This window comes from Vigna unguiculata, chromosome 1, assembly GCF_004118075.2.
Source record: "Vigna unguiculata cultivar IT97K-499-35 chromosome 1, ASM411807v1, whole genome shotgun sequence".
Taxonomy (NCBI): domain Eukaryota; kingdom Viridiplantae; phylum Streptophyta; class Magnoliopsida; order Fabales; family Fabaceae; genus Vigna; species Vigna unguiculata.
In genome coordinates this window covers 23513774-23585862 of record NC_040279.1, presented here as the reverse complement: position 1 = coordinate 23585862, position 72089 = coordinate 23513774, and the positions used below count along the sequence as shown (strand labels likewise).

Genomic DNA, 72089 nt, shown 5'->3' with positions numbered 1-72089 from the left:
TCTTCGCATTATCTTTCCACTCCTTGTTTTTGGGAGGCCAGGTGCCCAATGGATTTTGTCAGGTGCTGCAAAGGCTCCTATCTGAAATGTTAAAGAAAAGCATGTGATCATTCATTTATAAAATATTCATACAAATTTTGTAAATATAGAGGTTCACAACCATATTGCGAGATGATAAAATTCCTATAAACATTTTAAACAACTGACAACACTACAAGGAGTTCAAATGGATGTAACTCTTAGAAAGTGAATTCGTCCAACTCTACCTATCATCAAACCGGCTTGTAAGGTAAAAATGTGTCAATTTAGTCCTAACTTTTCAAAAAGTGTCTTAATCAGTTTCCTTTCAGACAAAAATTACTAAAGCCGTTAATTTAATTCATGACTTTTACCACTAAATTTTAATATAAATATCAATACTTAATTTTGTAAGTCATTCTAAATATCAATACCGTTAAATTTATTAATAATTTTTTGCTGAAGAGGACCTAATTGAGGCATCTTTTCAAAAGTTGGGACTCAATTAACACATTTTTAAAAGCGGGTATCAAAGTAACACATCTAAATAAAAGTGGGTACCATTCGACAAATTAAACCTATAATTTATCTATATCTATATTATAGCAAGACACAGTGGTTCATGTTGTCAGTTTGAAGTACGGACCTGCTTTCGGACAATGAGTATGAGGTCCTTCCGTAGTTCCTCACTGTAAGGAACGCCGTCCACCACTGTAACAAATGCATAGATACCCTGTCCTTTCACCTACAGTAGTGACGGTAGTGGATTCAAGTACAGCAGCAATCATTTAGCATGCTATGCAGAAACTGAACTTAATTTCTTTCATACAAAAACATACTTTATGACCAGCACACATAAAGAATATGATACATTCAATACATACCGCATGCTCAACACCAACCACAGCAGCCTCTGCACATTTAGGATGTGAAACTAGTGCTGATTCCACTTCTGCTGTGCCAATCCGATGACCACTGCATATAACACGATTATATGAGACTAGGACACCAAAAAGATTGGAACATCATGGAAGATAGACCTGTCTATTAATGTTTTCGTGATTATATCTATAAAGAAAATTGTAAGATTGAGGAATCAGAAAGAGCTTTCATAATTGAAAGCATACCTGACATTGATGACATCATCAACTCTTCCAGTGAGCCAATGGTATCCATCTTTATCCCTGAAACAAAGTTAAGGGCATATTATAATCATCAAACACATTGTCTCGTGTTGTGGTGGTGTTTCCTGATTTGAGTTAAAACTACAGAAATTTAATTCACACAGGCTTAATTCAAATTCAAAGATTATTAGACTAGAATCGTGGAAACTGGCATGTAATGCAACCAAAACACTAACCTGCTGCAACCATCACCACTGAAATAGTATCCCGCAAATGGCTTGAAATATGTTGTTTCATATCTTTCATGATCGCCAAAAAGAGTTCTGAAAGCTCCAGGCCACGATTTCTTAACGCACAAATATCCACTGCACTCGCCTTCTATTTCAACACCATTCTCATCTACTATGACAGGCTACAGTTACAAATAAATTAGTCAGTGATGAAGGCAAATGGAAACAGTCATATGGAAGTAAAAAAAGAGTACATTAAATTACAAAAGGAACACTTAAGGTCAGCATAGAATACCTGAACTCCAAAGAAAGGGAAGGTTGCAGAACCGGGTTTCTGGGGCCAAGCACCCGGTAGTGGAGTTATCTGTAAGCCACAGAAAAAAATTTAGACCCAAAGACCAAGGTGCGCAGACATGATAAGCATATCTGTTGTGTAGGGAGGGTAACGGGTCGGATTTGACGCGAATAATGTCTATCCGCACCCAACCCCTTACCCACGAGTATCTATTATGCGTGGCTACCAATTATCTGTCTCGGATACCTGAAAGGCACAGGTATTTTTGTGTGCGTGTGTCTGTGTGCACAATCCAAATCTCCATTATCACTTTAGCTGTAAACATGTGGTACGCAACAAATCTATTGAATTTGTGACTAAAGAAATGAGCCTATCTATGTTCATTGCCAGCCATTAGGACCAAATTTAGCAGATAATCATTGGAAACTACAATACCATGAAGCCACCCGTTTCTGTTTGCCACCAAGTGTCAGAGATAGGGCACCTTGAATCTCCAATTACGTTGTAAAACCACCTCCACGCACTTGGATTTATGGGCTCACCTACACTTCCTAGGACTCGTAAAGATTTCCTTGAGTAGCGAGTAACAAACTGCACAGATTACATTGATTTGAATGAACAATAATTAAATTAAGAACCAATGGAAGTCTGCACACTCTTAGATCACAGTTCCCTTGTTCTATCAATATGTTCAGATATTATAGTCCGAACTTTATTCAAAATATCAATATAAACTAACAGTTATATTCCTATACGAGAAGCAAAGATGTCAATTTTAAATGGTGATTTATATAAGCTTCTTTTGCTTGAAGATTTATAATAAATAATCTTGAATAACCGATGAGCTACTTGGTTTGAGAAAACATTTTTGTTTTCATGAATGGCTACAAAATAGTTATTAGGTTTTTGTTTTCTGTAAGATGTGCAATGGAAACAATATAAACAAGATTTTCTCAACACAACACTTTACTTCTTTTAACATTGCAACGAGACTACGTTTTTACAACCTTAAAACTAAAACTAATTTGAGGTATGTCTAGAGTAGAGCCAAAAGAGATGAGACATGCTGGATTGTGTGTGTACACAAAAAACATTCATTCATAGTCAAATCAATTTTCATAGAGAAAAACTAACATAGGTAATCACGAGATATCTTACCCCATCACCATCACGCATGAGGGACCGCACCAGTGTGGGCGCAGTGTAGAATATTGTCACTTTATATTTGTCAACAATGTCCCAACATCGACCAGCATCAGGATAATTAGGAGCCTGCATTCAGGTTAATATCAGATTTGAAATGGAGTATTTCTTAGCAACTCATTGACTCGTAATTTTCTATCTATGAACTCAACCTGCACCAACACTACAATATTTGCGGAGATCACCTCACTTCTATTTACAAAGCCAGTAAATGTATATGTGTGTAGTTTGCCAGGACAATTAGTGTATCTCCAAAGCTCAGTATGATGGAATCAAAATAGCAATAAATGTAATCACAGCCAAGACAACAAACTGATCAGGCATTAATTATTGACCTCTTGCTCATGTGGGCCTTAAACTTCTTTCTGTCAACTATTGCTACATGAAGTGGTCACTTTAAAAAGCATTTTAGCTGCTCATTTTTGTTTTTGCTGTTCAGTAACAATTCTGCGAGCTAAACAAATAACACAATCGGTACTTTTGTTTTTCAGAATTGTTAACAGCAAGCAACGACCAAAAACATTTTCCCACTGCTTGGGGTTGGCTACTTTATCAAAGAATATCATTGAGCCCAAGTCTTCGGAGATGAAATTTGATCCAAAGTCTGAACTGGTTTTACTAAGTTTTTCTTGATTTTTCTGATTAATTGTATGCTAATTTGTATTTCTTCAGCTGGGCTTCAATCATTCTTCTTCTCACATGGTAAAACCATTTTCAGAATTCTTAAATTGTAGAAATATATTAATAATTTATGGTTGAATTGGTCTTTTTGGTTCCGCTGATAACATGTCACTTCGATACATTTGCTCTAGCTCTGCCACGAATATAAATAAATAACAGTGTTTCAAGAAAAAAATTTATTACCCCTTCATACACAATAACAGATGCACCATTGAGCATGGGTCCATAAGTGACATAGCTATGCCCAGTAATCCAACCACAATCTGCCGTACACCTGTAGTCAGAGTATAAGGCATTTACCTAACCGTAGCGAACCCGATTCATCAAGAACATGTCAAAGATAAACAGGGTAGAAGAAAATGCTTCTGGGGATACCAGTAGATGTCAGACTGCTTGTAGTCAAATGCATACTTGAATGTTGTTGCAGTGTACACCATGTAACCACCAGTTGTATGCAAGACACCCTTTTAGGAACATAAACATTAGAAAGCAGCAGCCTCAAGTAAAGAAAGGAAGAAAAAAGAAACATGACTTAGTCGACAGCAGTAACAGCACACAAATACCTTAGGCTTGCCTGTACTCCCACTTGTATAGAGTAGAAAAAGTGGATCCTCGGCATCAACCCACTCCACTGGACAACTAGTTGGATACTGAGGAACGACATCCTGCAAAACCAGTCAAAGATAGCAAAAAAAATGTTCAAAATAAGAATGAAATTTACATAATCGTGGATATTGAAAACTTATTTAGCACAGCTAAACAGAAATGCAAGACTTATAGCAACCTTATCATCAGAAACAGATTAATCTGTTCGAAATAACGGAAGAAATTCAGACTGAAACAATTATGTAACTAATTATTTGCAATGGCATGTAGAAATTTGCAGAGTACTGAAAATAGAACCATGATTCTACACTTAGTTAATCATGTGAGTATATATATATATATATATATATATATATATATATATATATATATATATATATAACATAAATGGAGATTTTATATACCAACCTGCCACCATACATCACGCCCATCCTCCCATTTGGTATCTTCTCTCTTCGTTGCCCATGAGTTTTCATAAACTAAGCATTTATCTGTTGAGACAGGGAAAAAAAGTAAGAGAATAAGATCAAGGAATATAATAAAGGGACAATTGAACCAGAGATTATGGATGTAGCATATACATGTTCACAAACCCTAAAGATAATTCTCTTGCTCAGTTCAGTTGCAAATGTCTCTTACATTGGGAAACAGGTCAAGAGGACAGACAAGAAGTGCTAAATACCAGAATCCCTCTCTCCACCCTACCCTACATGCTCATGCACCTTATTTCTCTCTTAATATATGTAGACAGCCAGTATGGTAAATAATTACAGAGTATAGTGTATCCTTCATCCTCCTTCATCTCTCCTCCCCGTGCCTGATCCAATGTGATGATGGTCTTCTACTCTTTCTATCATATACCTAAGTAATTTTGGTGCACAGGATTTCCATCCACAACCATAAAGGGAGAAGTCTTACAACACCCCAGCCTACTTTATTTGTTCATATCAATATAAGTGAAGTCAGTTTGGATTGGTCATTGTAAATGAAATTAAAAACAGTCACTTATTTCAATGTGCTAGTTTTCATCATATGACATTCTCAAACTATCAAATAAACCTGTGAAGAAAGCCTACTCCCAAAAGCCTGGCTGCTAAGAGGGGAGAGCGACTTCTTTAATTATTATTTGTCTCACGCCTAACTGATATAGAACACACTTGTCACAAATTTAATATCACATAATAAAAGTCAAAGGGAAGAGACATGAACAACACCCGCAATGATATGTTTATTGACAAACTAGAAAAAGTTAAAATACAGTACTTGTTTTATTCAATGTGTTTGACCTATTAAGCTCCACTTTTGTCACCAATCATAAACTTCGTATTGCTATTCTGTGTGTGTGTGTTTGTGTGTCTACACATTAATGTCAGAATTTTAATCAGCAAAGCAGAATTGGTCAATATTCCAGTGATTATACAACTGAAATATTAAACAAATTAAGATATTCTCACCAATAGGAACTCCATTTTTGGCTGAATCCTTGATTGCAACATCAACAATATCTTTCAGATGGAGAACCTTAGGGCCCCTTTTAACAGCATTGCAAGTAATTACAACTTTTGGTTTACAATCAATGATTCTCTGGGCAAGTGCTTCTGCAGAAAAACCAGCAAATACAACCTGACCAGATGAAAATAACTAACTATTAACTCAAAGGCAAGTCAAACATATTAAGTCATCTAGCAGTTTAACACGAGTAAACAACAAATGGCGGACAAGGAAAATGTCTTTAAGTTCTTGTTGATACCGAATGAACAGCACCAATCCGGGCACAGGCAAGCATTGCGATGGGGAGCTCCATAAGCATAGGCAAATAAATAATTACAGCATCTCCCTTTTTCACACCATTATCCTTCAGATAGTTAGCAAGCTGAAACAATAAAAATATTCAATTATTTGACCACTTTACATTGAGTCTTCACAATTCAAAAACAAAAAATGTTACCACCTAAACTTGAGGAACTTGACTATCCTCGTTGTATGCAGACAGAGGTAAGTCGGAACAAACCTGGCAAACCTGTTGCAGAAGCTGAGTGTATGTCAAAGTATCATCCAAGCCAGGTTCATTGCCTTCCCAGTAAATGGCTACCTTGTCACCAAGTCCAGCTTCAACATTTCTATCCAAGCAATTATAACAGATGTTGGTGATGCCACCCTTGAACCACTGAAGCAATGAAAGAGAAAACGGACAAACAACACAAGGTACAACCACACTCAGTCTCTGAACAAACACTATCGGAAGGAAAAACAAAAGCAAAGGCAAAAACAAGATCCAAACTGGATAATTGAAACAGATCAATTACCTCAATCTTGATATTCCCTTTCCTTACATCAAAATTTTCATCACATACTTTATGGCCCCATTTTTGTTTCCAATAAAACTCTTCCGCAATCTCAGACCAGAACCCAGCAGGGTCCTCAATGGATCTCTTGTACATCTTCAGATACTGATGGATCACAAATCACAGACACATTAAAAAATCAATTTCTACAAAATCTTGCGCAAAGACTTGATACAAAAAAAAAAAAAAAAAAAAAAAAAAAAAAAAAACACATGTTTTTCTCTTCATTCGTTGTTAAGTCAAAACCATTGAACCCCAGAATACATTCATAAGCTGCAATATAAAATTGAACACCGATCAGTGTAAACACTATGAAACCTGTTCTGGGGACTGAATATTAGCTTGGCTAGCAAATTCCTCACTAGGAAGAACGAAATCATCCTCTTCAGTGGCGAGAGAATCACCAAGTACAACAGCATTCAAGTGTGATATGTGACCTGCACCCGATGGCATGAGCTTCATTGATTCCACATGGCGCAGGTAATTGTTGGTCCTGATATTAGAAGCCATAGCTGTGGATATTTTCCACTTTTTTCTCTTGCAATTCCAAAACAGAGTAAGAGAAGAACAAGGGTTGTTAAGAGAGTGGTCCAACGTAATTGGGTGAAGAGGGTCACGGAGTAATCCACCCAGATGAACAGAGACCGAGTTGCGGGACAGAGGAATCATTCTGGCCTAGTTGTAAAACAGATATATACGATTATAATTAATAAAGAATAACTCAAGAGCAACACAATCAATCACTGTGCACCTTCAAATCATTAAAATTTCATTCCAAACCAATCAAAAGTAATTATTTTAATAATTTAAAATAATTATTATAAAGTTTAGCGAATTTATTCTGCAAAATTATTTCATATTGTCGATATAACTTTGCGTTTGTTTGGGTTGATCTATTGTGCATTGACAAAGGGAAACCTTTCATCTGGAAAATGAGATTTGTTGGAAGAAAAAAACATGAAGCAATATTGGATTTTCAACACCTTCCCATGGTAAAAGAAAGATATTTTTTTACTAATTCACCTTTTTCACTTTAACATACACGGAACTGAGAAAGAGAACTTTGAGGAAACTAAATTCAGAAATGAATTTTGAATCTGATTTGAAAGAAGCACTTTTAAGGGAGAACATAAAAGATTATGCCTATAAAACATAATTGATTATGCTTAAATTTAAAATATTAAACACTCATGTAACAATTTTACTTTGACAGATCCATCACTAAAATATTAGAATACTTTCTAATCTATAAAACAAAACAATAACTATAAAATTGTTACAAATTGAAACATATTTTCTCCACACTCTGAGAATTATAAACTTAGACGTCCTCATTCTGCAAATCTTGAAAAATCCTATCAAAGTTATAAGTATATTATTTTTTCTTTTTAATAAAATTATAGTACTCATTTTTCATTTACAATTTTTTTATTACACTTCAATTTAAAAAAAAAAAAAATGGGGTTGTTAAAACAGTTGAACATAATTTCGAATTATTTGCTTCGGCTGAGAAAGAAAGAATTCGATGTTATAATAGTTTCAAATGAATACAGTAAATCGTTTAACTTTCCCCATTTTAATGTAGAAGTTGATGTAATATGTAAAATTTGGTGTAATTATAGTGATTGAAAATTAGTTATATTTATTTATAATGTTACAAGAGGTACTTCATTATATAAAAAGGTATGTTTGATAATGTATCTCTTTAACACTATAATAAATACAATTAATGAATGTAATGATTATATATTTAAAATTGTAACGTCCGATTTAAATAATAATAATATAATTAAATGAAACATAACATGAGGTAAAATAAAAAGTAACGATCCAATCGTTCAAAATCAAGAATTATGTGTTAAGATCAGTGGTTAAAATTTTAGTTTGATCCAATTGTTAATAAAGTAGGAACCTTCATTTTACGAGAAGTGTGCAAGTGAAGAAAAAAAAAATAGCGCCACATCAATCAAACACACTCATTTCAACAAAAATAAGTACAACAAAAATAATTACACTGTATTTTAAAGAAAAAAAAAAGTTTTAACTTCCCTTACCTGGACAGAAGATAGCAAATACCACGAGCACAGAGGAGCACCACAACTCCAAGAACTTGGTAAGGTAAGATGGAACTGAAGTGGAGTTCAACTAGCTTGATGAAGAACGAGACCAAACCCTAGCAGAGCTCATGAAGCAGCCAAGGGAGAGAAGGAAATAGTTTATGAAAAAATGCAAGAATGAGGGAGGGTTAAAGCTGGTTTTGGGGGGGTTTTGGCACCCTATGAGTAAGCCCTTAGGTCCAACAGATGAGATTAGGTCCTTTAAATTTTAGGATAGAAAAAGAGAGTTTTACAAAAAAATCGTTTAAAATAATTTATATATGTTTTAAATTTAAACAGAAAAAATCAAAAAATTAAGTTAAAATTAGATATAGTATGTGATATATACAAATATATCGGTAGAGAATTGTGATGAAATTAATATTCATTAATATTAATATATACAAGATACGCGCTATATGTATTAATTAAAAAAGTAATAAACTTACTGTTACTTATAATTATGAAATTAAATATAAGTAACTTTTATAATTTTACTGTAATTAGTTTTTAATTATTTTATAATTAAAAATAGTTAAGTTTAAGAAACGGTCATATTAAAAAGATGGTTAGATTTAAAATAATAACGATAAAATTAATAAAAGGAATTGTTTAAAAGTTAAATTTGAAAAAACGAATATGGACAAGAATCTCTGTAATATATATATATATATATATATATATATATATATATATATATATATATATATATATATATATATTAAATAATTAATATTTGTATTCATTCTTATTTTTAACAGATATTAGTTTCTTTTCTTTAAAATTGAAACAAATTATTTTAGTTATTGATTTTTTCTATCCTAAAATAATATTTAAAAAATTAATTAAATTCATATAAAAGTATAAAATTTTATAAAAAAGATAATTATTTTTTAAATCCATAAAAAATAAAATGTTATTAATAAAATAAATTTAAATATTATTCTAATTTTATGAATTCAATACTTTATAATTAATCATTTTTGAATTTTGATGGGTATTATTTTAATGTATTATATTACTTGATTAATTTAATTATTTTTCTTTTACAACAATCAAATCTAGTGTAAATCTTTTACTCAACAGCTCTCAATTTCAACAACTTCATTTCTGATTCATTTTCTCTTCCCTTATTAGTCTTTCTATCCCGAAATCTTAATAGTCATTTTCTAAAAAACAGGAATATTTCTTTTTAAAAAACATAAGATTCTTAATCGATAAAATATTAGTTTTAAAAAGGATGTTGAAAAAATTAAATCACCAATCAAATATTACTTTGATATGGTACTCAAAAAATCGAACTTTGGGGTTTGCAAAAGTCAAAAAGTTTAACTATGATAGGTATAAAAGAATCATAGTCAAAATCATAGGACCTCATCAAGCAAAAAAAGAAATATTTGTCATGGTTTTTATGGGAAACTTTTTCAATTTTATGTTCTTGGTTTTCGGGAAGATAATGATTTAATTTTTGTGAGGATCAAATTCAGTGAGATTCAAAAACTAAAATGATGAAAACAAAGCCAATTTGTTATGATCCCAAATGGTCAAAGAGGCGGCATCGAGGTAGGTAACGTGGTTAAGTAGAGAAATAACAGAAAAATGGTATTTTATTGTGTGACAGAAATGAAAGCATGGAATCCCTTTAGAAACTGCTCAAAAAGATAACATTTTCTTTTCATAGAAATAAGACACCCTTGTGCTCATTAAATTGACTTTATGACAGAAACGGAACCATTTTATCTCAACCTCGTTTCATTCAATTGTTGACAATGGAAAGAAAGATTAGATAGAAACTAATTTGAAAGGATTGAACTTCTAAAAACGGTTAAGAAATTATGCAAGGTAATATGAGGTGGGAGGGACCAATCACCACTGAAGAAAAAACCGTTCTGGTTTGGAATTTACCCTTCAAATAATTGTGTTAAATAAATCATTCATCACAATTTTTTTTCACAATAACACAGTGTTCGTTTGAATGATTTGCACTGTTGAAGCAAATTTACGAGTGTGGATACCATGCAAAGAACGTGTTCTATTGATATGATTTACAAAGAAATAAGAGCATGGATTTGGGGATTGAGGGTTTAATCCATTCACCCAAAAATGAGGTGATTCGCGTATATTTCGTTTAAGATTACGAAATTGCCCCTCCTTTTGGGAAACGGTAGTGGGTGTGTGTGAATTGAATGTAGTGGTGAGTGGTGAGTGCAGCGATGGGTCGTCGGGGACAAAGATGAAGGAGGTGTTGGGATGTGGCGGAGGAGGAAGATCAAGGAGAGGTGGCGGACGAAGATGAAGGAGGTGGTGGGGTGTGGTGGGGATGAAGCTCGTGGAGGAATGATGATATACACATCGGTTACATAATCGGTGCGGTGCATTGTGTGTGTATGGCACCGGTTATGTAACCGGTGTCTTTGCAAAGAGGAGAGTGACATCGTAACCGGTGTCGTGTGTGTTGTTGTTTTTTTAACTTTTTTTTTAATTTTTTTTAACATTTTTTGTATAACTTTTGTTTAAATTTAATTGTATAACTTTTTTTAAAATTTTAATTGTCTAATTTTTTTTACATTCATAAAAATTTAATTTTTTTATTTTAAAATTTCATATAATTTTAATATTTTTTTTAATTCGTATTAATTATTTATACTTATTTTTATAACATCAAATTATAAAATCATTCTCTTTTTCCATCAAGGGTATTTTGGTAACTTTATAATTCTATCTATTTTTACAATTTACTTTATCTATCACATCAATCAAATCTTTTACTAACTTTCATAAAACTTATCTTCAAATCCATTCATTTTACCCTCTAAATCCACTCAAAAAAAACACACAAATTCATCTTCACACTCTCCCCCAAATTCATACCCCCAAAGGAACACACCCTAAACTCAAATTAGAAGAAATATGAGTAGTTTCAATAGGTAAAAATTACTCAGATAAACTTATTTACTTTTCATTTTTAATTACACTAACCAGCCCAACTTGCATGATTTTAATAATTTTACTTTTACTCACTATGATTTTTTTTTCTCAAAGTTATCCTTTATTTTAATGATTCTCAATTTAATTTGCATGATGGATTGCATACAATTATATGTTTTAAAAATATAAACTAATTAAGTTCATATTGTCTCGCCTAATTTATGTGAGAGGAGTCTTCTAGAACAATAGAAACAGTAAATTTCATAACCTTTAAGAAAAAAATAAGGGTTAAATATACTTTTGGTTCCTTAACTTTTATTGAATTTTGGAATTAGTTCATTTCGAAACTTTGGACAAATTTAGTCCTTTATCTCTCAAAATACGTGGATTTAGTCCTTTTAATCAAATTTTGTTAAGTTTATTTGACATTTCAAACATGTTTCATTATAGTATTTGACTTAACGTTAAAACAAAAATGTGTCAAACAATATAAACAAAAAAATAAAGCTAACAAAATTTGATTAATAACATAAAATCTACGTATTTCGAAAGATGAAGGACTAAATTAGTCCAAAGTTTCGAAATGGACTAATTCCAAAATTCACTGAAAGTTAATAGACCAAAAACATACTTAACCCAAAAAATAAATAGAGAGAAAATTTGTTGACATATTCTTTGAGTCATTAAGTAAAATTATAATTTTTGTTTCCTTTATCGTTGAATCGAGCTAAAATTTTGACATGTTTATGAAATATGATTTTTTTTTTATTTTGACTATTGGGGTTGTTAATTGGAGATTTGGGAGTCTCGAACTATTATTGTATTTTAGGTTTCTCTCTATTTGTTCGTTAAATTTGAGAGCGTTATTATTTTGATATATTGGTTGGTTGTATGCACTTATTTGTAGTTTTAATTTAACTATCATGTACTCATATTTGATCTAAGTGGAGATTGGTTATATGACTTGTGTTTGTGGATTTTTACTTCTCACATTAAGAAGGTTTTCCCACGTTAAAAATATTGGTTTACTTTTTTGTGATTATTGTTTTTATTTTCTATTATTGTTGCTACTATATTTTTATTGGTTATGGTTAGGATGAATTTTTCTACAAGTTGTGCAATTATGTTGAGAAGAAACAAGTCAAAAGACGTTATATGCAGTTCATGGAAGACCAAACCATTGAAGACATTGACAAGTGGAAGAAGACTACACCCGAGAAAGATAGTGATCCCATTGATGGTAATCCGATGTGGTTGCCTATTTGTAATATGGATAATGTTGATAATAGCACTAAAAATTATGAGAAACATGGTGATGTTGATGATCAACATGTTGGAAGGTGTGCAACATTGCTTACTATAGAGGTAGAGTTCATTATCATGATGGAAGCATGCAAAGAGTTTCTATGGTTAAAGAAAGTCTTATGAAGCTTGGTTATTTGTGGAACAACTATCCAATATTTGTGGACAATCAAAGTGTTATTCATCTTGGTAAGAATCTAACTTTTCATTCTAGGTCCAAACATATTAATGTGAGGTATCATTGGATACATCATGCTTTAGATACTAAGTTCTTGGAGTTAAATAAAGTTCATACTGATGAAAATTGTGCTAATATGATGACTAAGGCACTGCCAAGGTAGAAGTTTGAAGTTTGTTTTGAGATAACCAAATTGGTGGTTACCTCTACATAGTTGCGAGGTGGGAGATGTGTTGAGTTGGCTCCCAACTATGTGTCAAAATATTCCAAACTAGTCAAGCTCATTTTGTCTCACTTAACTTGAGTGGAAAAGGCTCTTCTAGATCAATAGGGAGAGTAAATTTCATAGCCTTTGGGAGAGAAAAAGAAGAGAGAAAATTTTGGCTGCAAGATATGCTTCAAAGCAGACTTATAATAAACATAAGGGAACTAGGGCTTTGAAAGGTGTAGAGAAGGAGAATGAAACTTCCAAGGTTGAGTTGAAAAACTTAATTGATGAGGAAATATCTCAAATGTGAAGAAATTTTAAGCAAATATATAAACAGAAATATCAAGGAAATATTAGATTTTCCAACAAGAGGAAGGAAGATAATTAATAGGTCATATGTTATGAATGTAGATGACTAGGTCACATGAAGATGAAGTACCCCAAGCTAAAGAAGAAGCCAAAATTAAAAAGGAATAATATGATGGCTACTTCAGAATATTCAAACTTATGATCAAACTTTGGGTAAAAAAACGCAAAACAAGTAAGTCCATGTCTCATGGAAAATATAAAAGAAAAGGTAACTTCCAATCTTAACCTCTCTTTTGAAACATAATTAAACTCATCACATTCATCATCTAATGAAGATGGTGATTGTAACATCCCTACTGAAAATTACTTAATTAAATAAATAAAATAAAATATAGAAAATCAATCGACAAAATTTTATTATTTCCAAATGCGGGAAAATTCAAATTATTTTTCAACGCGCCATAATTTAAACATAACTAAATAATAATCTTATTACAAGTTTTCAAAATCGAACATAATGAAAGAACATCATAAAAATCCCTAGCTCAAGAGCCCCCAAGCTAGCCCTCTCTTCGTCTCCATGCATCACTAGCATCACCTGTAACATCATCTGCTCCCGCGTAACGAATCACACGATCATCGCCAAACACAAATAGAAAGGGTGAGCTCAAAATAAACAATCAGTTAATTTAATAAACTTAACAATACACCAAATTATTCTATTCTAGTTAGTTCTTGACCAAGACCTTAATCCCTGAGGCTTTTCAACCTTCACAACACACAAATAGTTAGCCTCAGATTCAGGGTTTATGATGCTCACATGAATCTGCCCGCTCGTGGTCCTACCTCTATGAACCTCCCTGCTTGTAGTTTTGCTCTACGAACCTCCCCGCTCGTAGTCCTACTCTACGGACCTACACCCCGTAGTCCAACACACGTGATCCACCAGCTACGTACATCCCCGTATGCAGCTTCTCTCAAGTGTGAGCACGGAACATACGAATCTACCTCGCTCGTATCCCCACATGAGAGTAATAGGATATGAACCTCCCTGCTCATATCATCACGTGTTCACCACCATCCATGAACCTACCGCTCATGGCATAACATCTCCTGATCCAAGTTTCACCTCACAACATGATAACGAAAACAAGAAAAGCACACTACGCTACACAAGGTACATACTCAAGCTAGTCTAAGGGATTCCAATGCTTCCACGAACCTGCCCGCTCGTGGTCCAACTCTACAAACCTCCCCGCTCGTAGTCCAACTCTACGGACCTCCCCTCCCGTAGTCCAACACACGTGATCCACCAACTACGAACCTTCCTGCTCGCAACATCTCTCAAGTGTGAGCAGGGAACATACGAACCTCCCTGCTCGTATCCCCACACGAGAGTATCAAGATATGAACCTCCCCGCTCATATCATCATTGGTTCATCACTAGTCATGAACCTACCCGCTCATGACAATATCAAGCATATCTCAAACTAGGACCAACACAACAAGTCATGCAAAACATATCACAACGCACCTTGCCACTACACCATCGTCTAGCGCAACCTAAGCGCCGCTAAGCGAAATGGCAGTACAGACCGCCTGGCGGTTCCACATCATCGTCGGGCACCACAACTCACAAGACATTCATGTTTCCTACTATCGCTTGGCGGTTCAGCCTACACCGTCGGACGCCACAACTCACAAGACATTCCTATTTCCTACTATCGCCTGGCAGTTCAGTCTACACCGCCAGGCGCTACCCCAAATATGAGTGTGTATTTGGGGGATGAATGGATTAATCCATCCCTTCAAAACTGCGAAGATAGTGCCTAATGGTTATCAGATGACGAAAATACCCTTTATATTTATTCCATGTAAAGCACCTGCATCTGCTGCCATATTCTTTCCTCTTTGCCAGATTCCTTCCTCTCTACCGCGATTCCTTACCAATATTCCCTCCCAGATTCCGTCGTGCATTGTTTAATTTTGGAAGATGAATTTAAAATGGAAGCACCAGTGTCATTGTGAATGGTGGTCCGGCTTGTAGTGTTGTTTTCAGAGGTGAGATATGGTGTTTTGAGAGGTGAGTTATGGTGGGTGTGTGTGTGATTGTTGAGTTCATGGAGGGGGAAGAAGATGAGGTGGTTTGGTGTGGTGGTCGAGGAAGAGGATGAAGGGTGGTTGTGGTTGGCGGTGGCTAGGTGGTGGTTGTTGTTGCAGCGTGTGGTGGTGATATGCACTGGTTAACTAACCGATGCTGCAAGTGTGTGTGAGTGATGGCACCGGTTACGTAACCGGTGCCTTGGTTTATAAAGGGATGACACCGGTTACGACATCGGTGTCGTGTTTTTTTTTTTTGTTTTTTTTTACTTTTTTTTTATGTTTTTTAATTTTTTAAACTTTTTTTAAACTTTTTTAAACTTTTTTTAACTTTATCTAAATTTTGTTTAAAAATTAATTGTTTAACTTTCTTTTAAAATTTAATTCTATATTTTTTTTACATTCATAAAAATTTAATTTTTTTTATTTTAAAATTTTATATAATTTTAATATTCTTTTAATTCGTATTAATTAATTATAATTATTTTTATAACATCAAATTACAAAATCATTCTCTTTTTCCATCAAGGGTATTTTGGTAACTTTCTAATTTTATCTATTTTTATAATTTATTTTATCTATCATATCAATCAAATCTTTCACTAACTTTCATAAAATTTATCTCCAAATCCACTCACTTTACCCTCTAAATTAACTCAAAGAAACACAAAAATCCATACATCTAAATCTATATAAATTCATCTTCACACTCTCTCCTATATCTGTCTTCAAAAAACACAACCTTAGTAAATAGATAAATTTTGTAAATATCTTATATGTTTTTGAATGACTTGCACGTATGTTGTGTCTCAATCCAACCTTTATAATAAAAAGTTGCGACTGTTTCAAGTTTATTTTTACCAACTTTTTCTGTCTTAAAATCTATGATTATTATTATATTAAGTAAAAAGACTCTCCTTTTAATTGTACATTAGAAGAAGTAATCACATAAAAATTGAAGTCAAAAATTAGTTTCTAACTATTTTTAATGTTTTTTTACAAAATTGAGTGAATGGTAAAAATACAAAAAATACAATAGAAGAAGAGATACAACAAATTATGGATACGGAAGGTGAATACAGACAATAAATTAGTAAACAATAAACAATCAAAATTATAAATACAAAATCAACAAATACATTCATACATTATCGTAATTCACATCACAAAAATAACCAAATTTCAACTTTAGTAGCACAACAAACATATAAAATACCTACATCAATCACAGACTTAAATCCACAAAATTTCAATCAAATAAAAGAAAAAGTATCCACCACAGAAAAAAAAAAAAAAAACACTAACATTCCAACCAGGGCGGACCATCCCAAAATTTTTAAAATTTATATAATTAATATTTAATTTTTAATATATTTTGTAAAATTCAATATTTTTAATATATTTTATATATTTTAAATTTTAAATTTTTTTTATACATTTATATCTATATATAAAAGAAAAGTCTTCTTTTTCTTATCCACATTTATTTTTTTAATTTTATCTTTTAAATATTTTTACAGTTAAAATAATTAATTTATTAATATTATGTAATTATTTGTTTAATTTAACATTTTTTTATTTAGCTGTTTTTTTAAACTTAATATTATAAATGAAAATTAATTATAATAAAATTATTATATTTAATTTTATAATTGCAATAATTATAATAATAATTTTATTATTTTTTATTACCATAAAAAATACAATATTTTTAATAGTTTATATAAAAGTTTTGGAATTAATCTAATGGTTCCTATTTTCGTTAAAAAATATTAAGTTGGTCCTCAAATTCTTTTAAATTTTAATTTTATCTTAATTTTTTTTAAATGATGCCATTTGGTTATTTCTTGTTAAATCTCTTGAATCATATCAAGATTTTTTTTCATAAAAATTAAAATTGTGAATAAGAATGATTTGTCTTGTTGGTGTAATGGACATATGGATGTCAACGAGACGGGTAGTAGCTCTCCCGTACCCTTCCCGATGGATAAACCCTGTACCCTCAACACAATAAAAATTCTTTAATTAGTGCTTTGATCAACAAGTCCACTTTCTCCGATTGATCCCTAGAAAATAAACAAAATAAACAAACAATAAACATCAACTGCCACTTGCCAAGTATTCTTAATTTGATTCCATCACTTGCCAATAAGCATATCATAAACGTTAGTGTCTATATATGATTTGATGTATAGGCCCAATTATTTCAAAGAAAGGAAAGAGAAGAATGTTAAGGAGTATACTTGGAAGAAGAAGACAACGTACCAATACTTGAAGCCGGAAGAAGAAGACAAGATGTGCAGCTTAGAAAAAATTAGATCAGAATGTTTTTTACTAATATATATATATATATATATATATATATATATATATGAGGGTATTTTTGTGAATTAAAATTTAACGGGTACGGGTATCCACGGTACGAATACTATGATACCCGTACCCACCTCGTTAACATGCGGATATAAAAAATACGCGTACTCACGTATAGTGGGTATCCATTTTTAATATATATTTCCTATCTATTACGAGTTTTATCCGCAGATAAACGCAAGTACGAATTTTTTTGACATTTCTAAATGGATATAATCCTAGTATCAATTTTAATTAAAAATCTGCACTCTATTTCAAAAAGTTTTACCAACTTTAAAAAAATCATAATTAAATTAAAATTAAAAAAAATCTTTAAGACTGATATAACATTTTTAAATAAAAATATTAAAAAATAATTCAACTAAAATTTTAACGATTCCTAAATATTACCCACCGTTTCCGACACCTCTGATAATACCAGATAAAAAAACGAAAAGTTTACATCAGACATCAAACATCAAATGGTTGATCATAAATAAGGTTCATTTAATTATAAAAATATCTCCCATTTTTTTCGTTAAATGAAATGAAATCGTGTGGAGTGAAATACTATAGGTTTACCCTATTCTGGCATTTCTAGTAAATTACACTTGGTTTCGGTGGAACTTTCTGGAAGTTCTGAAATGGTAGATGGCATGTGAAACAGTAAGTTGATAAGTTTGAAATGATTTTGCCCAAGATAATATAAAATTTTCAGTGAACATCTATAAGCATAAAATTTAATACTCATCCATAAAAAATGATATATTAATAATTAACACTTATCCATAAAAAAATTATAAAATAATTATTGAGAAACTAAAAAGATTTATTTGTTTGTTTTTATAAATAAAAAGGCAAAAATGTTGTATTATATAAAAGAACACATTTTTTCTCACATAAAATAAAATGTCGCTCAAAATAGTGTATTGGGTAAAGAATAAAGGACAAAGAGTGGTGAATATATAATTTTGGACCAGTTTGTTTAAGTTAGAATATAAAGCGATTTTGAAAAAAAATACTAAATATAATCACAAATAGTTTCTCTTCATCAAATATATACTTTTGTGTTTCTTAAAACAATTTATTCATTAAGTTTGCCCATTTTATAAATTACTTTATTCTTTTAAACAACTGTAAATAGTTTATCGAATTAACTTATTTTTCTTACTTCAATTTTTAATAAACATTTAACAATGTATTATATTCTGTTAAAAATTGATTTTTTTTTATCAAAAAGAACCCAAACAACCCTTTATGTTTTTTTCTAGATAAAAATCAGTAAAAATATATTTTTCAATTTATAAGTAAAATGGAATATCGAAAATAAAATGATAAACGCATTAATAAAATAACAAGAGTAAACAAAACGAAACAAAATAAATTAAAATCAGACAAAAAGGAAAAGGGCACGAAAAGAAGAGAGATGAGTCCAAAAAGAAAAAAAGATAAAGAGAAAAAAAAAATGGAAGAGTGATCCAAATTGGAAAGGTTAATAATCATTTTGCTTTTGTCTTTCTCTTTTGCGTTCTTATACTCTAAATAGCCACGTGAACACATGACACCATCATCCTGTTCTGATTCTCATCATCATTTTTCTCCCTGGCGGCTGAGATACAACACTAACATATGTCCCTTTGAACGGGAGGCCAAACAAAAACGAACTTCATAATTTTTTTATAAAAGCAGATAAATAAAACAAATTTTACATAAGTTTTATCCAACAAATTTATTCATTTTTTTCATACTTTTAAAAACAAAAGTTGTCCAAGCAAACTTTAGATATATATTATTTAAATAAATAAACAAAAGTGTCGATTTCTTTTCATTTATATAGATGAATGAAAGGGTGAAAAAAATATCAGTAAGAGTGTAAAAGTGTTTTTTATTAAAATTTAATTATTATATGAGATTATTGATGCAACTTGAAATCATATATGTGAAGACACTTTTAACATTTTAGTTAGTAATCAAGTGTAATGTAAGCATGAATCATATAGAAACTTTATACCCTAATTAGTAGGAGATCTGTCATACCCTCGAGTCGTGTTTTTTTCATTTAAAATTTGGTTATGTTGAAAAAATGATTTTTATATTTTTATGTATAAATAAATGATTAGGAAAAAAAATATTTTGAAGAGTTCAATACTTAATTTAATTATATGCACCGATTAGATTGATTTAAGGATATATTATTCATATAGTTAGCTGAAATGAACTATTATTTTATGTTATGTTTTTTTAGTATATTTGATGATAAATTAGTTGTAAGGTAGGTTTAAGTATATCTGTAATATGTAATTTGATTTGTTGTAATATATATTGTTATTTAATGTTATTGTATATAAATGATTTATTTCGATTTAAATGTTTTGAAATGATTGATTTGTTAATTTGAGTATATGAAATTATTACAATTATTAAGTAAATATAATATACTATAACTACGAAGAATTAATTAATTTGATGTACTATATTTAAATTTTTTAATTTTGGTTATATTTGTATTGTTATTGATTTAAAAGTTTATTAATTGTTGCTAAATTTAAATTTGAAGTCATTACTATTAAATTTGAAATATAAGGTCATTAAGATTTTAATTGATGAATGAACCTATTAGTAGATATTTGAAATTGTATCAGAAATGTTATTTTTTTGGTTTAAATTAATAATATCATTAAATTCCAAATAAGATATTGATGGGAATACGAAGAGATGGCGACAAAAGGAATTATGGTTTGTCTTATCAACGTGTTCAGACTAATATTTTGCAACTAATTATTCAAAAGGTCAGAATGTTTGGATGTGCAACAAAATGTTTCCTTTAGTTTAGTTAAAAGGAGATTTCGAGGCTGTAGGTTCTTTTGTTCACAAACAAAGAAGAAAAACAGTCTTCCTCACGAGTTACAGAACCGTCCGATGATCAATGTTTGCTTCCAAGGATTTCAGCTTCACCAATTTCTACCACCGTCCGATGATCAATGTTTGCTTCCAACGATTTCAACTTCACCAATTTCTACCAAAAATCTGTCATGGTGATGGAACCCTTAGAGGTTAGTTCGTTTGCATGTTTGATTTTATTTATGTTTTGTGTGTTTGATGTATACAGTTAGTTTTTGGACGAAAGTTTTAATTTTTCTGCCATCCTTTGCTTCAACCATGTCCATTATGTTTTATACACTTCTTATTTTTAAGGATCGTTGTGGTTTTATGTATTACAGGAGTTTTTGGAGTTTGAAGAAGGATTTTATGAACAATGGGGAAAATCTCTACTGTTGGGGACAAATTTTTTCAATGATCCGAAAGGAAACGTGATCAACATAGAGTTTGAACAAACTCTTCTTCCTCAAAGACAGTTCCGTGCGGTAGAGCAGTTGATGTGGTTTTATGAGCTAAACGATGTGTATTACGTCTGTAGCCTTTACTGTGGAGATCGATACTTTCGCATAAGGTTGTTCGATCTGGACTGGAATGAAGTCGTGTATCTTGGTAGAAGAAACAATGGTCTAGCATGAGACCCTCTGTCCTCAGTTAGATTTTTCCAAGCATTTAGAGTGCAGTTCATTCCAAACATGGTATTTAACTTTAGTCATTATTTTTTATTTATTTTTAGTGTACATTTGGTGTTATTTTTACTAATATAGGGTTTCTAATGGTTGTTCTGGTAACTGTTGATAATCTTGCCCGAGTACTTCCAAATGTTCTGTTAGGAAAAATTTTCGTTTAACCATCCGGTCAAGTTGTACGATCCTTTGACAAAAAAAATTGAAATATTTGTGGACACATATGAGGGTGGAAGGATGGTATTATTTGGATTTTGTCAGTATGTTGCATACTATGGGTTCGTTTCTCCTTGTTTCCTACATTTAAATTATGTAGGAAATAATGTCTTTGTTCACAGGATCTTCTCGGTGGAAGGAGTTGAAATTGATTATAAGAGAGATTTCGACCATGGTGGTAGCAACAAAGTTGAAGTTGGTTCTGTTGATTGTGAGAAAATATTAAGTCCTTATGATGTTCGGTCATCTTCTTTGGTATGGCTGATAGTTGTAGTTATTAGTTTATAATTTTGGTTTATATTTATCTTGTTAACACAGTTTCTTTGAATGTAGTATCTGGATACGAAGTTTGTGAAAGAAGGCTTGGTGAAAGGGAGAAAAAACTATGTTCTAACGAATGACCATTCACAATACTGGAACTGCAAGATTCGATGGACAGGCAGGAGTTCATTTGAGTGTTATCTGACTTGTGGTCGGAAGAAATACTATAAGGAGAATGGGTTGGTTGCTGGAGATCGTGTTCGATTTATGGTGCAGACTGACCAAAGCAACGTCATCCAAATTCTGAAGATTTAGCAAGTATAAGTGTTTGTTGTTATTTTGGTGTGTAAAACGAATGTATGGCACCTATGAACAATGTCTTTCTATTTAGTTTTCTTTATTTCAACATGTCTAATATTTTGTATGTCAACATTAATATTTTTAGTATGTTGGCATTAATGTTTGTCTAATATTTTGTATCTGAATATTAATCTTTTTTGGTATGTTGGCATCTTTGTTTATGAAGACCAGAATATATAATATTAAATGGATTATGTATTGTAATTATATGTTGTATTTCTGATTGGTCTATGTTAAATAATTTCATTTTAGTACTTTATATTATTTTTAAGTAGATTATTAGAGTAAAGAAAGATTTGAATAAATAAAAAATATATATTGTCAAATTAAAATTGTGAATGGGTAGATTATTTGAATATCAAATAACTTTGAATAAATTAAAATAATATATTACTATATTTTGCATTATATGAAACGTAGAGCAAGAAAAATTAAAAGTTAATCAACTATTGTTAATAGCAATTGCTAAATAAAATTGGAAATTTATATAACTATTATTACGTAAAAATCCATCCAAGTTCATTGAATATAAGTATTCCAGTTCAGAATATTATTTACTAAAAAAAAATTAAAAAAATTTAATAATGTGTACTATGAAAATTAATAATTGAATGTCTATAATTAAGATTGAGTATAATGTTAAATATTTATAAAAACTATAATAAGTTAAAGATAATAATATTTGTTACAATTATTATAGAAAACTGAATTGAAAAAGTAATTCGAAAGGTCATGATTTGATGTACTTAATATAGGTAGGATAGTCATAATTACAATACCTATTTGATATATGAAAATGGATCACGATTTGTAGAGTTTATAACAATAATAATGTCAACTATGTGGGAGGTGCGGTAGAGAATGATGGTGGTTTGGTTAGTAAATACTCATTATTAATTGGGCTAATTATAGGTTTTAGAGTCTTGGTTTACCTGAAAAAATTAATAACGTCACAGTTATGAAAGGTCCATGGCATAATTATGGTGGTGTGTTTAGTAACTATATTCAGTATCAATTGGGCTGAATATAGGTTTGAGAAATACTTATTTTCATAACTAATTATTATACGAACGTACATTTGCACCATTTTGATCTGATTGTGGTAGGTGTGCCAAATAATTATGTTGATGTGAATAATAAGTAATAACATCAGTTTGTTGAATCTATGCATTTATTAAATGTTGTTTGGTTTTTTTGGTGTATGGTAGATTAGAATTTTAATGCATCTGCCAAAATAAGCATGTATTCAAGCAATAAAAATGGTAAATTCAAGATATGATAAACCAACGTATATGATGACAGAAGGAACCAATTTACTTGGATCTCCATATTTTCCTTCAATGCATTCAAACATAAACTCAAAACAGGACACCAAGTCAGCATATGAATGCAACACAATGAACGATTGATATCTTCATAAGTAGTCTATGACAGAAATTTTTCACAAAATACAGGCACACAGGTATGTCACCATACAATGCAGTCATACATTGTTAAAAACTTCTTTGAAAACTACATTTGTGGTAGTAGTCAAAGGTTTGTTTTCATTGTCATGGATTAAAATCTTTAATCCAGACTTGCTTTTAACTCTAGAAGCTGCAACATATAATTGACCATGACTAAAAACTGGTGTTGGCAAATACAACCCAACACAATCTAAAGATTGTCCTTGAGATTTGTTAATGGTCATAGCATAAGACAACATGATCGGGAATTGTCTTATAATCAGCTTTAATGGCTAAGGGGACTAGGATGGTGACATGGACATACGTGGAATGTAAATATGTGTCCCATTTGATTTTCCAGTAATAATCTATGTACTGATTACATGGTTTGCAAGTTTAGTCACTATTAATCGGCTACCATTACACAAACCTTGAGATTGATCCAAATTTCTTAAAATCATAATTGGACCACCAACCTTTAGCTTGATACTATGGTTTGGTAGTCCATATGTTCTTAAAGAATTTAGAAATTCAAGTGTAACACCATCGTATGCTTCAGCTTCTGTTGGCTCAGAGGTATCTATGCAGTCAGAGCTTAGATATTCTTTAATTTCTCCTGAAATACATGAATCAGATTAAGTTGACAAATCTTAGTGATGATTTAGTAAATTGTTAATTATGAATAATGGCTCACCTGGAATTGATTCCAAAACAGATTGACTAATTTCATCAACTGTTTCAATTCGACTGGCTAGAATAGCTCTTGATATGAGGAACCCTTCATCTTTGTACTTTTGCATTAATTCTGGATATGTGCTATTGACAATGGCTTGGATAGGATCATTATATTCTGATATTAGTAATTTTGATGGGATTTCTCTGTCAACTAATCCATCGTTTGGTTCATTCAATGAACCATTGCCAATTTTTATTATTCAGGAAGAAAACTCTTCAATTTAAGCTATAGTAGACTGTTGTAATCCATTCTGCAACAGCCACATGTTCTTTGTCAAATTCATAATCTGGCAATGATCCCAGAGATAGAATGAGTTGATAGTAGCATGAACAATATCATACCTGCTTCCACGTGGAATAACAGGAAGTATTTGTCTAAAATCTCCTCCAAAAACAACTACTTTGCCACCAAAAATTGAATCACTTTTATTCTTTTCCCTCATGATGTCTTTTAAAGTTCGATCCAATGCCTCAAAACAATACTTGTGAGCCATTGGTGCTTCATCCCAAGTTATTAGGTTTGCCAATTTCATCAGGTCTGATAGTTCACTACCTTTTATAATGTTGCAAACAGAGTGCTCTAGTGTAGGAATTGGAATCTTGAATTTAGAATGAGCTGTCCTACCTCCAGGCAATAATAATGAATCTATGCCACTTGATGCAACTGTCAAGACTATTTTTCCTTCAGATCGAAGAGCAGAAGATAAGGTTGTCCACATAAAAGTTTCTCGGTCCCACCATAACCATATAAAAAGAACATCCCCCCTTGATCATGATGGACAATATTTATAATTTGTTCAAAAATATGTCTTTGCTCATCTACAATTGGTCAGAATTTATTAAGTTATATTTTAATGTCTTGATGAATAATGCATGGACAAAAGAACACAAACCTGTCATACGGTTAAAGTTAGATTCAAATATATGTAGCTCATCATCCTTGTTGTAATCAAGTTCTGCATATACCAATCTATTTCCACAATAATCTACCACAAAATCATTGGGATAAAGCATAGAGGACCATTCCTTTAATGTTCTCCTGTTATTCTGCAAGAACTTCTCAATCTCTATCAAGGTCAAATTTTGAAGAGTTTCAATATTGAGAATGAGTTTTGCAACAGAAAAATTCAGTTAACATACTTGAAACATGAAACATAGATTTTATATGTTTTAATTGATTTTACCTTGATTTATAGTAATAATCCTTTCGTTGTTATAATATTATCAGACAACCATTCCCATGTTTTACTCCACAACTCTTCAGGTTTTAAGACACTATTTGACACGAGGATGGTTACAAATAGTTTCCTTAAGAAGTGTCTCGATCCCCAATCTTTAGCTTCCTTAATAGCATCGACATATTAGATATCTTCTGCTAAAAATCCACAAGCTTCACACGCTTCTCTAAATGTAGCATATGTTATGTTGCAACAGTTCGAATATCTACATATGATTGTGGTCCTTTTACTACTATTAGCATCCTCCTTAAGTAGAAAAGTTCACCAGTTGCTGGGGGAACCCAGATAAGTCTGCCAATGGTGTTGCCCTTTTGTCTTGGTTTTCAACATCTTTGATTCATGTTATAAACATACTTAGATACAAATTGTGGATATGTTAAATTCCTTGCATCAGAATATTTTTTGTTGCACTCCATCCAGGTTGTAAACATTGACTCCTTAATTGTTGGTTTTGCAATGATTTCATCAATTTCATCATCATCCTTGAAGTACACTGACTGCTCACCAGGCAAGTGAAAAAATAGTCGTTTAATAGCTGGATTTCTTTCGTGAATAGGAAATGAAAATATTCTCCAACATGCTTTACATAGGGAAATATATCTACAATCAATATACTATTTGATTTCATCTGTGGCAAGTTGAGGTACATTCTCATCATTGCCATTGGAAACTATAGCAGCTATAATTCTATCATATCCTTTATTGATGTACTTAAATAAGTACTTGATAGAATTTGAACGATTACACTATTCAACATTGACATGAGCTTGATATTTGACCAATATTGTAGGATTGTAAGGGACAACAAAACGATTATCTAGTTCTATGTCATTCTTGACAACATTGATACCGTTGTTTCTTCGACGATAATGAGGAAAACCATCTTCTGCAATTGTGGTAGTATTTTAGAATTTCTTCGGATAAAATCGGGAACATGATCCATTCTTCATGCATGGAGATGATATATTAGATAATCCACATGGTTCGTGCATCATATGTTCTTTGACACGGACATACAATTGTGGCTCCTTTTTGGCACATGGTATTTCAGCTGAAATGACCTTATCTATATCCAATGCTGTTGGATATTTGCTAGAAGGATGCAAGAATATTAGCAAATGAGCATGTGGTAAACCACGTTTCTGGAATTCAATACTATACATGTTTGTCAAAAACAAATTAACAATTACGTTGTTAGAAGACAATAATAATTGAAAATTTCACATTCAATCATCAAAATATTAATACTTACATGCTATTACTCTGCCCAATATATGCTTTTTTGTTAAATCTGATAGCAACTGATCAAATTTGATTCTAAATACTCTTGCAATAATATATGGCCGGTCTGAAGGACTTAACTTTGAAGTCTTTAATATTCGAGATATCTCTGGCCATTTCGGGTTGCAAGTAAAAGTTAGAAATAGATCTGGGAATCCTACATGACCACATATTGCCATTCCATCAAAATATAATTGATCCATAAATCTTCTGCCACCAACAAAGCTTAATGGAAGCACAAATCATTTTCCTTTTTCAGAGGCATCAGTTTGGCTTTCATTACTTGGTTGACAAAGGTTATTATACTTATCAACCCTCAGTTTGGATTGATTGTTTTTGATGAATGATAATCTTTTTGACTCAATCATTTTGTATCCATCAACAACAAATTGTTGGAACAATCTTCTAGATCTAAGAATAGTCATTGCCTCACAATCTTAAGTCTGAATTCTAAAACAAAACCATTTCCTGATTGTTAACCGATTACGTTTTGATGCCAAAGAATCGCGATGACTAATATCATGCCTATAACCATCTTCACCATATGGAAATAATAGAGGATATTGATAACCCAAATAACTATGTGCAACTCATTTATTCTTTGCAGCTTACATGTCCTGCTTTCCATAATAATACCTCTAGGAGAAGCGCTATCAACACCGCCAATGATTAATACAGCTACTTCTGAAACCATTGGCATGTTGTATATTTGTCCATCTTTTTGCCTATCTGCTATAAGCCTTAACTTGAGATCATGAAATGGTTGTTCTGCATATCGATCCCTAGCCATTCTGAAAGATTTGCAATGTACATTGTACTTATCAAGCATCTCAGTTAGTGTTCTTACAATTTTAGCATCAATATCATTATGGTTCCTACACTGACATTGAATTTCAAATCAAAATAATAGCCTCATCATATAATAAAATATGTAACCATAATAGTAGTTTACCTCAAAGATTGAATTCTATTGTGTATCTCGTTATTAGTATCATATATGTATAGCTGAGCAAACTTTGGCTGTTTTCCAAATGGTGGCAGAAGACTACCAATTTGATGACATGATTGGCCATGGACTCTTAAATTTTGTGGTCCACGTCTTTTGTTATATTTATTGTCAATTTTTGCTCCAGGAGATGTGAATGTAAACATCATGTTGTATGTTCTAATGTGTTGTTGATAACTTCGACTTTGTTTAGAATCAGATTGAAATAGAAGTTGTTGAAGCTCATCAGGGGGGTCTTTTAACATTGGCAATTGCACTTTTCCATTACCACAACATAGTTGAAAGTTGGGATTAATACTTCGATGAGGTTTTTCAATGCGTTCTTCATACCACATATGACATTGGCAATGCTGACAAATATAGATTGGATCCCCTATATCTGCATACAACTTGCAAATGAATAGCTTAGTGAGTTTATATTATCATAGATGATTGGAAAAATATATTACAATAATTGTTTTTAGAAGCCTTATCTTTCTTTGTGATTGATGAATTCGTAGTTCATATCATACTCTGCATGACTGTTTGCAAAATAAGTATTCATGTAATTCATCTAATACAATTGTAATCATACTGATATAATTTGATTATTTGATAATGTATATCAATATTCATTTCGTTATTATAACTTAATTTTAACTTGTACATGGGAATTAGATGAACCTGAATTATCTCGGTCTAACTGTAGTTCATCAATAACTTCTAACTGCACTGATTGAGTTGGCATGTTGGAATCATTGCTTGTTGTGACCATATTAATAGTGACTTCAAACCTCCGAAGAAGATTTTGTTGCTTTCTTCTGCTTCCAGCAATATCTCTTTGCTCATTCACCAAAGTAGGTTGTGGACCTTTCATTGGTAATTCCTTATGAGACCTTTCTTCATTCACAAAACAACTTGTTACATCAGCTAATGGTGTACAATTTCGTCTTTTCGTTTCAGGGTGCTTCTGTTGTATGCACGTAGCATTCATCCTCTTTTGTTGGATTATTTGTTTCCTTTTTAGTCTTGCACTTGTACTGGATTTGGTATTTTCATTATCCATCCTAATAGATAAAACAGTACATGAAAAACATTAACACAATAATATAACATTTCCAATAATCTGTAAATGTTTTGCAGAGATTTTGTAATAGGTATTAAAGCTTTAAGACGAACTTCCTAGAAAACAATTGTAGATGAAATTAAAAAATCATCTACCAGCCAAATAATACTCTTCATTGCTCAAGTCTAAAATTTCTCTGATTTAAGTCATCAGTAGCCTCACAAATCTGGTGTTCTACCATATTTTGCTACTTGCTTTACAAAATTCTTTATCAGATTAGCATTACTCAAATTTTTGGTGTATATGTTACTGGATGGAACAATCCATCAATTTTTACTGCCAAAAAAACTAATAGTAGTACGCAAGATATAATTAGGGTTATTAAAAGAAGGTCTTTTCACCTTAACATGTCTTATCTGTCACTTACCCTGCATTTTCAATGTAGCTTATTTATAGATGACATTGTTAATAACACAATGAAATATTAGGTTGAATACTTTTCTGTTGAGGGAAACCCATCAACAACTTCTCCGTAATAGTACATTCCATACTTCTCTGCAAAATTTAAATGTTCAACAGTAGTATTAGTTTTAAATGCATGTCCTCTCAATCAATATGAATGTCCTTTCAAGAAATCCTAAAACATCCCATCGAAACCAAAAAGTGCCTTAAGTTCTAACTATTACAATTTTTGCTCGTGGGTTGTATTATTATATTTCATGGATGACTTCTTTATTCACACAATTTAATCAATTATAAATAACAATGTATTATTATAGTTGTAATCAACAAATCTATTTTGGGGCACTTATCATTATAAATATTGTGATAATATCATTATTATGTTGCATAATAATGTCAATTAATGGTAGTATTCATTAATATTGAAGTTTAATGAAGAAAATCTTGATTATAAGCAATAAACCAAAACTGTAGTAGTCATTATACTTATTTTTTATCTAAAGTCATTGCTAAATAATACTTCAAAACATATAGCAGTAATTTCATAATTTAACAAAATAGTTACTTGGAAAAAAAGAAGATCTAAAATATAATAATCACAATCACGTTATATTAGCATTCTATGAAATTGTCTTCTACAATTTTGCACCACCAAAACTATTAAAGGTGATTCACAAAATTCGTAATTAGAATTCATCAAAACAGGATCGGGAATGAGTCTACTATAGAAATTACAATATGGTTCACAAAGATAAAAAGGTTTGCAAAAACATTTTAACAGACTTTTTCTGACCACATTAATACATTTATAATTTCTCCTTTTTGATACTCTTGATTGGCTTTGTAGTCTTTGTAGCTGATAACTGAGCTAGAGGAATATCCTCCAGAAAATCAAACTCCATGATACGTGATGGAATGTTTGGAACATCATCAATGGGAGCACAAACATCTTTAGAGAGCGTCATACATAAAACTATATCAGGTTCATCATCAACGGTGGAAGAAAGGCACATCTGCAATGATGAACATAATCATGTTATAGATTCAAGGAATCAGTTATATTACTGTGCTAACTGAACTAAAATTATACTTACCAATGAACTATCAGTATCAGCTGTTAAGTCACATGCAGCATTACCAATACATTCAACAAGTTTAGTTGCCTGCCAACACACACACACACACACACACACACACACACACACACATATATATATATATATATATATATATATATATATATATATATATATATATATATATATATATATATATATATAATTATTTAATTTCAAGCATTGTAAAACAATTTATCTTACAACCAAAATGACCATATTTGAAATACTTACTAAAGAAGTCCCGCTAGAAGTTGGTACATCAGAAACACTGGCATTGCTACATTTACCAATAACCATTGTCTGCATAATTCATTTGTAATTAGAATTTAAAAACATAAACTATCATTGTTGTCATTAACAAACAAAATTAAATTCAACTATACTTACTGAGGAATTGGAAGTATCAGGAACTATATCAGATGGACAACTAACATATAAATTTAACATTTACTAACCAGATTCTTGGAGAATCGTTAAAAGCATCACAGCTAAGACACTTAAAAGAACCAACTTCATGAGTTCTTTTCGTACATACGATACACACCAAATAATTCCATCCATCATTTCCTAAGTTAAATTTAAGTGTACGTGCAATAGTAACACATGAAATCTCCTATATCAATACAAAAAAGGTCAATAATATCATGAACAATTATAAAATGAACTTAAAAGAAATTTACAAACATGAGAACTACCTCTAATACAGTGATAATCTCTGAAACACTTTTAACAACATTTTTATACATAAACCTATCAACATGACTAATCTGCGAAGAGTCACTATATTGACTCCCCTCCTCAAAAGTGTCACTGCCAGAGGTTCTACACAGAACACATTAGTTAGTGTTTATGAAAAAAAAAATTAATGAAGAATAGATGGCTAACATATAAACATACTCTGCAAATTGCTTCTTAAAATCAATCAGCTCAGGTATGTCATCACCCATTATCAGTTTCGAACCATTCCAAGAATTAGACAATGACACTGACCATGGACCTATACAAACAAATTAAATTAGATTAAATAATAATGATAATCTAAATATAGTAACGACGTTATTCATACCTGAAGCAGGCTTTATCTTAGCCTGAGTAAGAATAATAGCCACATTAGATGTTTGACTACATGTCCTCCAATAACTCAATAATTTCTCACAATATGAATCCCACAATGTGCAACAGATTATAACACCACTGCATTAATGACATAACAACACCACATTACAAAATAGTTATCAAATAATTAAAAAACTATTGTAAATATAAAACACCATACATAATGAAACCAACCTCAAATCTTTGAGGTCAAACACAACATTTTTCGAATGGCCTTTCTCCTCTACATTGTCCAGCACACCAATCACATCTAACATGCAAAAAAATAAATAAATTAACAAAAAAACTAAATATAGGACACATACATTACGATACAACAATAAACTTACCAACCAACAAATCAGCACAATACTTTCCATCAATGATATCCTTTATACTTTTGAACTTCCAAAGCTTTCTAGGTATGCTTGCAATGGGTTGTGGCCATATAGACGTTGCTCCTATAAACAACAACTTAAATGGATGCTCACAAACTCTATATTGAGCTCTGTTCTTCAACAGTTTAAAGTTATGCATTATGTAAGTTTCACCCTCTTTTAGCTTCTCTTCCCAAACACTAATATCTTCCTTCTTAATCATTGCAACAATAAGATCACCCTGAACAACAAATTAAAACATATATGCTTAAATATAGTTGTCATCTAATAAAATAAAATGTACAACATGCTAAAATATGGTACTTTACATTACCTTTTGATCCATCAAAACCATTTCCATACTTCGTTTGGAATCCCAGGACTCAACATACCACAAATCTACGATTCTAACAGCAAGTTTCAACGTTTCCCTTCTTCCACAAATCATATCAAATTTTTTTGCCATCTAATACGTGACAATAAATTATGTGTTAAGTTTCAACCAACGACACAACGACTTCAAATAAAGAAACCAAAAATAAACAAAACAAAATATCAAGGTACGAATCTTCTTCAATAAAATCACAACAAAATAAAGCGCAAAAAAAATTAAAAACTTTAGTCAACAAATAATGTGCATACAAATGAAAAAGACTTTCAATAAGTTCTAATCATATACAACTGAAAATAAAGAAGAAAAAAAATTCCTAAAAATAACCAAAAAAATTTCTTTTCAACAAAAACATCACAACGTCTTCGAAAAACGATGAACAAATAATATCTGAAACAAAAGGAAACTTCTATAACGTCTTTTAAAAGATAATACAGCATAATGATGAAGTACAAAAAAAAAGGAACAAAATAGTGAACAAAAAAAAATCCAAAAAATAACATCAAAAATTTATTTTCAACAAAAACATCACAACATCTTCTAAAAACGATGAACAAATAATATCTAAAACAAAACGAAACTTCTATAAACGTCTTTTAAAAGATAATACAGCACAATGACGAAGTACAAAAACAATGGATAAAGAATAAAGATGCATCAAGAACAAAAAACAGTAAATACAAAATATTTAACTAAAAAAAATAAAATAAAATATCAACAACAACGATCAACAAATAAAATGTAGTTCAGAAGTTAAGAAAATGAACTTATGGAACTAAGAAAGGAATGAAGAAGAAGAAGAAATAGAGAAGAAGGAGGAAGGGAAAAGAAGGTTACCTGGAGAAGAACGACGCATGTAACTTGCCTTGGAGAAGAAGGATTTTCAAATGTCACAGCAAATATCTATCAGACCATTTAACACTCTGCACCGCCAAAAACACTACAACACCAAAATGACCAAAATATCTCTACTTTAGCACACGTGTCAATGAAGGAGAATGTCTACTTCAGTAACTTCATTATCCTAACATTTTCTTAGATATATAGTAGATTGAATGAGATATTAGTCTTTAATTATTATTAGAGGACGATATGTTATATAAGTTATCTTTAGTTAGTTTTTCAGATATAGATATTCTAACATGAATCTTTACCTAAAGACTGAAAAAATAAAGAAATATATGAAAAAGAAGATTATGTATTATTGATTGTCTAAAAAATATTATAAGAATGTGTTACATAATTCACACAAAGTTAATCTTAGAAGTCAAGTAAATTGGTTTAAAACATGAGTCTATGCTAACATCCCCCATCAAATTGTTCTGACTAAATGCATTGAGACTTTGTCAAATAAAAAATGAAAGCGTAAAACAGAGTGTGGCTTGGTAAACATATCAACAATCTGTAGAGCCGAAGGAACAAATGGTAAAGATATAGTGTCAACTTGAAAGTGATGACGAGTAAAATGATAATCTGTTTAAATATTCTTAGTTAGATTATGAAAAATAAAGTTGTGAGCAATATGAATAACACTTTTATTGTCGCAATATAGAGGCATAGGATCTTTCAAATAGACACCCATATTTGTAAGTAACCAACACAACCAAATAATCTCACAAGTAGTCAAAGTCATGGCGTAATACACAACTTATGTGGATGATCAAGATGTAAATCTTGTTTTTTACTCTTTCATGATATAAGTGAATAACCAAGAAAAATACATCACCCAATAGTGGATTTCTAATTATTAGGATCAACATTCCAATTTGCATCATAATAGGCTCGGAAGTCTAAAAATGACGTAGAAGAAAGCAAAAAAGACTAAAAATGAGTGCCCCGAAGATACATGAGAATACTAAGAGTAGCACCCCAATGAACTATTGTTGGAGCTGAAACAAGCTGACTAACAACATGAACATGTGCAATGTTTGGACGAGTCACAGTAAGATAAAAAAAACTACCAACAATAGTTCAATATAACGTAGAGTAAGTCAAAGGAACACCATCCGACGGGGAATATCATACACTCGTCTCAAATATCAACAATCTTGTTGTCAATAAGCCGAACACGTTCAAGTAGGTCAAAAATATACTTGGATTGAGATAAAAGATAACTTTTGGAAGAAGAAGTAACTTCAATACCCAAAAAGTAATGCAATACACCTAAATTTTTCATAGAAAAATTATGGGATAATGTAGTTTTTAAAGATGTAATTCCACCAAAATCATCACCAGTAATAATCATCATCAACATATAAGGATAGCAAAATGCATCCTGCATTGGTTTTCTTAACAAATAAAGCGTAATCATGATGACTAACAATAAAACCAAGAGAAAAAAATTAATATTAAAAAAGCTTTTAAAACCAAGCACGAGGTGCTTGTTTAAAATCGTAAAGGGCTTTTTGAAGTTTGCATACTTCACTAGATTTGTTAGAGACACCTGGTGGTGGAGTCATGTAAACTTCTTCATGTAGATCCCCATTCAAAAAATCATATTCATATACATTTGAAAAATCTTTCATTGAAAAATAGAAGCGATAACAATCAAGATAAGAACAATAGTCATCTTTGTCATAGGAGCAAACATTTCCTCATAATCCATGTCATACTCTTAGGTATATCTTTTAGCAACAAGTCTAACTTTATACCTTTCAATTGAGCCATCTGATTTTGTCTTGATTTTGTATACCCAACGAGATCCAATTAGACGTTTTCCTGGTGGCATTGGAACTAGATCCAATGTATGAGTCTGATGTAGAGTAGCAAGTTCCTTAGCCATAACATTCTTTCAAAGTGGATCACAAGCAACCTCTATATAGGATGAAGGCTCATGAAGACAATATGTAACATCCCGTTCGAATATTACGAATTTAATTAATAAAATAGGATATTAATATTAAAACCTCTTTTATTAAGCTCCATTTTGCAAAACACAGGAAATATTAACACTTTATTTCATAACAAAAACCAACTCAGAACCAATTATTATAAAATTCAATATATTATCAAAAATCATCTCATAATAAAACCAATTTCTATAATTCAATTGATTACAAGAGAAACCTTAAAATTCATAAAATAAACTCTCTGTGGAAATGTTCCCATGATATTCCACACTATGATTCTATGCCTCACCAGGTCCACCTGTAACATCATATGCTCCTGTGTACCGCGTACACGATCATCGACAAAACACAAGCAGATAGGGTGAGCTAACAGTTTAAACCATACACATAATATGAAACAATTATAGCAACACGAACACACTAAAGGAATTTCCATCCTTTGATTCCATAACACATGGCTACTACCATGTTATCCGTGTTTTACATCTTCTAATGAATACTTCAAGATGTCTTGCTACCACACCTACCAGCCAAAACTAACAGAACACGTTCGGGAAACCATGCTACAAACCACACTCTATAACGCCAGGTGGAGTTCCTAATACGAATATCATTCGTAATTTCCCAAGACTACCAAACTCATTGGTCTCATACCAAGGAGGGCAATCTATCTGGACCCACCATACGAGCCACAACTCGCACACTCACACTGGCAACACTCACCAACCCGAGCCATAACTTAAGAGTTCCTCGTGTTCATCCATCATCCCGAGCTACAACTCGAGAGATGTCATTCTGAGCCACAACTCAAGGAATGCCATGTGCTTAACCCCTATCCCGAGCCACAACTCAAGGGATACGTTCTGAGCCAACACTCAAGGAACACCAGCAAACCGACCTTTAAGGTATCATTGAAGCATTGTAGACCACATGCATCCATACCAGACAAGCAATTACTTTGACCATGGACACATGATATACGATGCTCCCACGAACTTGCCCACTCGTGGCTCTGCCTCTACGAACCTCCTCGCTCGTAGTCCAACTCTACGGACCTTCCCGCCCGTAGTCCAACACACGTGATCCACTAGCTACGAACCTCCCCGCTTGCAGCATCTCTCAAGTGTGAGCACAGAACATACGAACCTCCCCGCTTGTATCCCCACACGAGAGTATTAGGATATGAACCTCCCTGCTCATATCATCACGTGTTCACCACCAGCCATGAACCTCCCCGCTCATGAACCAAGCATCTCCTGGTCCAAGTCCCACAATACAGCATACAAAACGCAAGCCACACAAACATATTACACTCTGTGTTTTTGCATGGTGTTGCCTAAGTGTAACGTTCTAGCCGAAAATTTCTTCTTTAAAATAAAAAGAAATGAAAATAATAATAAACCTCATTTATTATTGGGTACTTTCCCAAAACGAGGGAAAAAATTAAATCTTTTATTTCAACACGCGAAAATTAAAACGAACTACGGCGTTCAATTATTACAATGTTAAAGTGTTTATAAAACCATTACAAAATAGTTCATTAAACTTCCATAAAAGAAACTAGTATGACTCCCATAGATGTTCCCCACTCCGTCTCTAGGCATACACACACTCACCTGCATCAACATTTGCTCCCATGTAACAAGTTACATGATCATCGCCAAACACATACAGATAGGGTGAGCTCAATATAAAAAATAACAAATACAATATGGCATAATCAAAACATCTCAAAAACCATGACTCAGGTTATCATCCGCAGCTCCTCAGTTCCTTAAATTCCAAACCTTACGTTGGACGCCTCTTGATTCCACACCCGTTGGTGAGTACATTGATCGATCTTTGTTGCACAAGTGTCTACTCGCCCCTCCAACTACATGCCACCACCTAATAGTCCACACGCTGGAATAAATTGTCATGACCATAATTCGCGACACCAAGTGGAGTTCCCCAAAACGAATCGAAGTTCATAGTTGTCCCCAAACTACCGAACTCAATCAGTTACACTAAAGAGGGCAATCATCCGGAACCTCGCTGTACGAGTCACAATCTCTCACACTCTATTGGACTTTCTAAACCACCAGGCTACAACCTCGAGTGGCCACGTGTTACCCCAATACAAGTTACAGTCGTAATTGGGCCCCCAACCAAAGCATTGTATCACAACCTTCATCTAAAGCAATGTAGAAATCCTCCTCACGATCCAACTCTGCACCCAAAACCGCCTGGCGAGCCTCTCGCGTCGCTAGGCGGAACTTGGCTCTAGACCGCTTGGCACACCTCTCGCGCTACCAGGCGCCAAGCTCCTTCCAAGACTATTGTCAAACCACTTCTGCCTGGCAGAACCAACCCTACCGCCAGGCGCCATGCACGTCCAGTGGCCACTGCCACTGTTTTGGATATCTATCGCCTGGTGGCACGGGGTTAGCTACTAGGCGCCATACCAGTAGCGCAATGCTATTGGTTTTTGCTATATCAAATCGATCCCAAGTGACCCCAATCACACAATACACAAAAATCATAGCACCATCACGATATTCCAAGTATAGTATTGTGACTGAAACGCAATACACACATTTACTCATAGCCAAATCAATTATCATCATGTCTATCATCCTCTCCTTCATCTATTAAACTCAACATGCCACAATAATTTGTGAATATTGCACATCTAGTTTAAAACAAAACAACCAGTGAAGCATACAATCTAGACCACCTCGAAGACATCAATCTCATTCATCCAGGCAATTTTATGTAACTAAATTGCTCTTTCCCACACTTCACTTACCATATTTTCTCAATTATTAGCATATCATTCCCTTAAACCATTATGGTACATTCTACTACACATTCATCATGTTACCATTTAACCATCCCCTAATCAATTGAATCAACAACATGTGATGCCCTAATTACCACTTTAAAACAAATACAATCAATATCATGTTCAACAAAAAAAAAACTTTATTTAGTTTAATGCATATATCCCAATTATCACAACTCATACACAACTCATTTCATATTCCATGCCTGAGTTTCCTTCCACCCCACTACCCCACTAATCCATATCATACATACCAAGTTATCCAACATAACACCCAATAACGCGCATCACAACAGAACACAAACCGATCTGTTGACAGTCTGGGTTCTACCCAGATTTCTTCCGAACCAGTCATGATTCCCAAGCACTCAAATCGCCGTACCCATTTTCACACTGACATAATTTCACATGTAGACATCTTACAAGATTCATACTTTATTCATATTAACATCATTTCCATAAAACAATGCACTGATCGTAGACATAATTCATGCTTAATTACTTCCAACCCCCAACATGAACCTGAATCCCAAATTCATTCAAGAGTTCATACAATTTCCACCAATTAAATAATTACAGTTTATAATTCATCATACCCATCATATACGTATAACCAAATCCAATTCAAACATTACAACACCACTGACAAGCCAACAAAACAGGAAAAATTGGGCAACACAGTATACGTCGCCTGGCGGGTCACCCTCAGCCGCCAGGCAATTCATAGGAAAACCCAGAAATGTGGGTTCTGCAACATGTGTCGCTTGGCGGCGCATGAACTACGGCCAGGCAGTTTTTGGAAAATTCTGGAAACACGAATAATTTATCACATTTTGGCAGAAGTGAGGGTTCATATGCATTGCAATCAATCTAGAAACGATACCATACACATAAAACAGATAATACAGCTTTTCTAACCTGGATTTTTTTTGCCCAAGATAATTGCTAAAAATTCCCTTCTTGATGTTGGCAACGTTAACCCCTTAAGCTAGCTCTAATTCACTATAATGAATCTCCTAGTGTAGCCTACACGTTCAGAATTCTCCCCCTCTCAATACTCACAATTGGGCAGCCTCTAAAGCTCTCTCTCTCTCTCTCTCTCTCCCTCTAATTCCCACTTAATTTTGCCTTAATGAGACTTGATGGATGTGAAAATGAAAATTGGATTTAAGGTGGATTTAATTGACATTCAAGGCTCATTAGGAGTTGTTTTTCCAGCCCTTCTTAGCTGCCTCCTTTCAGCTAGGGTTTCTGTGTCCCTTCACATCCATGCCAAAGTGGATTTTAGCAAAAAAAGAAGTTATTTTGCTTAAGCTAAGGTTCGAACCCATGACCCTCCAATATCAATGCAAGTGCACAACCAATTAACCAATCCATGTTTCATAATAATTTTTATAAATCTAGAAATTTATACTCTCTTACCACGCTTAAACATATCATAAGAAAAATAATAAAAATAAATAACACACAATTGACATACGTAGGACTCGAACCCAAGTCCTCTCACACATTAAAGTACTCTCAACCATTATTAAATAATTATTTATTTAATTATTTAAATTCCTCGGGTCTTACACTAAGTGTTGTCAAGCGATGTTCCATCGCAGACCGCCTAACGAAGCCTTCTCGTTGCCAGGCGTCAAACACAAGCAGAGCCTCTGACAAAGGGTTATCGCCTGGTGGGTCACTCCTCAACCGCTAGGCATCACGCGTTCCAGGGACTTTCCTAGTACTCCTATTGCCTAGCGGCCATACTTGTGCCGCCAGGCACTATACCAGTAACGTGCCAGCTACTGGATTAGCACTCTACCACGTGGTTTTAGCACCCCCAACAGTTCAAGCATACATACAAGTTATAAATTTAACTGTATATAAATTATATATACTTGCACGGTTGTAATTTCAGGTAACATAACACTTCACTTATTCAACCATCATATCACTCATCCAATCATATCCTTACTTATACACACTCCCTTCATACCACATTTGTCATTTTCCTAGTTTACGCATATCATCACCTGATGACCCCAAATCACGCTAATTCATATAATCAGATAAGAACACCCACTGTCCTGATGTGTCGCCTGGCGGTAGTTCATGCGCTGCTAGGCGGTGCATATAGAATCTGGGTTCTTGCCCAAATTTCTGCACCTACGCGAATCCCAACCATGCAATTCCTCCCATTTTTACAGATTATTAACACATTTATATAATTACATGCCATTAGGAGAGTTCTTGTTGGTTCCAGTACCAGTAATATCATAAAAACAACACATAAATTACCAAATCTCATATCATGTTCATTCATCCCCCAATTCCAAAATGAACAATATACGCAGAAATTGAACCACAGGCATACATACTACACATAACCATTCATCAAAATTGAAAACACGAGATGCAACTCCCCTAACCTGAATTTCTTACTCCAAAAGTACTTTTAGAGTCCTTCCATGTTTCATAAATGATCTACCCTTTGATCTCCGTCCTTGAGCACTCATTTCAACCTTCTGACGTTCTCCTCAGTGTTGTTTTGGGGTTCTCCAACTCCCTTTTGGTAGCCACACGAAAATGCCTTCACCAGGACCCTACTCTCACCCTTCTCCTCCCTCATTAGCCTCATTATTTCTCCCTTAATTGCCCAAAATGTAAAATCCATTAAGGAGGAGTTTAATGTACACAAACTTTCCATTACTTGGTGGTTTCTCAACCTCTCTACCTTCTTTGCCGACTATTAGGGTTTTTGACCCTTCTCATCCATGTCAAAAATAATTTTAGCAAAAAGAAAACTTAATTCATGTCTACCAAGGTTCAAACCCACAACCATGTCAAAGCCAAGTTAATGCACCACCATCAAGCCAATTAATGTTTCTTGACATTTCATGTGCACCATGCCTTATAACCTCTTATCCCACAACCATGCTTGTATGCGAAATAATTAAATAATAAAAATAACCCACAAATAGCATTCACAAGACTTGAACCCAAGTCCTCCCCACACCATCAACATGTTCTACCACTTGAGCTACCATTGTTCCTTATCTTCTCACTCCACATTAAATAACTTAAGGATTCCCGCTGTCGCATTTATTAAATAAATACTTATTTATTTATTTAATTATCCCATGTCTTACACAACAAAAGTAGCAAATGAACCAGAATAAGAGGAATAAACAAAATCTACTAGTAGAGTAGACTTATGATTACAGTGGGGTCGAATAGATGGTAGAGGAACCATAACCTCAGGAGATGATTAAGCAGGTGTAGTAGAGGATCAACAAGTACAACCTCTAGTGCAATATCTGTCATTGGTTATAAGACAGGTTCTGGAGTTGGTACGGAAGTAGGTTGATAACGTCTTTTTTTACCTATTTTTGTGTGTATGTTGCCATGAATAAATCAATTATTTCCTAGCTTTTATCTTCTTTTATCATCTAGTTTATTGTGTTTTGCATTAATTTGTATTTTAGTTTTTTATGCTTGTTTTACCTCTAATCTCTTTGTTTAAGTGTGTGAAATAAATGAATAAGGTGCAATTCTAGTGGAGGAAAAGAAGGAAGAACTCAAGGGAGCATTTTTTGTGCAAGAAAAGATCAATTTGAAGCAAATATCCGCGTCAGGCACCATTAGGATCATGCCCAATGCTTTAAATACATAATACTCTCAAATTGTCTGGGGATAAGCTCCACATTGTGGTGTTGGGTGCCACATGGCTGAGTGGTGGAAAAGTGAGGGTCGTTTAATGCGAAGAAACTAGGGTTGAGTGGTAGAAAATGGGGTTGAGCAGTAGAAAATGGGGTTGAGCTGCGGTAATGCTAATGTGTCAAAATGAGTATTTAATCATGTTCTTTTTTAATGTTTAGAGGGGCTCTAAAGGTGTAAGTAGAGCTACCTACAAAGTATGGAATCAATATCTATGTTTCACATACTTTCTTAGAATCTTCCTCCAAGTTGATAATAGGAGCAAAGAGTTGGCCATTGAGTTCAACTAGGCTAGTGGTTTAAACAAGGAAAGGTGGGATGCCAATACTTTCAGATGTGGAGGCGATTGGTGTAATGAGAGGAAAATAGGTAGAGGTTCGTTGAGAGGGGAAATCTAAAAGGATGCAAGAGAGGATGCACTAGGAGCAAGAAAGTAAGAATAACAAGAATATGAAGCATAAAAAAGTAGAAAGAAGAAAGAAAAGCAAATGAAGGTTTTAAGAGGTTCTGAGAGCTTCAAAGGAACATTGAGTTTAAGCCCACAAAAATGAATATAATATTATTTTTTGTAATACCCTCTAAAATGGTAGTTACACTCAAATAGAAGTGGGGATTGTATTTAATGTAGGTTTTAAAAATGACGTTTATGGTCAAGAAATGCATTGGCGTGCAAGCTAAGGACTGTAAAATGTTAGTTATTTCAAGATTTTCGACGAGGATCAAGAAAATGCTTTTCCATTATAATCATGAATTAATATTCTCTTAGGGGCATTCTGTTGAGAGTATCGAAATCAAGATATTGAAAAGGATACCAAGATAAAAACATTGAAAAGAATGACGTAAAGAACATCGAAAGGTGAAGAGATTGAGGACAAGATTAATAAAGGGATGGTTACACCAGGAACCAGAGCAAGGAATCGAAATAAACCTAGCATGGGAGTGGAAATCAAAGAAAAATCGACAAATCATAAAATGCATAGAGAACGGTGTTCAATAAACAAAATCGAAAGATGGATTATGTGAGATTGAAAGGGAAGTTGAGGCATATGGTAATTGTTACAAACATCAATTTAGTAGGCATAACTGAGCGTAGGCAAATATCTGAAGAAAAAATTAGGGTCTTAGATCTGTCACTTGTCACTAGTGATGGTATTTATTGCAATTTGGATCACTCATTTCATTGATTTCTTTTACCAAATTTAGTTCTATCTTGATAATTTATTTTCCTACATTTATGTTTTTTGCACTTTACATTTACAAATTTTCAAACACAAGAAATACATAAATTTTTAATTAATATTCATATAAAACGATAATTCAGTGAATTAAATGTATTTGAATTAATTTGATTCAAAAAAATATATTGAACAAGTATGAAACCAAAATCTTCTATAATAAACAAATATGTAACCAATAAGCATTTAAGTTTTGTAAGACCCACTTTTCTGGTATTATGTTAAAGGGCAGGGCCTTAACTTTTGGGCCTAAGGGCTAGCCCACAGGGTACCCAAAACCCCTAAACCAGCCTTATTCCTCTCATTCTCTGCACCTATCAGAAAAACAGTAGTCTCACTCTCTCTTCTCCCTCCAACAGAGCTCTGCTAGGGTTTGGCTCTCATTCTTCGTTGAGCTAGGAGAACTCCATTTATTAAACGTAAGTCAATCCCCAACTAATGCTTCCTCTTTTCTAGCTCTGTTGTTGCAGTTCCAACTAGAGCTCTTTTAGTAATCTTGTTTTCTGTTCTAGTGTCAGTATTCCAGCTTGCAAATCAGTTCTTGGATCTGTAGTAATCCTCTAATGTGTGCTTGTACCTTTCGCTAGCATTTGTCCAGGTAAGGGAAGCTAGAACCCTCTTGTTTGGTGCGATGGTTGTTATCTTGCTTGTGTTTCGTGATTTTTGAGCTTATATGTTGCTATGAATGTATGGTATGGTTGGCATTATTGTTTGGATGTGAAAATGTGGCTGTGGCAGGATGAACAGTGGTGAGACCCGACACTCTCGCCCAGGCGACCCAGCCTCGCCTAGGCGAGACTTGTAGAAACAGACCCAAACTCTCGCGCAGGCGAAGAGTTTTCGTTTGAGCGAGACATCATCTCGCTCAGGCGAGAGAGGCTCGCCTAAGCGAGGACACGTGGGGGCTTGAGGTATGTGCTGCATGTGTAGCTCAGGCGAGGAGGCTCTTTTTGGGCGAGGGGTATTCTCACTCAGGCGAGTAGCGGCTTGCTTAAGCGAGAATCTGCGAGTCTCGCAGGGTTCCCTGATGACAGTCTCGCCTAAGCGAGACCCTGTGGCTTGGGCGAGACTGGCACGAGACTTCACTATAGAACTGTTCCTTTCATGTTTGTTTGGCTTAGTATGCTTTACCTTGAGTTTGAACTGTATGAATTGAGTGACGTTGTATGAATGAGATGGAAATTATGATTCATGAGTTTTGGCATGATGTGAGCATGATGTTTGTATGGGATTGGTTCACAGAATTTAACATGATGAGTTGGTTATGGAGTGGATATGAAATATGGAGGGATTCATGGAAAATGAATGATGTTCCTTGGCATGGTATTTGCATGATGTACGATTCTATTTTCATGGCTTTGGGAAGGATGATTTGTGGTTGACTAAATATGAGATATGAATGAGGGATGATTACAAAGATTGATATGATATTGAGATGTGTGGTGAGTATTTCATGATTGTTTGAATATGTATAGTATGTGGTCAGTACGTAAATCCTTGGGATCCCTAGGTGAGATTCCAAGGTAGTGCTTTAGTGGTCAGGACATAATTCCATGGCCCTTGTTAGTGGGTGTCCATGGTGGTGCCCCATCTATATAATTTGGTAAGGATTCAAGGTAAGGATTGCATCCTGACACTCTAAGGAGTCAGTTAGTCTCACTTAGAGCGGACTGACTCCTGTGGTGAGAGTAGTAGGAGGCCTGAAATTCATTAATGGCTAACCTTGTGTGTGAGGGAATTAATTCATTGCAACACTTGTAACACTTGTAACACATAGCTCGGGGGTGAGCAGAGGTATCCACCACAAGTGCAAGCATCTGCTGAATCCGACCAGATTATATGTATCCGGATGAGTCGAGTCGAGTCTTAGTGTATTGATTTGAGGAGTCGTAACATGATTGGATGACGTGTGTATAATTGACTATGGAAGTATATCTGTTTGCATGATAAAACCATTTTTGGCTCTAGCTTACCCTTCTGTTATTGTTGTGTGTTCTGTTGTGTGGTACTCTCTTTTGCGATGATTGTTGATGTGAGCATATGCGAGGAACACCCGTGGTCAACAGGGAGGTGATGGTTCCGCTGCTTAGCTTTTGAATTGACTTCTGCTTTTGGGCTTTTCATTTAGGGCTAAGGCCCATGTATTGCTTTCTCTGAGAATTTGCTTACGTCATTATCACTCTCTTACTTTACTTTGTACCTGGCATCGTGGTGTGCCTATTTTATTCGTCCTTTAAGTCTTTGGAATATTTGTAGGAGCGACATTATACTCTTTTATTCTCGCTTCTTATGTTATACCGTGTGACATATCCTTTATTTAGCTTTATTAAATAAATGGGAAGTTTGACTAAGCAAACAAATTATAAATAATAAAAGCAAAAATCTTACCGAATATGAACCTTTTTGTTTTAAATTCTACTGTCAACATATTTATTCCACACATTTTCTTTTTCATTTACAATAAATATTTGGATGTAACTTTGCTTGGAAGGTAAATGGACTAGAAAATAAAAAAGAAAAGGAGCTAGAGTTGAATTTCCATTATAATTAATTCGTTATGATACATCCTTGAGTACCGGGCAAATCATGGGACCTTATATTTAATCACTTTCGCTGAATTGCGTTCATGAACTGTTTTAAAAAAATCATAAATTGAATCAAAAGATAATAGCCTGTCGTGGGTATTTATTATATTAATTAAACAAATCTATGTGATTAAAAGGAATTATAAGATACTAGACGATTCTTGGAAATCTTCTAAGTAAAGGAGATAACTTATCTTTTAAGTCAATGAAACAAATATTGAATGTTATAACAATATTAGAGATTAGCTGGAACATAATTTGGATGTTTTTCTCAAAATATAAAAAATTTTAAATATTAAAATTTTTAAATATATTTTAAAACATCAAAATTAATGTATTTTAAAACAACATAAAAAAACATAACTGTTTACATATTAGTTTTCGTATCACGGGTGCCAGCTGAGAAAGGAGATATCTTCTTATTACATTATTTACTATATCATATTTTTTCCTCAATTCTTGAAATTACCATAAGAGATTACTCAAGCTGATATTTTGTCCTATAAATTTTTTTCCTATTGCCCATAACTTTTTGAGCTGCATCTATTTCACTGGTGCAGTCTCGTATATGATCACAGCTGGAGGTGCATTCTGGTAGCTGCTGTTGCATTATGGCCATATGATGTGAAGAACGGGTTACAGGGTAAATAGTAGGGAGAATGATCGTGAACAGTTTACTAATGTTGCATCATAGTTTTCTTTCTAACTTTAAGAAATTTAACAAAGTAAAAATTATATCTACATGTAACAGTCTCACCATTGAAATACTTGTCAACATATATGAGCTCTTCCTCCCTCCCACAACTTATTTTCAACGAACATTTATTTAGTTTAGAAGACAAACAATGCTGACCATCATGGATCCTGTAACATATTAAAACACAAATTAGACGGATCCATTTGGCTATGTATGTGAACTTCTCTTGAAAGCTTCATAGAAGCCATCTTGTGCGACAGTAGTTGAGAACAAAGTCACAAACTATGTACTTGTTTGGTTGATATCAATCTGCACTCTCCATGAGCTCAGAGTTGAGGTTGAGAGCTCGTGGATGAATGATCTATAACTAGTTCTGAGGCATCCAAATCCTCGTATTGCTTCTGTACAAGTTTTTTTATGTCATCTATATTAGTGAGTTTGCTCTTGTGCAGCAATTCTGCAACATCATGATTAGCTTCCAATGTACTCCCTGACGTGTAGATCTCATCCAACTCAACAGCACGAGTATAGATTTCAACCATGCATGCGTAGTGTTCCAAGATAGGTGTTATACCATAGTGATCAGTCATAAGATTGAAATACTTCTGAGCTAGTTCCAGGTCATTCAAATAAACACAAGCACTCAGAACACCCACGAAAGTGATAGCATCAGGAACCTCGTTTGCCTGCACCATTTCTTCAAAAAGGGATATGGCTTCATTCCTAAACCCGTGCACACCCAAGCTAGTGATCATTGTATTCCAAGTGGCCAAGGTTCTCACCTGCATCATATCAAACACTTTCCTTGCCTCATCCAAACTGCCACACTTGCTATACATATCTATAAGCGCGGTACCCAAGAAAGGCCCGATCTCAAAATCATTCTTGAGAACAAAATCATGAATCCTTCTACCCAACTTGAGGCTACCCATCTCAGTACAAGCTCTGACCAAGCTCACCACAGTGTACTCATTTGGCTTCACATTATCAACCATCATTCTTTCAAACAGATTAAACGCTTTAACGGGTTGCGCGTGCTTCACATACCCATCAATCATTGCAGTCCATGACACAACATTCTTGGAAGGCATTTTCTCAAACAGTTTCCTGGCAGTGTCCAGCCTCCCACAAGCAATAAACCCAGCAATCACAGAGGTCCAAGCGAACACGTTGCGCACACGCATTTTATCAAACACCTTCCATCCATTATCGACATCGTTACACTTGAAGTAGAGATTCATCAAGTTGGTCTGCACATAAAGGTCACTCCAAAACCCCATTTTGGTGGCAAGAGCATGGGTCACTCTTCCTAAATCAAGGGCATTAGAGGCCACGCAAGCACTGATCACAAAAGGGTATGTAAACTTGTCAGGTGCAAAGCCCTGGCACAGCATTGCCTTGAACAAAAGAAGCGCCATTTTAGGAGAACCGCTAATGGTAAAAGCTCTAATCATGACATTCCAGGTGAAGGTATCTGGGGCATTGAGTTGATCAAATACCAAAGTGGCATAGTTCAATTTGCCATAAGAGGAAGAGAGTTGAATCAGCTTCCTCATAAGCAATTGGTCATACATGAGACCAAAACGGATTATTCTTCCATGGACTTGCTTAAGCTGCTTGAAATTGCTACATCTTTGAAGAATCACATGCGCTTCCTCGGAACCAAACCTTGTTCTTGGGGTTCCCAAGTAGGGAACATTAATTTCTGGGCTACAACATGCCACCTTCATGGCATGCCCAATTCCAATTTGTTCAAGCTAACTAACTACCCAGAGGTTAATGCCAATTGGGATAACCCGAGAACACAAAAAACAAAACCCATAGCCAAAGGAATCTAAGGATAATGTTGGTAAATGCTCAACCGCACCAGTGGGAGATTTGTGTTCTATTTGGATAAGGTTACAGAAGAAAATCGAAGGCCACGCCGCTTCAGCTTCAGCGTAATATTACGGGGAAATATTACTAAAGTTTGACAATTTTTTTGATAGTATGATGTATTATCTTTTAAATAGTTTTAGAATATTATGAATGAGAAGATGAAAAAATAAAAGACCATCTAAAAAAGTCATTTTATATAAAATTATCAAAATTTAATAATCAACAAATCATTTTCTTATTATTAACAGAGACAAATATTTAGACATGGTTTCGATCATAACCCTACGTAAAACAAAATATTAATTAACTATAAATTTGGTGCATAAAGTTTTAAGACGGTTTAAGAAATAAAGAGAAATTTCCACGTTATATCAAATTATATATGGATTAATAAAATTCTACATCATTAATGTTATCTTTTTTCAAAACTCATCATTAAAATTGAGATTTACTTCATATACATTATATTTACCATAGTTTATGTTAACTTAAATTTTTATATTTCGTTTATATAACTAAAATTGGCGTGAGATATATTTTTAAGTATATTAAAACACAAAAATTCCATCACTTTTTCGGTTTTAACATATTAAATTTTATATTTTTTTAATAAAGTGTTATTGGATCTCCAAACATCGGTTCACACATGTTAGTTCATCACGGTTAAACTAAAAACTGTGAGTTCAACCTGACTGACACGTGGAACATACTTAACGCTATTAGTATCATACTGACGGAAATAACCTAGTTGTTACACATTTTTAAAAATATAGACTTAATTGAAACTAATAAAAATAGAACTTATTTGATATTTGGATACAAAAACAAGGACCAAGTGTAACGTCCTTGCCGGAAATTACTTATTTTTAAAAAAATTATATACAAAAATTAATAAACAACATTTATTAATAAAATATTTTCCCAAAATGTGGGAAATTTAAACTTGATAATAAGCGCCAAAATGTTTAAAACATCAATTTAAATCATCCATACATATCCAAATTCCAAAGTCAAAATAAAACATCCAGGTTACATCTTCATAAAAATAAAAATATCGTAGAAAATAAAATCCATGCAAAAGTCCCCAAGTTGGCCCCCTGTCCAGCTCTAAGTATCCACGGGCTCACCTGCATCAACATCTACTCCCATCTAACAAGTTACATGATCATCGTTAAACACACAGATAAGGTAAGCTCAAATAAAAGAATATACAATATGAATTAATAACACAATTTTAACTCATAACCCTTGTTAGGACCCCAATCCTTAATTCCTCGATTTCCAAATCTTTCGTTGGACGCCTCTTGTTTCTACATCTTTTGATGATTACATTGATCGATCTTTGCTGCCACGAGTGTCTACTCGTCCCTCCGACTACATGGCCACAAACAGCAACGCCAAGTGAAGTTCCCCATACGAACCACAGTCCATATTTTTCCCAAGACTATCAAACTCGTCGGATAACACCGAGGAAGGCAATCTTCCGGAACTCATCCGTACGAGCCACAATCTCTCACACTCCACTGGACTTCCCAAACCACCAAGCTATAACCTCGAGTGGCCACGTGTTACCCCAATACAAGTTGCACTCATAATTGGGTCCCCAACAAAGCATCCCATCAAGACCTCCATCCAAAGTTGTGTAGAGCCCTCCACCTAGTTCAACTCTGCACCTAGAACCGCCTAGTGCCACTCACTCCATCACTAGGCGAACTTACACTCCATGCCGCCTAGCAGACACCTCACACCGCCAAGCGCCACGCGCCTTCCAGGACCTCTGCCAGTTTGCTTCCGCTTGGCGGCACAATGTAAGACCCGTGAAAATTAAATAATTAAATAAATAATTAATAAATAAATGCGGGTAGTGGGAGCTTTTAAAGCATTAATTATTGATTTATATGATGTGGAAAAGTATTAGCTCAAATGGTTGAGAGTACTTGGTTGTGTGAGAGGACTTTGGTTCAAGTCTTAAGTATGCCATTTGTGTGTTATTTAATTTATTATTTTTTTTATTAATATGCTTGATCATGTTGGGTGATAATATAATCATAGAATTATATTAAATATCATGAAACATGAATTGGTTGAATGGTTGTGCATGGAATTAACATTGGTGTGAGTATGGGTTTGAACCTTAACAGATACAAATTTATTTTCTTTTTGCTAAAATTAGTTTAGCATGAAGGTGAAAGGGTAGAGAAACCTTAGTTGACAATGGGCAGCCAAGGGAGGTTGGAAAACAGCCACTAAATGGACCTTGAATGGTAATTAAACTCTAGTTAATGACAATTTTCGTTTTAGTGCATTAATCTACCATCAAGGTATCATTAAAAGACAAATTTTGGGTGAGAAGAAGGGTTTATGTGCTTGTCTTCGTATCATACTCAAAGGAATACGAAATTGGAGAGTGATCAAAGAGGAACTCCCAAGAATCTATTTTTTTTAATTTGTATGTTTCTGGGAATTTCCAGAAATAGTCTGGTGGGCGATGAACTGCCCCCAGACGATCCTGTCCTTTATAGGTCATTTAGAGTTCCTGCAGAGGAACCACCTGCCAAAAATAGCGTAAAATAGACAATTTGAGCATTGTTGACCGCCCTTGCCAGAGTTGACTGGTTGACTAGCCTTGACTTTTTGACAGTTCATTGAGAGACTGCCACGTGAAGTCTCTCCATTAGGTTTTGACTGCCATGAGTGGTTGTGCGAAGGTTACCAAGTTGTCGCGGTGGTGGCAGAAACGCCGAAGGGGCTGAACCCACGGTTGTTGCGGAAAAATGGAGGTGGGTTCACTTCAGAATTGTCGCGGTGTCGCACGAATGGTCGAGGTTGTAGGTGTTGGTGCACACTGGTACAGGGGCTTGTTGGTGATTCGAGGTTGCTTCGTTGAGATGCAGTCTCGCGAACGTGGGGCTGTCATGGTTGTCGCAGGATGCACGGAGAAGACGACTCCGTGCTGATTGATACATGCGCAAACTTCGACGGCAGCAGTGGAGTCTGCGTTTCTGACGATGGCACGAGGAAGAAGAGGGTGTGGTGGCTTCGTGCTCGTGGATGCAGTCCCGTCGTGGTGGTGGCTGCGGACCACAGGTGCAGCAACGGTGACGGGGTTTCCGACGAGGGCTCGACGGAGCCAGCGCGAGTGAAGTGGTGGTCGAAGGTTGGCGAGCCGACGAGATTGTGCGAGAAGATGGTGGTTCGCGTGGAGGAGGCGGCTATCAGAGGTTGGCGATCTGGCGAGATTATGCAAGAAGGTGGTGGTTCGCGCGGAGGAGGCCGGTCAACGGAGAGGCGGTGACAGCTGGCGTCAGAGGTGGCGGCTACGGAGTGTGGCAGCTACGGAGTGTGACGGCTACAGAGTGGGTTGGTGCGGAAGAGAGAGAAGGAAAGATTAGGGTTAGGGTCTGTGTTGGGAAAGAGATGATGACGTGGCAAACATTGAATGGTGATTTGAGTTAGTGGAGGATTGATGATGTGGCAATCTGTCATTGGTTAACTTAGTAAGTGAAGGATTGCCAAGTGGCAAAATCTGATGGACTAGAGTTTAAGTGATATTAGGGATGCAACTTAGTAAAAAGGAGGGGTGCATAACAGAAATTGAAAGTTAAATTACGAAAGGGGGTGTAAACCTGAAAATAGGGGGTGCAGTTAGCTCCAGAAATGTTTTTTTTCAGAAATAGATAATCCAATTGGAAAAAAATGGGTGTAAACATGAGACTTGAGTGTGCATTTAGTACCAGAACTATTTTTCTCAAAAATTTATATTTTTGGACTTAATTTATGAATTAAAATATTCATTATTTACACTTTTAAGGACCTAAATTAAATTACAGTTGCATTATTAAACTCAAGAATATCCAATAATATAGTATGCAACTAAATACAATTATTAAGCGCAAAAATAATATTAAATTCCCAAAATTTAATTATTGAATGTGAGCCAAGGTTCGGCTCGTCATACCTTCCAGGCGGTTTGGAAGCGGGCAGCGTCTGGCGGTACATGTCCCCCGCCAGGTGATTTTACTGCAGCAGTATTGGTGTTGTTGATTCTGTAGGCGTGATCTACGAGGCTTTTGGTGATGCTTCAAAGGTGGGATTGCTAGTGTTCCTTGAGTTGTGGCTCGGAACGTATCCCTTGAGGTGTGGCTCAGGATAGGGGTTAAAGCACGTGGTATTCCTTGAGTTGTGGCTTGGAATAACATCTCTTGAGTTGTGGCTCGGGATGGCAGATGAACACGAGGAACCCTTGAGTTGTGGCTCAGGTTGGCGAGTGTTGCCGGTGTGAGTGTGTTGGTTGTGGCCAGTACGGATGGGTCCAAATAGATTGCCCTCCTCAGTAGTTGACTGACGAGTTTGGTAGTCTTGGGACGTTACGAGTTATACTCGTATTTGGGAACTCCACCTGGCATTACGGTGTATGATCCGTAACATGGTTTCTCGCACGTGCTCTATCGGTTGTGGCTGATAGGTATGGCAGTAAGTCACCTCGAAGTAATCACCAGAACATGTAGAGCACGAATAACCTGGTTGTGACCAGGTGGTATGAATTAAAAGGGATGGAATTCATTTGGGATGGATGTATTTCCTATATATAAATGTGTTATATATGTGTATGCCATTTTATATGCTTTATCTGTTAAGCTCACCCTATCTGCTTGTGATTGACGATGATCGTGTACGCGGTACACGTGAGCAGATGATGTTGATGCAGGTGGTCCTGGTGAGACGTAGCTACGGAGCGGGGATAGCATGGGAGCTATAGATATATTTTATGTTTGAAAATAAATTGTAAACTCTTTTGAGACATTTTTGGATTATTCCACTTTTGTAATTATGGATTTTGGTTTTATCATTTGCATTTATAAAAAATTTAAATTTCCCGTGTTTTGGGAAATGAGGTATTATTAAATGCGACGTGATTATTTATTTTATTTATTTTATTTAAAATCCGTAATATCCTGACGGGATGTTACACATAACCCCTTCCGCCAGGCACCACACATCTAGTGCTTCCCTATTTTTCCCCTTGTCGCAGGGTGGCTCATCCATGACGCCAAGCGCCACACCAGTAGCGTCACTACTACTGGTTTTTGGCATTTTGGAACTAGTTCTAAGGAACCCAAGCATTCAACACACCATTCATATTTATCAATCATACTTATCTAGTCATAATTATATAACTGAATCAGAATTCACACATTCACATTCTCAAGGATTGCACAATGGAGATTATGTCATTACTCTATTATTATTGTAATTTCCTATACCCATACTCTTTTACCAATCAAACAGACCGCACTGCATCTCAATAAACATCATATTTTGCACATAAAGACAGTAACCAAAACAGGCACAATAACCTTACCTTTATACTCACTTGGTTCCAACTATCACACAATTATACCTATTATTAATTATCTTACATTCACATGCTTCCTTTCCACACACTCTACACACTTTTATTTACTATTATACATATACAAAAATTCCAAATAACTTGTCCATGAACATCCAACGCGAAACATGATCACAAGCATCTTTGCACGGATAAGCCGCCTGACAGCAGTTCATGTACCGCTAGGCAATGCATATAAATTCTGGGAAATTCCCAAATTTTCCAACACTTGCACGAACCCTCACTCTGCACCTATTAGTTCTATCGCGCATTTTGGCATGTTTTTAGTGTTCCATTAGCATATATAGTTCAGGCTTATTCAATCTAAGATAAATTTCACGAAACAACACACCAATCATATCCAAAAAGTATAGTTTGTTTTCTTTTTCTTTCGTAGCCCACAATCCCAACATAAACCCTAACCCCCAATTTTGACCGTAATCATATAATTTCATCAAATACCGCAATCTCAGGCATCTAGTCACATCGACAGTCATACAATTATATATACATTCAATCCAGGCATCTCAACATCACGGAAAACACCAGAAAATCAGAAGAAATTGGACAAGCCAGTTCGTGTCACCTGGTGGGCAGCACAGAGCCACCAAGCGGTGCATAAAAAACCCAGAAAAATGGCTCTAGAGACATGATTCGCTTGGTGGGCCTTCAACACCGCTAGGCAGTTTCTGGAAATTCCAAAAACGTAGACTTACGCAAATTTTTGACAATATCAAGACATCTCATGCATTTTGTACATCACATATTCATACAATTAAAAGCAAAACACGAAGTGGAACTCCCCTAATTTGGATTCCTTGCTTAAAAAAAACGTTTTAGCCTTCTCCTTGATCTAAGTTATCTTCCCTTGGTCTCCCAAACTCTAGCCCTTCAAACCACTCTCAATGCAGCGTTCCGGTGCAGTTTGGTGGCTGGTTTTCCTCACTTTACCAACCCTAAACGAAAATAAGTGAATTAAAATGAAATTAATTTCAAACAATACCTTAATTGGACCTTAATAGCTAACAATCCATCGTGATCAAGCATATAATAAAAATAATACCATTAAAATAATCACACAAATGGCATACATAAGACTCAAACTCAAGTCCTCCCAACACAATCAAGTACTCTCAACCACTTGAGCTAGTACCATTCCACGTCATGAAAGTTAAAATTTAATGTCATAAAGGCTCCCACTACCCGCCTTTATTAAATAATTATTTATTTAATTATTTAAATTCCTCGGATATATTCAAACAATACCTTAACATTTATTCAAACAATTCCTCGAGTATATTCAAATTATTTAATTCAAACAATACCTTAACATTTATTCATTCTTATCCGCATATTATAGCAGTATATTTCATCATTACACAAGGATTTTCATTCCAATATCATCTACTTCTTTTTGTTTTTTCCCTTATAAAGTGCAAGAACTTCAAATTGTATTCCAAAAACATAGAAAATAGAAAATAATCTTCATTGCCAACTCTTCATTGTTGTGAGGTGGCATTCTTTAAAATGACAGATTGCATATTTATATGTTCACTCATGAAAGTGTGAACCTTATAATCCAACGATTCTTTATTGTATAGCTTGGAAAGACGTATACTTTGCTTTGCCTAGAGAGAGCTTGTGTACTTGTAAGACCCGAGGAATTTAAATAATTAAATAAATAATTATTTAATAAATGCGGGTAGTGAGAGCCTTTATGACATTAAATGCTAATTTTCATGATGAGGAAAAGTACTAGCTGAAATGGTTGTGAGTACTTTATGGTGTTGAAAAGACTTGGGTTTGAGTCCTATATGTGCCAATTGTGTGTTCTTTAATTGTATTATTTTTATGATATGTTTGAGTGTGATAAGAGAGTATAAATTTCTAGATTTATAAAAATTATCATGAAACATGAATTAGTTGAATGGTTGTGCATTGGCTTTGAAATTGTGTGGTTGTGTGTTTGATTCTTGGTATGCATGAATTAAGCTTTCTTTTTGCTAAAATTACTTTTGCATGAAAGTGAAGAACTAGAAACCCTAGCCGTCAGAGTAGGGCAACCAAGAGAGCTGAAAAAAGAAACCACTAATAATGAATCTTGAAGGACAATTAAAATTGTTTCGATGCATTTTTGTTTTTTTTTTTCATTAAGCATAATTAAGAGATGGCTAATTGGCCAAGTAAGGGTGGGAAGAAGGGTTTTTGGAGTTTGCAAATTGTTAAGGTGTGGGGAGAGGTTTACAAAGCAACCATCGCGCCTATTGAGTGCGAAGAAGCGTGGATTGGAGGAAGAGCAAGGAGACTATTGGTGCTCAGGGAAGAAGCTCTAAGAACCATTGAACTAAGCAAGGAATCCAGGTTAGGGGAGTTCCACTTCGTGTTTTGATTTTAATCGTATGAATATGTATTGTATGGAATGCTTGATGTGTATGTCCTTGCCATGCTCAAGTTCTTTTCACGTTTCTAGATTTTTCAGAAACTGCCTGGTGTGAGGACTCTTCTTTCTTTCTTCATTTTATCCCCATCTGAAACACAAAACCACTTCTACCTCTCCTCTCTGCTTTTTCTTTTCCCTCAACAAAGAAACTCAGGTTCCCCAATCTGAATTCATTCTTCTTTCTTGTGCAGTAGGCAGAATTGGGACCGGTGTAGAACCCTCCCTTCCAGTTGAACTTCCCCCTCCTTCCCGTAAGTTCGGTTTCAACTCTCAATTCTGGAATTTAGCCATTTTTGGGTTAGAATTTTGAATCCCACTTACTATGTGAATATGCATTTCCTTCCTTAGGTTCAAAGCAGTAGTGGTGTCCCTTTTTGGAGCTCCTTCTTTGCTAAGTGAGTAAATTATTAAAGAGGTAAGGGAAGCTAACCATTCTCTTTTAAATTCGTACAGAAATGTGTTCTACTGGTCTGGATTGCATGTTTCAAGTGTTGAATTGATGTTGAACTGTATGATTGAGTGTGTGATTGAAATTGTGTGAAGAATTTGGGTTTCTGCATGTGGGAACACTAGAGTAATTTGGTATTTTCGCCTAGGCGAGTGGCTCTCACCTAAGCGAAAATACCAGAGAACCCACCCTTGTTCCTACGCGAAGCCTCGCCTAGGCGAGCTGAGGTCGCTTGAGCGAGAGACACTCTCGTCTAAGCGAACCAGCTTAGCCTGAGCGAGAGTTCGCCCAGATGTTTATTTTTGCCACTGTTAGAGCCTCGCTCAAGCAAGACTGACTCGGCTAAGCGAGATGGCCTCTCGCTTAGGCTAGATCGTCTAGCTTGAGCGAGAACCACTGTAGTGGGGTGTTTGATGTTCTGATTTAGGGGATGAAGTTATATGTTTAATTGTGATTTTGTGCAACTAGTCTCTTATATGCTTGGAATGTTGTGTTAATATTTTGTGTGGTGAAATTGGAGGAGTATGAATTAAGAGAAGTTGTGATTGAAATAGAATTTCAAGGGAAATTCATATGAGTATGTTAGTGTGTGTAAGGATTTGAGGAATCTGTATTGGTTGGTATTCTAAAACTCCAATAATCATTCATGCTTAGATAGAGCAGAATGGATTATGTCGTGAGGAGTAGCAGAAGGTCCTAGTCTTTGGACTTGATCAAGTCTTAGACGCGAAGGGAACTTACCTTGGGAGTGGTCAGGTGATAACCCCTTGCACCCAAACTTTGCAGAGTTTGGGGACCGTCGCAGGTGCACGCCACCAAGAGATCCATGTCGCTTATACAATCCGGATATTGAGTCTAGAGTTATATAATTGAATTATGTTTGTGATGATATCTATAATGTGAACTACATGATTTCTCTTATTTCAGTTAGCTTACCCTTTCTTGTCTATGTTGTTCTCCTTGTGTGTTTTTCTTTTGCAATGATCACCTACTTTTGGTGTGAGCAAAGAAGAATCCAGATGAAGACAACCCTCTCCTTGACAGGAGTTGATCTTTAGCTTCGAGATTTCGTGATGGCCTTTGGATTAGGTTCTTGGGAGTTTTGGATATGTGTAAATTAACCCTTCCTTGTATAGATTGTACTTGTTGGTAGGACTTTTATGGTTATTTTGGATGACTGTATCAACACTCTATAACAGTTGATTCCTACTATCTGCTTTGCTTTGATCATGATATAATATTTTATTTAGTAGCGTGAAAACTATTAAATGGCATGTTACATTTTGGTATCAGAGTAGTGGTTCCTTTAGGATATATAGGTGTGAGCTTGCTTAGCTTTTGTTGCGTGTTTATCGTAGTGTCTTGGCATAGTTGTGGTATCTGTTAGCTAGATTAATGGTTCCTCTCTTTGTGTGGTCAGAGCTATGGCACCTAGGCTTCCCCCTCCTCCTCTTCCAAACCTGGATAACTCTCACTTGGTGGGGACAATTGAGGCGATGATAGCAGCCATGCAGCAACATAATGCTAACATGGTGAGTCAGCACAACTTGGCCTTGCAGCAGATGGAGTCTGCTAGGCTAGCAGCGGAGGCGACTCAGCAGATGCATTTGGAAGCCCTGCATCAGATAGGGGAGAATCATTATGTAGCTGGTTCTTCCCAGGCTCCACCACCTCGAGTGTAAGAATGGAGCTTGGAGGATTTTCTTCAACACCATCCATCCCGCTTTGATGGCAAGACTAGCCCAAACGAGGCAGATCAGTGGATGAGATACATGGAGCATATTTATGACACGAAGAGGTGCCTGCAGAACAGGCTGGCATATTCTGAGTACCTCCTTGCTGGAGAGGTCGAACATTGGTGGTCTATCATGAAGATGATGCTGGAGGATAGCAGGGAAATCGTCACTTGGGAGTTGTTCAAGAAGAAATTCTATGCTGAATATTTCCCTAACAGTGTGAAATATGCTAAAGAGGTCGAGTTCTTGCAGTTAATGCAAGGAGATATGTCTGTATCAGAGTATGCTGAAAGGTTCAAACACCTAGGCAGGTTTCACACCTTGAAGAGGGCTGAGGATTGGCAGTGTAGGAGTTTGAGAATGGATTGAGAGGTGATCTCAAACTCATGATGGCCCCGCTCTCTATCAAGGAATTCCCTGCCTTGGTAGAGAAGGCAAGAGTAATGGAAAAGTTGAAAGCTGAGGTCGAAGTTCAATAACGATCATAGCAGAAGGTGGGAGGACCATCTGGGTTCCTGAGCAGACATGAAGATAGGAGAAAACCATACTCCAGACCTCAGCCTCATGGGCCTAGGAGGTTCTCACATCAGCCACAACAGCCTCAGTTTTCCAGGCCGCAGTGTTACCATTGTGGAAGGCCTTACCTGAAGAATGCTTGCCCTCAGCTGATTGGCAAGAGGACATGTCACAGATGTGGCCAAGAGGGTCACTTTATTATGGAGTGCCCTGCCAGTAGGAGTGCAGCTTCGAGGCCTCCAGCACAGTCTCAGTCACAATAGGCAAGGGGAGGTGCAAGGCCTCAGGCAGCTGGCCGAGTGTATGCCATGACGGGTGCAGAGACAGACAGATCAGGTAACCTCATCATCGGGTCTTGTATGATTGCTGGTAGGAGCTTGCATGTTTTATATGATTCGGGAGAGACACGCTCATTTGTGTCAGAATCTAAAGTGGTAGAGTTGGGTCTTCTGGTGAGGGAACTCCAGTATGACCTGGTGGTGTCCACGCTTGCTTCTGGGTTGGTCAGAACCTCGACAATGTGTGCTAGATGTTTGATCGAGGTTGAGGAACGCAAGTACAAGGTAAACCTTATTTGTTTACCTTTGGAAGGGTTAGATGTAATCTTGGAAATGGATTGGCTATCTGTTAATCACATTCTCATTTATTTCAATGAGAAAAAGGTGTTGTTCCCCAACTCAAAGGATGAAGATCTGTTGATGTCCTTATAGCAGATGGATCAAGCAATCAAGGAGGGATCTCAGTGTTTCCTGATTCTGACTCAACTATCCGTTGAGAATGAAGATGGAAATCTTGAGACATCTATGGCAAGGGATTTCTCAGATGTGTTCCCTGAGGATGTGCCTGGCCTACCCCCTCCTAGGGAGATAGAGTTCTCCATTGATCTGGTGTCGAGAGTTGGGCTAGTATTAATAGCACCCTACAGAATGGCTCCTGCGGAGCTAGTGGAGCTAAAGAAATGGATAAAAGAACTGCTAGAGAAACAGTTTATCAAACCAAGTGTGTCACCTTGGGGAGCGTCGGTGTTGTTAGTCAAGAAGAAAGATGGAAGTTCTAGGCTCTGTGTGGATTACAAGAAACTAAACAAGTTGACCATCAAGAACAAATATCCTCTGCCAAGGATAGATGACTTGATGGACCAACTACATGGTGCTACGGTGTTTTCTAAGATTGACCTGAGATCGGGGTACCATCAGATTCGAGTTAAGTCTAATGATGTGCAGAAGACCGCTTTCAAGTCCAGATACGGGCACTACGAGTACGTAGTGATGCCTTTTGGTGTGGCTAACGCACCTGCCTTGTTCATGGACTATATGAATAGAATCTCCAGGCCGTTTCTAGACAAGTTCGTGGTGGTTTTCATCGACGACATCTTGATATACTCCTGAACTCGTGAGGAGCATGTAGAGCATCTGAGGACAGTTCTGAGCATGTTGAGAGAGAAGAAATTGTATGTAAAACTGTCAAAGTGCGAGTTTTGGATGGCCACGGTCCAATTCTCGAGGCATATGATCTCAGCTTAGGGCATATCTGTGGATCCATCTAAAGTGGAAGTTGTGTTAAAGTGGGAGCGTCCTAAATCAATGATTGAGATTAGAAGCTTTGTGGGGCTGGCAGGCTATTATAGGAGATTCATTGAGGGATTCTCTAAGATCGTAGCACCCTTAACACATCTGACTCGCAAGGATCAGCCTTTTGCTTGGACCGAACAGTGTGAAGAGAGTTTCCAAGAGTTGAAGCAGAAGCTAACTAGTGCTCCCGTGCTGGTGATCCCTGATACCAGTAGACCCTTTGAGGTTTACTGTGATGTCTCCCATCAGGGATTAGGATGTTTTCTGATGTAAGAACGAAAAATGGTTGCCTACGCCTCAAGACAGCTGAAGAATCATGAGAAGAATTATCCCACGCATGACTTAGAGCTAGCAGTTGTGGTGTTTGCTCTAAAGATTTGGAGGCATTATCTATATGGCGCACAGTTCCAGGTTTTTCAGTGACCACAAAAGCCTGAAGTACCTGTTTGACCATAAAGAGTTCAACATGAGGCAGAGACGATGGATGGAGTTCTTAAAGGACTTTAACTTCGAGCTGTTGTACCACCTGGGGAAAGCAAATGTGGTGGCTGATGCCCTAAGCCGAAAAACAGTTCATGCATCTCATATGATTGCCAGGAAGTTGGATTTGGTGGAGCAGTTCAGAGACATGCAGTTGTAGGTGGTTTTAGGAGAGGATGTCATTAGGTGCAATCATCTAACTGTATCTAGTGATTTCCTCGGCCTGATAAAAGAGAGGCAACTATCTGACCACAAACTACAGAAAACAGTGGAGTTGATTGATACTGAGAAAGCCAAGGACTTTATAGTAAGAGGTGATAGGGTGTTAAGGTTCAGAGGCAGAGTTTGCATACCTGAGGACACAAAAGTGAAAGGCATGATTCTTGAGGAAGGGCACAAGAGTCGTTTTAGCATGCACCCAGGCATGACTAAAATGTATCATGATCTGAAGGAATCTTTCTGGTGGTCGGGCATGAAGCAAGATGTTGCTCGGTTTGTATCGTCCTACCTGACCTATCATAAGGCCAAGGCAGAGCATTAGAGACCTGGAGGGATGCTGCAGCAGTTGGAGATACCAAAGTGGAAATGGAATAGCATTGTTATGGATTTTGTTACCCATTTGCCACGACCAATGAGGAGCCATGATGCCATTTGGGTTGTAGTGGATCGCCTAACCAAGAGTGTTCACTTCCTAGCAGTGAATCTGAGGATGTCCATGGCGAAGCTGGCACAGTTGTATATCAGTGAGATCGTGAGGTTGCATGGAGTGTCGTCGATTATAGTCTCTGATAGGGATCCACGATTCACATCCCGATTCTGGCAGACATTGTAGAGTGCCTTGGGTAACAAGTTGATTATGAGCTCAACTTATCACCCCCCAAACGGATGGTCAGTCTGAGAGGACAATCCAGTCTATTAAAGATCTTTTGCGGACGTGCGTGCTCGATCATCTAGGTGCCTGGGATGAGGTCCTGCCTTTGGTGGAGTTTACCTATAATAACAGCTTCCATGCAAGCATTGACATGGCGCCATATGAGGCTCTCTATGGCAGGAGGTGCAGAACTCCCTTTGGTACCAAGATGGAGAGTCAGTGGTGGTGGGATAAAATTTGTTGATGCAGACTACTGAGAAGGTCAAGCTAATACAAGAAAGGATGAAGGCATCCTAGAGAAGGCAGAAATCCTATGCGGATCAGAGGAGAAGACCTTTGGAGTTTGCACCTGGAGACCAGGTTTTCTTGAGGATTTCTCCGATTACTGGTGTGGGAAAGGTTATTCGCTCAAGGAAGCTATCTCCTAAGTTCATTGGTCCATATCAGATCTTGAGGAGGATTGGACCAGTGGCTTATGAGATCACTCTACCTCCTCAGTTAGCCAACCTTCACTCGGTGTTTCACGTCTCTCAGTTGAGAAAGTATGTGCCTGACCCCTCTCATGTGCTTGAGATGGAAGATTTGTGGATTAGAGGAGATCTTTCAGTGGAGGTTCAGCCTGTTGGTCTTAGCGATAGTCAGACAAGGCAACTCAGAAGAAAGTCCATCAGTCTAGTCCAGGTCATCTGGGACAAGAGAACAGGTGATTCTACTTGAAAATTAGAAGAGGACGTGAGAAATTCATATCCACACCTATTCTCAGGTAAGTCTCAATTTTTGGGTCAAAAATTTTTAATGTTGGGGAGAATGTAAGGACTCTTCTTTCTCTATTCATTTTCTCCCCATCTGAAACACAAAACCACTTCCACCTCTCCTCTCTGCTTTCTCTTTTCCCTCAACAAAGAAACTCGGTTTCCCATTCTGAATTCATTCTTTTTTTCTTGTGCAGTAGGCATAATTGGGACCGGTGCAGAACCCTCCCTTCTAGTTGAACTTCCCCCTCCTTCCCGTAAGTTCGGTTTCAACTCTCAATTCTGGAATTTAGCCATTTCTGGGTTAGAATTTTGAATCCAACTTACTATGTGAATATGCATTTCCTTCCTTAGGTTCAGAGCAGCAGTGGTGTCCCTTTTTGGAGCTCCTTCTTTGCTAAGTCAGCAAATCATTAAAGAGGTAAGGGAAGCTAACCATTCTCTTTTAAATTCGTACAGAAATGTGTTCTGTTGGTCTGGATTACATGTTTGAAGTGTTGAATTGATGTTAAACTGTATGATTGAGTGTGTGATTGAAATTGTGTGAATAATCTAGGTTTCTGCATGTGGGAACAGTAGAGTAATCTGGTATTTTCGCCTAGGCGAGTGGCTCTCGCTTGTGCGAAAACACCAGAGAACCCACCCATGTTCCTGTGCGAAGCCTTGCTTAGGCGAGCTGAGGTCACTTGAGCGAGAGACACTCTCATCTAAGCGAACCAGCTTAGCCTAAGCGAGAGTTCGCCCAAATTTTTATTTTTGCCACTGTTAGAGCCTCACTCAGGCGAGACTAACTCACCTAAGCGAGATGGCCTCTCGCTTGGGCTAGATTGTCTAACTTGAGCAAGAACCACTACAGTGGGGTGTTTGATGTTCTGATTTAGGGGATGAAGTTATATGTTTAATTGTGATTTTGTGCAACTAGTCTCTTATATGCTCGGAATGTTGTGTTAATATTTTGTGTGGTGAAATTGGAGGAGTATGAATTAAGAGAAGTTGTGATTGAAATAGAATTTCAAGGGATTTAGATGAGTATGTTAGTGTGTTGTAAGGATGTGAGGAATCCATATTGGTTGGTATCCTAAAACTCCAATAATCATTCACGTTCAAATAGAGCAAAATGGATTATGTCGTGAGGAGTAGCAGGAGGTCCTAGTCTTTGGACTTGATCAAGTCTTAGACGCGAAGGGGACTTACCTTGGGAGTGGTCGGGTGATAACCCCTTGCGCCCAAACTCTGCAGAGGTTGGGGACCGTCACAGGTGCACGCCACCAAGAGATCCAATGTCGCTTACACAATCTGGATATTGAGTCTAGAGTTATATAATTGAGCTATGTTTGTGATGTATCTATAATGTGAACTACATGATTTCTCTTATTTCAGTTAGCTTACCCTTTCTTGTCTATGTTGTTCTTCTTGTGTGTGTTTCTTTTGCAATGATCACCTACTTTTGGTGTGAGCAGAGAAGAATCCAGATGAAGACACCCCTCTCCTTGACAGGAGTTGATCTTTAGCTTGGAGATTTCGTGATGGCCTTTGGATTAGGTTCTTGGGAGTTTTGGAGATGTGTAAATCAACCCTTCCTTGTATAGATTGTATTTGTTGATAGGACTTTTATGGTTATTTTGGATGATTGTATCAACACTCTATAACAGTTGATTCCTACTATCTGCTTTGCTTTGATCATGATATAATATTTTATTTAGTAGCGTGAAAACTATTAAATGGGATGTTACACCTGGCGTCACATGAACTGCCGTCAGGCGACACATGTTGCAGAACTCCCTATGAACCGCCTGGCGGTATGACGTTGTCTGCCAGGTGATGCGAACTGGTTTTTGTAGTTCGCTGCCTTCTTGGTTCTTTTGTGTTGTTGATGTTGTCTGTATGAATCCTTGATGTATACTCGAGTGTATTTTGATGTGATTGGATAACTGCAAGTAATTTTTATGATGATGGTATGATTCATATATGAATTTCGAGTTAGGGCTCATGTTGGAATTGAGGAATGAATCGACGTAATTTCTGGTGATGGCCAATGATATGGTTCGTGAGGTTAATATGAAATTAAATAAGCATGATCTTTATGTGATGTTAAACATTAAAATTATGTCAAGATGTGTACTAGAATTGGTAACTGGGCTTTAGGGTGTGAGAAAGTGCTGGAAAATCTGAGATTTTCTTAGAATTTGTATGCACCGCCTGGTGGCACATGCAGTGCCGCCAGACGACAAATCAAGTGCAGGAAACCATGCGGAATTTGCTTCGCATGGTGTTCTGATGGTGGGTATCTCGAGGTTACCTAAAATTATCCTACACAAAAACCTTAACTGACATCAATAAAGAAATAATACACTCTTACATAATTGAAAAATATAATCTCAACAATATCAATTGAAAAACAACTCCTATGTCCAGAGAGAAACACCTTGACTTACATTTGTTGAAAAATAGCCTGACTATTGTCAATAAAAATCTTTACTAACATTGACTAAAAATTAGCTATATCAATGTTTGTAGAAGGAAAAAAATCACTAACTTTGATGAAGAAATAATTAACCAGATAAGTTTGAATATTGGCTGAAAGACAACCTCAATTGATCTGGTTACAAGATAATTGCAATTAGCACTAATTGAAAGAAATCATGTTTAATGTCATTTAAATTATGTCAGTAATATTAAAAATTAAAACATTAACTAATGTTTGTTTTGATAAATAATATTAGGTTGCATCAACACTTCTTTTTAGGTTGTCAATTGAAAAATAACCACAATCAACTTAATCTTGAAAGAAACTCCAGCAATGTCAGTCGAAAATATTTACTTTGAGGTGATATTCTTCTGACCTCAACCAAGTCAACAATGTCGCCATCTTTATGAATAGAAAAAAACATACACGAGACTAAAAATATAAAAATGTTCAAATTCTTACTTTTCTGCACGAGAAAGTTAACTTTTTTTAATTTAATAATCAAATTATCATTATAATTTTTTAAAATTCTAATTATTTTCAAAATTATTTTCTAAAAATATATTTTGTTATAAAATATTTCAATTTTTTAATAGAAAAATATCATTAAGAAATTCTCATCCAAAATAATATAGAACAAAAAGTCTAGATGATAGCAAAAATAAAAGTTTTAAATATTATAAATTATAAAAATGAATAATGAAACATCACAAAGCTAACGATATCCGCCATTGTTAGTATATTAGGTAATGAAAAGATAGAAAATAAACTTTATCTTACATAAAAATTAATAAAATCCTATCGTGTGAAAGAAAAATAATAATAAAATCATATACCAAAATCGTAAAAGGAAATTTAATAAATAACTTAAAAGTAAAAAGAATAAATACTAAATAACAACACATATTTTTTTTAAAAGGTTTTTTTTTTAACTATTTTTAAAATAACAGCGCACATTGATATAAGAATTATGTTGACCAACTTAAACAAATTACCTTGAAACTATTGTAAAAAAGATAAAATTAAAATGTCACATCATACATAACCACAAAAAATTTTCAAATGTCAAAATTTATGAAATGTAAAACACTGCCGCAAGCATTTATAGATACAGATAAATTCTTACAAAGGAATCCTAGTCCCTTCTGTCAAATAGATTAATATATCAATGTAATCCTTATCCTTATAACATGTAGTTTTCATTAACTTGTAACTGTTTTTTCAAACACGCGTTCTTGTTTTATTAATTGCGTTTTTATTCTCCAGAATGAATTTTATTTTAATTATCGAAATTTAAAAATATTCTAATCTCTTAAATTTCTTATAAATGTATGTAAAGTTTCTAAATACTAAGTTTGGCAAATACTGTATATTTAAGAACTAATATACTTTTATGTTTGAAAGAAGTAGAGCTAAATTTATTTAAATTTTTGAGATTAAAATGAGCTACGTGTTCTGAAAATGTACATCTGAAATGCAACAAAATCATTATAATTATTTATTTTAGAGTTTAATATATTTTTATCCTTTTAGTAAAATTATAATTAACTTTTTAAAAAAATTAATTTAGTTTAGTTTTTAATTTTATAAATATGTGAATTTAAAATTTATTTTTCTTAAATTTATTTGTAAAATATAAATGTATTGAATTGGATAAACAATTTAAATATTATATGAAATAATTTAAAATATAAAAAAGATTAAAAAAATTTAATTAAAAGAATTAATACTCTAAAAATGAAAAATAAATTAATTCAAAATTTTGAAAAGAAAATAATTTTTTAATTCAGAGACATAAACCTATTTAACTGTTTATTTTATTTTATGCTTAAGAATTTGTATAGACGGATGAAATTGGTTACGGAATCAAAAACTCTTACTATATTTGAGGACACATCTTGGGACAGATTGACAACGAAGTGCCACGAGCCCAAACAAATATAAAAAAGTAGTTCCAAAATTCTCTCTTGTTAAGGAAACAAAAAGTGCTCATTGAAAATGGGTCTTATTAATGCTTTTTAAAATGTCTTTAATGGGACTTTAGGAACCTTTTTCTATTTTTGAGCAATTAAACTTGAATTAGGGTCCACAAAGAGTGTGAAGAATAAACATCAAATCCTGTCACACTTAACAAGAAATAAAAGCATGTGAAATATATATATATATATATATATATATATATATATATATATATATATATATATATATATATTAATTATGGTTGTATACCCTTACTCAAATTTCATACTTTAAGGACACAATAAGTGTACCTATTCCAAGATCATCTCGAAATCAATGTCACCGGTAGTGACTAGTGATGGCAATACGATAAGATGGGAATGAGTTTTATTATCCCATATCTAGTTCTGTAAAAAAAATCCATTCTCATCTTCATACACAAATCTAATAGGTATCAAACTTTTGTCGCATCTCTATCTCCATCGGATAACAGGTATAATCTCATACTTATACCCGTACCCGTTTTCTTATTACTTTAATATTAATTTTTATAAAATAATAAAAAATTATGGTAAAAAAATATAATATTATCAAATATTCAATTTTAGGAGGATAGTTGTTTCTTCAATATCCAAATATTTTGAAATAAATTATAATTGTTTATATTTTAGATTAGGATACCAAATAAAATTTCATAATAACTAAAACATTTATTAAATTTGCAAACATTAATGAAACCTAGTTGATAAAATTTAAAATTATTTTAAAAAATATAAAAGGAAAAAAAATATTCAAATTAAAATATATTTTAAATGTTTGTTTACTTCAATTTTTTAAATTATAATGAATCTCTTTTTTATACACTATTAAAAGTTATAATATATCACTTGATCAAAATGACGCAAAGAACAAATAATAAACATAATAATAAAATTTTAACATAGATCTTGTATCTTTTGAACTCCACGATATGTTGGATGGTGATAAAAAAATATTCATGACAATTACATTAAATTTTTATATTGTAGTAAATAAAAATTATGTATACAATTATAGTGAAAAAATTAAAGTGTGATTGTAATGAGTTAGAAAATAAAAAATAATTAGATAAAATATATCGAAATAGTATTTTACATGATGAAAATAAACAAAAAGTAAATATATTAAAAAATTAACAAATGTGTGTCTTATAAACAATTTGGAGACTATTGAAAGGAATCACACAAAGAAAAACAAATGTATAATTAAGGGCATAAGATGAAAAACATCTTAGAGGTCTAAGAAAACTTTTCAAATATCAACATATATATACTCAATGGTTGAGAAATAACAAAAATTGTTTTAGCGAAACAAATAAGTTCTTCAAATGAAACAAAAATTAATAATAATAAGTACTTTTTTTTTATATTACCTAGTAAATGAAAGGTTTATGTTATTAAACACTTAAAATTGAGAGTATTAAACATTCTCATGTGAAAGGAAAATATACAATAAATAAAAATATTAAAAAATAATAGAAATATTCAAATGTTAGAAATAAAATTTTTTTAATTGACATACATCATTTTAACATAATTACATAAAGGTTATGATAAGATAAAAAATATATTGGAGATTCGAATGAGTTTCATAACAAACCAAATAATTAAAAGAAATAAAAAATAAAAAGTATATATATATATAGTTACTTAATTAATTGTGAATATTTTAATAATTTAAACGATGATGGAGATATGGCGGGAACGGGTATTATGGCAGGGATATGTACATCCTCATTCCCATATCCAATTGAAAAAATCGGGGACTTCTCATACCCATATCCATACCTACTCAATGCGGGAATTCCCCGTCAATGTAACGTCCCATTTAATTATTAAGCGAAATTAAAGGAAAACGTCACACAATAAGTACAGTAGCGTAGTCCTGGGGTCTTTAACACTACCCCGACAAAACTCGGGCACACCACGATGCCAAAGGGAAGCTGAATACGAATACAACATAGAGCGTAGCGTAGTAAATACAGAAAGAGATACATGGGTCGTAGCCCTAAATAAAACACAAGGAAAACTCCAGCCCAGATGGCTAAACAGCGGAACCACCATTCGCTTGTTGACCATGAGAACCTCGCCCATCTGCTCCCATCAACCAAGTTGATGATCATCGCAAGGAAAACAGCCACATACAATACAACCATGTAACGAAACGGGTAAGCTAGAGCCAATCAACATATTCAACATGCAAGCAAATATATTCTCATCATCTCATCCACATAGCAACCAAACATGTTATGACTCTTCATTCAATACACTACGACTCGACTCGACTCATCCGGATACGTATAACTCGGTCGGATTCAGCGGATGCTTGCACTTGTGGTGGATACCCCTGCTCGACCCTGAGCTGCTCGATCCTGAGCTATGTATTATCAGTGTTACGATGAATCAAAATCTCTCCCACCACAAGGTTAGCCCTTAATGAGTTTCAGGCCTCCTGCTACTCCCACCACAAGAGTCAGTCCGCTCTAAGTGAGACTAACTGGCTCCTCGGAGCGTCAGGATGCAACCTTACCTTGAATCCTTACCTAGTTATACAGATGGGGCACCACCATGAACACCCACTAGCAGGGGCCATGGAATTACGTCCCGACCACTGAAGCGCGACCCCGGAGGTCTCACCTAGAGACCCCTAGGAATTACACGCTGACATGGACCAACGTTCGTAAATCAACAATAAGAGAATATTAAATTATATCTTCCAATTCTATATCAACCCTTGAAGTTTAATCCTCATATCAATCACATCTCAAATCCATACCTCTGATCATCACCACCCCAATGAGTCTGGGGCCTAGTCTCATATTTATACCATGTTCCTTTAGTCTCAAACCGCATACTCATTTCACATGCTAAGTCCCCACCACACTCCTCAGTCATCATTCATGAATCATGTCACGCATATATAGCAACTCATTAGGCATACATTCATACATCAGTACATGCATCTCATCACAGCAGCCATTCTCAAACAAGTCTGAGCACAAGAGAACAAATATGCAACCCAATACCACGCTGTCTCGCCCAAACCCCTCGCTCAGGTTGAAGAGTCTCGCTCAGGCGAGACAGGCTCGCTCAGGCGAGCCCCCCTTCGCCTAGGCGAGGGCTCAAGGAAAACCAGGGCCTGGGCAACACGGGATCTCGCTTAAGCGAGATCCCTCTCGCTTGGGCGAGTTACCTGCTCGCTCAAAAGTTGAGCGAGCCGCCCGGGCGACTTTTCGTGCCAAAAACTTAGGCGAGCTCCCTGTTTCATCTCGCCTAGGCGAGATGGACTCGCTTGGGCGAGATTAACAGGTCTCGCCACTGTTCTTCACTGCAACAGCCATGAAAACGAACCAAACCAGCATATAGAGCATTCTCATACATCAAAGTGAAGGATAAAATCATACAAACAGGAATCCACACCATTACAGACCAAAACTACTGGAAAATAAGAGCTCTAACTTCCCGTACCTGGGATTCAAGCTAGCAAAACGCTCCGACACGGGACCTCGAGATGCACCAACTCAAAGATGGCTCGCAGAACTGGCTGGACAGCGAAAAAGAATCAAGGAAACTGAGTCAACAGAGGCTTGTTAACTGGAAATATGAAACAAGGTAGCGAAATGTGAATCAGTACGGCTGGGGAAGGCACTTACATGGAGTAGAAGCCCCTTTAGCTTACGTGCCAGTCGAACGGAAACCCTAGCGGAAAGGGGGGTGGCGGCTGCAGCTCAAGGCAAGGCAAAACTTTTTCTGAAAATGGCAAGGAACTCTAGGTTTAGGGCAGACCTAAGAATTTTATACATTGGGCCGGCCTTAGGCCCACTCACAAGGGCAACCCATCAACTTTAGGGCAGAATATGAAAATGGGGCCTTACATTCTCCCCAACAAGAAAATTTTCGACCTCGAAAATAAAGACTCACCAGGTAAACAAATGTGGGTGTGATTTTCTCATGTCCTCCTCTAACTCCCAAGTCGAGTCACCCGTCCTCCGATCCCAGATGACTTTGACGAGACTGACTGTCTTTCCGCGACGTTCTTCAACCTTGCTATCCTCAAGAGCTAGGGGTGGTACTTCCACTGTGAGGTCCTCCCTGATCTGTATATCTTCGGCTTCTAACACATGAGCTGGGTCGAACACGTACTTTCTCAGCTGTGACACATGAAACACCGGATGAAGGTTCGCCAACTGTGGAGGTAAAGCTATCTCATAAGCCACTGGTCCAATCCTCCTCGTGATCTGATACGGGCCAAGGAATTTAGGTTAAAGCTTCCTTGAGCAGAGAGCCCTCCCCACGCCTGTGGTTCGGGTCACCCTCAAGAACACATGGTCTCCTGGTGCAAACTCCAAAGGTCTCCTCCTACGATCAGCATAGGCCTTCTGCCTACTCTGAGAAGCCAGCATCCTATCTCTCACCATCCTCACCTTCTCGGTGGTCTGCTCTAACAACTCTGGTCCAACTAATATTGCCTCCCCATCCTGGTACCAACAGAGAGGAGTCCTACACCTCCTGCCATAAAGAGCCTCGTATGGCGCCATGCCAATGCTCGCATGAAAGCTGTTGTTGTAGGTGAACTCTATTAAGGGCAACACTTCGTCCCAAGCCCCCAGGTGATCTAATATGCAAGTCCTCAACAAATCCTCTAACGACTGGATCGTCCTCTCAGACTGGCCATCGGTCTGAGGGTGATATGCTGAACTCATGGTGAGCTTGCTACCCATAGCACTCTGTAGCGTCTGCCAAAACCGGGACGTGAACCGTGGGTCTCTGTCGGAAACTATGCTCTAGAGGACTCCATGAAGTCTCACTATCTCCTTAGTGTACAACTGGGCCAGCTTGGCCATAGACATCCTCAAGTTCATCGCCAAAAAGTGAGCACTCTTGGTCAACCGATCCACTATCACCCAGATAGTGTCATGTCCTCTAAAAGTCCGTGGAAGATGAGTCACGAAGTCCATGGAGATGCTGTCCCATTTCCATACCGGTACCTCCAACGATTGTAGAACGCCACCGGGTCTCTGATGCTCCACCTTCGCCTTCTGACACGTCAGACAGGCGGACACAAACTGAGCCACATC

At 35.2% G+C, this 72089-nt stretch overlaps 4 protein-coding genes and 1 pseudogene across 4 annotated transcripts in view; 2 read left to right on the top strand and 3 right to left on the bottom strand.

The window, feature by feature from the left end:
• Positions 1-7598, bottom strand: part of LOC114184273 (acetyl-coenzyme A synthetase, chloroplastic/glyoxysomal) — an 8047-nt gene extending 449 nt beyond the window's left edge. Inside the window, exons 1-18 of the mRNA XM_028071565.1 lie at positions 7526-7598; positions 6821-7177; positions 6464-6607; positions 6169-6324; positions 5908-6030; positions 5612-5780; positions 4566-4648; positions 4115-4216; positions 3927-4015; positions 3735-3825; positions 2826-2939; positions 2103-2258; positions 1668-1736; positions 1379-1554; positions 1146-1202; positions 903-993; positions 665-763; positions 1-81 (exon numbers count right to left, since the gene is read on the bottom strand). The exon at positions 1-81 is cut by the window's left edge and continues 449 nt beyond it. Coding sequence (XP_027927366.1) covers positions 1-81; positions 665-763; positions 903-993; positions 1146-1202; positions 1379-1554; positions 1668-1736; positions 2103-2258; positions 2826-2939; positions 3735-3825; positions 3927-4015; positions 4115-4216; positions 4566-4648; positions 5612-5780; positions 5908-6030; positions 6169-6324; positions 6464-6607; positions 6821-7171 — 2151 coding nt within the window. The 5' untranslated portion in view covers positions 7172-7177; positions 7526-7598. The remainder of the gene's footprint in view (positions 82-664; positions 764-902; positions 994-1145; positions 1203-1378; positions 1555-1667; positions 1737-2102; positions 2259-2825; positions 2940-3734; positions 3826-3926; positions 4016-4114; positions 4217-4565; positions 4649-5611; positions 5781-5907; positions 6031-6168; positions 6325-6463; positions 6608-6820; positions 7178-7525) is intronic.
• A 16260-nt stretch (positions 7599-23858) lies between these two features.
• Positions 23859-25677, bottom strand: LOC114189918 (annotated as a pseudogene).
• A 20725-nt stretch (positions 25678-46402) lies between these two features.
• Positions 46403-48422, bottom strand: LOC114178142 (pentatricopeptide repeat-containing protein At3g26630, chloroplastic-like). Its single transcript, XM_028063875.1, has one exon. The coding sequence runs from the start codon at positions 48191-48193 to the stop codon at positions 46790-46792; it is 1404 nt and encodes a 467-aa protein (XP_027919676.1). The 5' UTR covers positions 48194-48422; the 3' UTR covers positions 46403-46789.
• Positions 48423-58746: 10324 nt separating this feature from the next.
• LOC114189909 lies at positions 58747-59136 on the top strand. Its single transcript, XM_028078637.1, has 2 exons — positions 58747-58797; positions 58846-59136. The coding sequence occupies exons 1-2, from the start codon at positions 58747-58749 to the stop codon at positions 59134-59136; spliced, it is 342 nt and encodes a 113-aa protein (XP_027934438.1).
• A 45-nt stretch (positions 59137-59181) lies between these two features.
• On the top strand, positions 59182-59583 carry LOC114189899. The gene has a single exon (XM_028078628.1). The coding sequence runs from the start codon at positions 59182-59184 to the stop codon at positions 59581-59583; it is 402 nt and encodes a 133-aa protein (XP_027934429.1).
• Positions 59584-72089: the final 12506 nt, after the last annotated feature.

Bases quoted from the DNA above. Each gene is read 5' to 3' on its own strand.
- LOC114178142 (XM_028063875.1), bottom strand. From the start codon at position 48,193: ATGAAGGTGGCATGTTGTAGCCCAGAAATTAATGTTCCCTACTTGGGA.
- LOC114189909 (XM_028078637.1), top strand. From the start codon at position 58,747: ATGGCCCCGCTCTCTATCAAGGAATTCCCTGCCTTGGTAGAGAAGGCA. The intron at 58,798-58,845 runs GTAATGGAAAAG...TAACGATCATAG, and splicing joins CCTTGGTAGAGAAGGCAAGA to CAGAAGGTGGGAGGACCATC.
- LOC114189899 (XM_028078628.1), top strand. From the start codon at position 59,182: ATGACGGGTGCAGAGACAGACAGATCAGGTAACCTCATCATCGGGTCT.